The sequence below is a fragment of the Phaenicophaeus curvirostris genome, chromosome 29 (assembly GCF_032191515.1).
Source record: "Phaenicophaeus curvirostris isolate KB17595 chromosome 29, BPBGC_Pcur_1.0, whole genome shotgun sequence".
Classification (NCBI taxonomy): Eukaryota; Metazoa; Chordata; class Aves; order Cuculiformes; family Cuculidae; genus Phaenicophaeus; species Phaenicophaeus curvirostris.
The window spans coordinates 3,359,302-3,422,550 of NC_091420.1; the positions used below are offsets into that span (position 1 = coordinate 3,359,302).

The window sequence follows — 63,249 nt, forward strand, 5'->3', positions numbered from 1 at the left end:
AGGAGCATCCAGGTCCACCACGGAGCAACGTGATGAGCAAGGGTCAGTGTGTGCAGCCTCCCCCTTGCAGGCAGGAGGGGACGGGCAGGGCAGCTTGCACTGGCAGGACATGTTGCACTTGGAAAGCTGAAAGAAAAAGAACAGTTTGGTGTCTACTAACCCCAAATATCAGCTCTTCCATTGTCTTGCCTGGTGAGCTCTTCAGCAGGAGGCTTGCTGTTCGTGCCACGATGTGGTCATGAAATAACGAAGAGAGAGATCGATTATCAAATTCTGAATGCGCTCCGGATGAAAAAAGGTTTGGTAGTTTCTGTTCTTCTGTATAAACTTCCAAACTCAGTTTTTTTAATTAAAATCTGTTTTCAACCAAACGCTTTCACCTAATCATAGGATGGTTTGGGTTAGAAGGAACCTCAAAGCCCATTCAGTTCCATCCCCTGCCATGGGCAGGGACACCTCCCACTGCATCAGGGGCTCCAAGCCCCATCCAGCCTGGTCTTCAGCACCTCCAGGGATGGGGCAACCTGGGCCAGGGCCTCCTCGCCCTCACAAGGAAACGTTTCTCCATAAAATATAATCTCAATCTCCCTTCTTTCAGCTGAAAACCATTCCCCCTCATCCTATCCCTGCAGTCCCTGACAAAGAACCCCACCACAGTGACATTTTCTGGTGTAGATAACACTGGATTAACATTTTCAGCAGTTTTATAGAGTTCTCTTTAATTCCCTCTCTTTTACAGGATTTTTCTCCTTGTCCTGACTCTCCCTCATAGAAGAACCCCCATCTTGCAGCAGCTTCAAGAGATGCAGTTGTCACCCCCTTACCTCAAATGTTGCTAAAAGCAGCGACAGGTCAGACAGGGAAAAGAAAGACGTACTTGCTCGGGCAACCGTGAGGTTAGTTGCTCTTATCTGGGACCTTGGCCGCTGCCGTAGACAATGCTGCAGTCACTTCCTCGCTCCGATGATAACTACCTGCTTGGCAATTCCGAGTCCTGCCTGCCCTGTAGCCCTGAGACAACAGGAAGCATTTTGCAGAGCATTCAAGGGAATGACGGCAAAGTCAGCGCGAAGGAAGAAGATGATGACTCTTCCAAACTCTTATCACCATGGAGAGTCGATAAGCGATTTCCCTTACGCAGACTGGATGATCTTAGAGGTCTTTTCCAACCTTAGTGATTCTGTTCCAGCTCATATTAGAGAATTAACACCAAGAATAGGCTTAGATCTGTGCAATCCCAAAGATACTCACCCAGCTCAGTATCAACGAATGAAGATGATGAGCAGACGCGTCAACTTCAACCTGGGATCTACCTTGTGTAATCAAGAGCCTCAGCCTCTGGAGATGAGATGCCCCAGGCACCCAGACAAGATACCCTTTGTGAACCCAGCCTTGCTCTGCCTCTGCCCTGGGATGGATTATTTGACTAATTATTTTTAATGGAAACCGGCTATTTCTGTGGCTCAAGCGAGCAAAAGATGGCTTGACAACTCATGTGTCCTTTCTGCGGGGCTGACGTCAGCGAAGAATTTGGGAAATGAATGGGCTCTCAGCTTGCTCTCAAAGTGTCGGCCAGTCATGGCTCAGTTCTTCTGTGACTGTAAAACATCCTCGAGCCCAGCACATCATGCAGGCCATTAGCGACAGGATGGGTTGTGGGGCTTCCTTTATTTTTAGCCACCTCTGACCTCTTTCTGTTGCTGCCATGGATGCATTCTGCTGGTGGAAGCGTCCTGACATGCTTCTGGAAACTCTTATATCATCATCTCCCTTGGGATTCAACTTCGTTTGGGTAGAAGTTAATTTGGTACATTTTCTTGCACACTGAGAAGTTGCAACAAATCCTGACCAAATCCTTGGGAATAAAATTCTCAGGAAGAGGGATGCTGTGTTCTAGTTAGAACAAGCAAACTTGGAGAACAGAGCAGACCAAAGCCGCGTAGAGTCCTATCCCATCTCTAATCCTGGTTTATATGGCTGCCAGAATCTGCAAGAAAATGTACCAAATTAACTTCTACCCAAACAAAATGAGTCCCGAGGGAGATTGTTTCCAGGCTGGATCATCAGTTCTTTGTTCCTCATCTCCAATAGGAAATACATGGATCAGGAATTCAAGCTTGCAGGCAGCAGTCATCGTGTCGCATGTACCACCTCAGTGGGTAGGTTGCACTAAAAATTATAATGTAAGCAAGTAATTTAAGAGTTGGAGGTGGAGCAGGTCTGGACTATTAAAAACTATATTTCCATACCCCTGAGGTGTCTCACTTCCGGACACACGGACACTGAAATCGTATAAAAGGATTCATATTGTAGAGTTTCTCAAACCGTTTTGGTTTCGTTGGCTAGTGGTGAATTGGGTTTGCTGGTGGTGAACTGGTAAGTCTTTCTTGGCATCCTGGGAACTAATATAGTGGCCGTGGTTATTGAATTTGAAATATAATCAGCAGAAGCAAGGTGAAGGACTTAGGAGAGCTTCTGCTTAGCCAGGTTTTTGTATGGTACTTATCAAGCAGCTCAGCTAAGGATAAATATTCATTCTGTCTTCTACCAGCCTTTATTTGCCGTGTGGTTTGCATTTGCTGGGCTTTCTCCAATCAAGATGCATCTCAGGGTAGTTGAGAGTGGACTAACCTCTCTCTTTCCCCCGATGACTTTGCTACCCTTGTTTTAACCAGGAAATTATTGGGGTTGAGAGAGATCAAAAGGCAAAGCCAGGACTTCAAAGGGAAAAAGTGGGAGGGAAGATAAGAAGTGGAGACTCGCAGGCTGCAAGGGTAAGCAATGCCTTGAAGGGAGTCTGGATGAGAAGAGCTAGGAGGACTTCTGTGGGAGAGCTGGGAAAGCAGCCGCACTGTGAGCGTCGGATCATTGCCTTGTGGGCATTTTCCAGCATGAAGCCTCCGCTCACGTCCTCCAGCTGAGGACGTGCGTGTGGACAGGGCACTATCGGAAGCCCAGGAGTCTCCTTTTCGTGTGGAAATAGGGAAGCAATGTCAGTATTAACCCCAAACTGAAGGGACCTGTGGACAGGTTGGGGCTGTCATCACTCCAGACCCTGTAATTGGGACTCCAGCTGAGTCAAATAACACCGCTTTTCTTTCCTGTTTTGAGAAGAAGTTGTTTGAAATGTATAATCTTGACAAAAATGCTTTCATGTGGAGTTAATGCCCTTCCAGTAGAAAAAGAACCATTTAACTCAGTGCATAAAACAGCCTTGTGAAACCCGAATGTCTCTGTTTTCCACAGTTTATTCCTTTCCTACTTTCAGACGTTACCTCTCCCTCCAAGATGCAGCGCCAAAATGATTGCCAACTGAGACAACTCTGCATTCCACCTCCCAAAGTCCTGGTGAGGAGCTTTCCCGTGAATAAATACGTGGATTCCCGTGGTGTTGTCCGTAACATCCAGTGCCTGCCTCCTCGTCTGGATTCCTGCTGCTGCACTGGGGTTCCTCCGGGCTCCTTCACATACCTGAACCTGGGTACTCAGACTGCCAGGTGCGTGAATCCGTGCTGCCTTGGACTCCCCCCGTGTGCGCCTCCATGCTGTGAGGAAGCGAGCAAGTGCACCACCACATGTGCCACCCCGTGTTGCTGCAAATTGACCGAGTGCAGCACCAGATGTGAAGATTCATGCTGTGAGGAGGTGACCAAGTGCATCACCACCTGTGCGGATCCCTCCTGCCAGGAGGTGACCAAGTGCACCACCACCTGTGTGGATCCCTGCTGTCAGGAGGTGACCAAGTGCACAACCACCTGCGTGGAACCGTGTTGTAAGGAAGTGACAACGTGCACCACCACCTGTGTGGACCCGTGCTGCAAGGAGGTGACCAAGTGCACCACCACCTGTGTAGATCCATGTTGTAGAGAGGTGTCCAAGTGCACCACCACTTGTGTAGATCCATGTTGTAAGGAAGTCACCAAGTGCACCACCACCTGTGTGGAACCATGTCGTAAGGAAGTGACCACATGCACCACCACGTGTGTAGATCCATGTTGTAAGGAAGTCACCAAGTGCACCACCACGTGTGTAGATCCGTGTTGTAGAGAGGTATCCAAGTGCACCACCACTTGTGTGGATCCCTGCTGCCAGGAGGTGACCAAGTGCACCACCACCTGTGTGGATCCATGTTGTAAGGAGGTGACCAAGTGCACCACCACCTGTGTGGATCCATGTTGTAAGGAGGTGACCAAGTGCACCACCACCTGTGTGGATCCGTGTTGTAAGGAGGTGACCAAGTGCACCACCACCTGTGTGGATCCGTGTTGTAAGGAGGTGACCAAGTGCACCACCACCTGTGTGGATCCGTGTTGTAAGGAGGTGACCAAGTGCACCACCACGTGTGTGGATCCCTGCTGCCAGGAGGTGACCAAGTGCACCACCACATGTGTAGATCCGTGTTGTAAGGAAGTGACCACGTGCACCACCACGTGTGTAGATCCGTGTTGTAAGGAGGTGACCAAGTGCACCACCACCTGTGTAGATCCATGCTGCTGTGAGAAAGTGACCAAGTGCACCGCCAGGTGCGTAAATCCATGCTGCGGACCTGTGACCAGATGTGCCACCACATGCGTTGATCCATGTTGTGGGGCAGTGACCAAATGCACTAGCAGGTGCATGGATCCGTGCTGTGGAACAGTCAGCAGATGCACCACTAAATGTGTGGATCCCTGCTGTGGCAGAATGAACAAGTCCACCTGTGTGGATCCATGCTGTGGAGGTGTCACCAGGCGCACCAGGTGTGTGGATCTGTGCTGTGGCAGAATGACCGGGTGCACCACCAGGTATGTAGATCCATGCTGTGGGGGAGTGACCAGATGCACCACTAAGTGTTATCAGCCCTGCTGTGGGGGAGTGACCAAGTGCTTCACCAGATGCGTGAATCCATGCTGTGGTGAGGTGACCAAGTGCACCACCACCTGTGTGGATCCCTGCTGCCAGGACGTGACCAAGTGCATCACCACGTGTGTGGATCCGTGCTGCCAGGGGATAACCAAGTGCACCACCACGTGCGTAGATCCCTGCTGCAAGGAGGTAACCAAGTGCACCACCACCTGTGTGGATCCCTGCTGCCAGGACGTGACCAAGTGCATCACCACGTGTGTGGATCCGTGCTGCCAGGGGATAACCAAGTGCACCACCACGTGCGTAGATCCCTGCTGCAAGGAGGTAACCAAGTGCACCACCACGTGTGTAGATCCATGTTGTAAGGAAGTGACCAAGTGCACCACCACATGTGTGGATCCGTGCTGTAAAGAGGTAACCAAGTGCACCACCACGTGCACCACTACATGTGTAGATCCCTGCTGCCAGGACGTGTCCAAGTGCACCACCACGTGTGTGGATCCCTGCTGCCAGGACGTGACCAAGTGCATCACCACGTGTGTGGATCCGTGCTGCCAGGGGATAACCAAGTGCACCACCACGTGCGTAGATCCCTGCTGCAAGGAGGTAACCAAGTGCACCACCACCTGTGTGGATCCCTGCTGCCAGGAGGTGACCAAGTGCACCACTACGTGTGCAGATCCATGTTGTAAGGAAGTGACCACGTGCACCACCACGTGTGTAGATCCATGCTGCAAGGAGGTGACCAAGTGCACCACCACATGTGTAGATCCATGTTGTAAGGAGGTAACCAAGTGCACCACCACATGTGTGGATCCCTGCTGCCAAGAGGTAACCAAGTGCACCACCACGTGCACCACCACGTGTGTGGATCCCTGCTGCCAGGAGGTAACCAAGTGCACCACCACCTGTGTGGATCCCTGCTGTAAGGAAGTGACCACGTGCACCACCACACGTGTGGATCCCTGCTGCAGGGGTGCCCAGGCTGTTACGAAATGCGTAGAATCCTGTCCCACCCCCTGCATCACGCAAGCTGTCCCCCAGTGCACGTGTGTCTACACCTGCCCCTGTGGCCGGCACTACTCCATCACGTGTGCGGACATCTGCTGTCGTAAATCCAAGGCTTGTTGAGGGGCTTCTGTGGTGGGACCCACAAGGGGACTCCACTCGGCGCGCCGTTGCCCTGTGGGGTCTCCAAAGGCTAAGGAATCAAAACGGTTTGCAAATCCCTGAACTTGCCAACATCTTCCTCATATCTTTGCTGTCCTAGTGCCCTTCCTGTCCTAGAAAGAGTAAATCCTTAGATGGTGTTCCGTACATTCTGGGTCATTTCTGCTGTATTTACCTCAAGCACTTTCCTTGTAACGTGTAACCAATTGATTTTGGGCCCCCAGGAATTTCACCTGGGAGAGAGATTCTGTGATTCTTTGTACTGATTTGGATGGAGGAATCTCCCCATTCATTCCTTCTTATCATTTTCTCCTTTTCTCTTATGAAGCAATAATAAAAAAAAAAGTATCTTGGCATCATCTCTCTGCAACTGTTGCCTTCACTTTTGCATTTCTCCAGACTCACGCATTGTCCTTCTAGTTTCCTCCTAGAAGTCTGATCTCTGTAGAGTGGAAGCCCCTGCTAGAATACATGGAAAGGGCTAAGACAATGGTTGGGACATTTTTGGTAACCCTCCATGAACACCTTCTAACCTTCTTGGCACCAAATTTGGTTGCAAATTGCTTGCCCGGGAGTGAGCAACATCTTCAGGGACTCGAAGTCGTCCTGTTACATGTGCCGAGGGGAATGTTCTGCAGTTTTGCAGAGCAGAGATGATGCAGAGTGGGATCGAGCTTAGCAGCAACGGCTGAAGGGAGGGGAGATGGGGAAGGAGACAGCAGGGGAAGCCAGCCCAGCTGCTGAAGCAGCAGATGTGGGTGCAGCTCTGTCTGCGAACACCCACTGGCTCCTTCTTTAAAGGTGCCCCAGGGCACGTGGCTGGTGACTACCCTGCAATTATCACTGTCTCATCTTTTCTACTAGAGGAGTCCAACCAATAGTGGCACAAAATAACTCAATGGACGTGGTGTTACACACGGGCTGGTGAGATCCAGCCTCCCACAAGTTGTTCCATCCTCAGAGCTCTTCCAATTCCATCTTCCTCTCTCATCAGGTTGTGGCAGACCCTGGCTTTCACCACTGGTCGCACAGCACCGGCCACAGTGCGTGTCTGGACTTTGGTAAGTGCTCTAGACGTCACCTAAGCACAAATGCTACACAGCAGAAATACCAAAGCAGTTGAGGTTTCCTAATCACCTCCCTGTGGAAGCCCCTTTTGACTCCAAAATGCCTTGAAAACTTATTAAAATGTTTTGTGCCATCCTTTGCTCCAGCTCCCAAATAAAATGGAGCAATCTTAGGAAAGACATTGAGCTGCTGGACCACGTCCAGAGGAGGGCAGCAAAACTGCTGAAGGGTCTGGAGAACAAGCCTTATGAGGAGTAGCTGAGGGAGCTGGGGTTGTGTAGCCTGGAGAAGAGGAGGCTGAGGGGAGATCTCATTGCTCTATGACTACCTGAAAGGAGGTTGTAGTGAGGTGGCTGGTGATCTCTTCTCCCAGGTAACAAATATGGAATGAGAGGTAATGGCCCCAAGCTGTGCCACGGGAGGTTTAGATTGGATGTTTGGAATAATTTCTTTACTGAACGAGTCGTGAAACATTGGCAGAGGCTGTCCAGGGCAGCGGTGGAGTCACCATCACTGGAGTGGTTCTAAAAGCATCCAGACGTGGTCTTTTGGGACATGATGTAGTAGGCACGGTGGGGTTGGGCTGATGGTTGGACTGGATGAGCTTAGAGGTCCTTCCTAACCTTAACAATTTTATGATTCTATGATCTTCTGGGAAGTAAGAAGCTGCAAGTGGAAAAAACAACATTCAGATAAGATTTTCCCTTAACTTTTCTCAGTAGCATCCTTCTGATGGCACGAATCTTGCATCATAGTTAATCACAGAATCATAGAATAGTTTGCAAGGGACCTTAAAGATCATCTAGTTCCAACCCCCCTGCCGTGGGCAGGGACACCTCCCACTGGATCAGGGGCTCCAAGCCCCATCCAACCTGGCCTTGAGCATCTCCAGGGATGGGGCAGCCACAGCTTCCCTGGGCAACCTGGGCCAGGGCCTCCCCACTCTCAGAGTGAAGAAATTCCTCCTTATGTCCAGTCTAAATCTGTCCCTCTCCAGTTTATCCCCATTGCTCCTCGTCCTATCACTACCAGCCTTTGTGAACAGCCCCTCCCCAGCTTTCTTGTAGCCCCTTTCAGGAAATCAAAGCAAATATCTGCAATAGGTCATGAGGCAAAAGGTAAAACAGAGAAAGGTTTTTTTCATAACCACAGGTAGTTCCTCTTTTTCAGATTTAATTGCATTCAGATGCTCACTTACCATTCTTCACAGAGCACTCACCTTCCTGAGTAAACAGGAAAAGAGGCAGATAGTGACATCTTTGGGTTCCTCTCAGCCCCAGAAGACACGATCTAGTTACTTGATCAAATAGTCCCTACGACACAGGAGTAGACAAGCCACTTGTTCTCATGTGAGGTTAATTGTGTTCTCTACTCAGCCTCTTGGCATCTCGGCTATTTGATGGTTTCCAAAGCCGAAGCGATAGCCCAATCCCATCTGCAAGTTGCCTTTGGTGCCAGATCACATCCTTGCATCTTTCCTGGGTAAGAAATGATAAAAGGGGAAAGTCAGATGTAATCAAGCCCTAGTCTTTAAGGTTTAATTGTAACCAAGTGCAGGAGAGTGGGCTTGGAGGGCCTTGCCATGCTGGGAGTATGGGGAGAACCTTTGATTTCTGTGGAAAATCTTTGCTCAACAAAATGTGATGGGGTGATGCATGTAAACAAAAGGAAATCATAGAATAGCTTGGGTTGGAAGGGACCTTAAAGCCCATATAGTTCCACTCTCCTGCCATGGGACATCTCACACTAGTCCAAGTTGCTCAAAGCCTCATCCAACCTGGCCTTGGACACTTCCAGGGATGGGGCCTCCCCACACTCATCATGAAGAATTTCTTCATGATGTCGAATCTGAATCTTCCCCCTTCCTATTTAAAGCCATTCCATCTCATCCTATCACTCCAGGCCCTTGTAAAAAGTCCCTCCCCAGCTTTCCTGGAGCCCCCTTCAGCTACTGGAAGGCCACCATAAGGTTTCCCTGCAGCCTCCTCTTCTCCACGCCGAACAACCCCAACTCTCTCAGCCTGTTCTCCTAGCCTGGATTCCACAGAGGAAGAAATCTTACTTAAGAGGCTTTTAGATAAACCAGGGCATACAAAGAAACCCAGAGGTGTCATGTTTCTAAAGCAAAGCGTGCAGCAGTTTATGAAATTCTGGTCTTTTTTTTTTTTTTAGTGGAAAACCAGTTGAACAGCCCGAAATGGCACATATCCAAATGACTGCGCAGGGGAAAACTTCAGTTTCAGATGTTTCCATCAAAAATCATGATACCTGCACATCCTGAAGCTTTGCATTTATGTCAACAATCATGTCCCTGGGACTCTGTGCTGTTTCGTGTCTGCAGGCAAATTTTTATAGCTGGAGGAAAACGGCTGCAACCTCAATGCGCTTCATCTTTGGTAGCTCTTGGTGATGAGACACTAAGTTTCTCAGATCATTAGGAATCAAAAGTGTTGATCATGTTCCTATTTTACTGCATTTTGCAGAAATACTCTCCTGAGCACCAGAATAGTGAGCACTTGGGGGGCTGCTGTTCTGCAGTACCAAACAAACCTCTGGGTAGGGGAATCTACCCCAGCCCCCAGGAACCTTTTCATGTCCAAGTTTGTGCTCTGTCATGCTCTTTTTATCAAAATGCTACATTTCATACCAGCCTCTGGTTCTGCAAGAGACCTTAATGTGTGCCACTTAATTAAATAGATCCCAGAAATGTCAGATTTGGAAAAAACACTTCTTTTCAGCTCTTTTGCCAGAGAAGGTTGATCATGAAAGGATGTTGCTGTCGGTTCCTGACTCACTGAAGTTAATGCGACAAGTCAAATGACCAAATTGCTCATAAATATAATAGAGATCCACAAATAAGTGTCAATTAAGAATAATAATAATCCATCCTGCTGATGTTTCCACTTATAACAAATGCAGATCAATTTCTGTCTCCTAAAAAGTCTATTTTCTTAGAAGTCATTACAATTTCTTGCTAATGAAATGTAACGATAGGGTACACAATAACCCACTATAGAAAGGGAGGTGTAGGACCGGTCTTCAGTCTTGGTTTCAGAGGTGAGTCCAGAGCCCTAGGAAAGCAGGAAGAACTGCACAAAATTGACTCTGAGAAGCTCCCCAGCAAGGAAAGTGTTGGAGGCTGCTGCTGTGAGAGGACCTGGAAGTCCTGGAGGACAATTTCTTGCTCAGCACCACCCAGCAAGGATGAGAAGACATCACTTAAATCTGAGCGAGTTGCTCTGTGTACGTTTTACAGTCTACAGGGTCTGTATAACGCAGTCGTGGGTGTTTCTCAGCCTGAATCACAGAATCAATCGTAGAATCATTAAGGTTGGCAAAGACCTCTAAGCTCCTCCAGTCCAACCATCAGCCCAACACCACCCTGCTGACCAAACCATGTCCCAAAGTGCTACGGCCACACGTTTTTTGAACCCCTTCAGGGATGGTGACTCCACTGCTCCCCTGAGTGGCCTCTGCCAATGCTTCATCACTCTTTCAGTAAAGATATGCAGATACCTAACATCAGCAAACATCACCTTCCAAGTCCTCATTTCTTCCTATCACCTGTAAAAGCTGCCAGTGCAGTAGTATGAGCCTTGGAGGGAGAAACCACACGTGATGCATCGAGTCCACCCAACAAAGGAAGAGGAATGGAAAGACTGAATGAACACTGAGGTGTTGCTGGAGGAATGTCAAGAGCAGTGCATCAGCTCACATGGGCCTAGGACAGGAATTCCAGTTTCCTGATGTAAACACAAGAATGGAACAAGGGCTGATGCCTGCAATTCTCCAGCAAGATTCCTGGTTTCCAATGTAAACAGGATGCTCTGCTCACGCTGAACAGATTGGTTTGGGTTTGGTTTTTTTTTTTTCCCCCATTTAGCATTTGTGTAAGTGGTCTCACTGGAAAATATGGTCACCTAAACACAGCCTGATAATCACATTCTACCTCTGTGGCTGAAATATATCAGAGAAATAACAGTTTTCTGTCTTGCAGAGCTGAATGAGATATCACGATCAGCAAAAGGCTTCAAGATGTTAATATGGAGCCCTGGTGCTAAATCCCACTTAAACGGAAGCCCTTTATACTATTCTAGCAGTGAAAAAATATTTTTAAACTGAGTTTCCCTTTACTTTGCCCTGAATGGCTTGAAGAGGTCCTCAAGGTAACTGGAGTTGTGTCCCCATTGGCATTGCCAAGGATGAATGTTGTTAATAGAGAGTAGAGAGGAACAGGTTGGTTGTATTTAAGGGTTAAAAAGGTATTAGAGAAGCAGATACCTCAACAGGTTGTGGAAGGACTGTAGGATTAGCTCGCTTTTACCATGAGAACTAGGACATGGTATTTCTCATAGTAAATCCAGTCAATTGTCCATCTTCCCTAATAACAGCTAATCATTGCATGGAAAAGAAAACCTAAGGTATCATTCTGACATTTATGGAAATAAGGCATTAAAAATATCCAAGTATATTAAACCTTTTTTGAAAAGCAATTAATCCGATACCTGTTTGGTTTTTTTTTTAATTACTGTGTCATTTGCATTGGGAACCACATGACTCCGGTCCGAGGTGGAAGCCGAATTCGCTCAGGATCACATGCTTTTCCTGGAAGAGAGTTTCCATCAAAAATTAGGATGTAAACAAATATCTAAAGCATGCATAGGTGGAGTCTCTTCAGGTAGTTAGTGGTCAGGAGTCCATACCCCTGGGCTCCTTTGTTTCCGGAGATGACGCCACACAAGCCATATAAAAGGTTTGCATTTTGATGCTTGCACCAGTTTACTTGACTTCTGCCTCGCTTACCTGCATTGGTGAACTGGTAAGTCTCGGATTTATCAGGGAATAATGTGATGGCTGCATTACTTGGTTGCTCTGGCCAAGAGAATACATTAATGATCAAAAGGGAGCTTTGCTTCTGGTGTTTCTGTTCCAGAATCCATCCTGGAATAGGGGAGAGGATGTTCAACTCTAATAAGAGTTTGCTTTTCCTTAAGCAGCTTGCAAACGTCCCATCACCTGTTCTGAAAATGTGGCTGTCTCTCATCCTTCTTCGTAGTCTATTGTCATGAATTTTTTTCATACCTCATTAAGTCTGGAAATTAAATAAATTAGTGGATGCTGCAGAGTTACGTCTTGGGACTTGAAAAGAGATGGGTGGGAGGAAGCATTATCTGGAAGAAGGAAACTGCAGAATACCCGGAGGCAAAGCTGCAGGAAAGGTCTGGGAGAAGACAAGCTGAGGAAATGAATTGGAAATAGGAGCTGCAACCTCTGGGCCAACCCTTCACTTATGAATGGACGAGCCCATTAATTTCGATCCAACTCCAAGGATGTGCCATGAGGATTTAGGAGAGTGGCTGAACTGGTGGTTCTTTGGGCTTTGTCCTCGGGCATCAGGAGCTCAATGTCTCCATCATGAGCATGAGGAACTGAAGAAGTGATAGGCAATACAAGGGCCTTGGAATGTCTTCTGGCTAATTAAGAAAATACGGAAATGAACTATTTTCATGTTACGGCTTCTACAAAGTTATACTGTGGGCAGTTCTATAAAAATCAGGGTTTACGGCTCGAGTATTCTTAACAGTGATGCTCGCAGGTTCCCAAGAGAGGAAGGAATAATCTGGCAGCTTTATTTGCCTGTGTCTGAATATAAGGATCATTCACACACGCTGTCTTTTCAAATTGTCCTTTCCTCAGTCCAACAGCAAACTGCTATGTATGTCTCAAGAGCTCAGGTTGTGCCTCTTGGCTCGGGAATAAAGGACAAACGGTCTAATCTTCTATCTCTCTTCTTATCTTTATCCTTAGCAGAACCTCAGAAGGATGTCTTACTACGAGCAGTGCAAGCAGCCCTGCCTGCCCCCTCCCATCTGCGTGCAGAAGAGCACCAAGTGCGTGGAGCCCTGCAACACGGTGTGCGTGGAGCCGTGCGTGGAGGTCTGCCCAGCGCCCTGTCCCACCCAGTGCGTGGAGGTCTGCCCAGCACCCTGTGCCACCCAGTGCACCACGACCTGCAGCACCCAGTGCGTGGAGCCCTGTGCCACCCAGTGCACCACGACCTGCAGCACCCAGTGCGTGGAGCCCTGTGCCACCCAGTGCGTGGAGGTCTGCCCCCCGACGTGCATCGATGCCTGCATAAAGCCGTGTGCCACCCAGTGCCAGACCCACTGCACCACCCAGTGCGCGGAGCCCTGCATCAGCCAGTGCACCACCAAGTGCGTGGAGCCTTGCCCACCCCAGTGTGTGGAGGTTTGTGCCAAGTGCACTGATTCCTGCGAGACGGTGTGCCTGGAGCCGTGCGGCACGTGCTGCACTCGCCCATGCTGATCGCTTCGATGCACGAGCCTCGTGCACAGCCCTGACGCATCCGTGCACTGCAGCATCCATAGGCTCATCAGCATCCATGGAATGAAAACCAAGCTACAGACCTACCTGCAACGTACCGAGACCTCTCCTGATGGTTGTCCCATGCTCTCTTTGTCTTAGAAAATTCTTCCCTCCCTGCTTCTAGCCTGTATCTTCGCTCCCTGTGATGATTCCGCTGCTGCTGTCTTAGCATCTTTTCCTTGGTAACTGCAGTTGGCCAATATTCTACTGCTGGGCATCTTGGGAAGTTGTTTAGCGATGTCTGTGCTGTAAGCAGCTAATACTGGAAGATGTCTCCCCTTCTATTCTTTAAATGTCAAGTTGTCTTCCTATATATGTCTTCTTGTCTTTTAATGTCTATGTGTAGCAATAAAAATTGACCATCGATGGCATCACGCCTTCTGTCTTTCTTTCACCTCCCCATTTCCATGTCTTTAGGCCCAAGAACATCTTCCTTTAGCTCTTATTATGGTTGTAGAGGATTCGTGCCTGCCGTACTGTGCTGTAAACAGAGAGAACATAAATAATAACGTGGAGTAATGTCTTCTAATAACCTAAACAAAACAGCATCCAGTCAATACTTTCCTGACAGTTATAAAAGAAATTAGCTTGGTCCTACTTAAAAACAATGATAGAAATGTAATTTTCATCTTTATTAATTATAGATTCTGATCTTTACATCTCTGAATTTTGGAACCAAACCATAGAAACTGCTAAAAGGTAAATTTAAGTAGAAGAAAGCCCCAAATCTAAGAAAGCAGGAATCAAAATTCTTGCTGGGATTTTAATTGTTCCTTAAAAACATTGTGTTGGAGATGAAAATCTTTTTGACGAATGGTCTTTTTAATGAATTCTTCCTGTGATCCTTGCTGACTAAATATAGAAAGTAGGGGACTTGGCTGCAGGAGATGAATCTTTTTGTGGTTCAGGAACAGGTTGGAGCCCTGCAAGATTGCAGTTTTGCTCCCAGGTTTGCTGCAGCCACTTCGAGTGGCTTTGGGCAGGTCTCACTCTTGTTATCTACCTGCTCCTTACCTGCAGGGAGGAGAAGACCCATCCCTGACTGATGGAAGGGCTGGCATCTCGGGTTCGTTAGTGTCTGGCATGTACAATAATATTGCGATTCACTTATAACTGCATCTTATTTGAAGCTGTAGCTTTGAAATGGAAGGAGACCGATTTTCTGGTGGGAAGTTCTACCCAGTTAAGTGCTGGATTCCAGGCACAATGCTCCCATTGTCTTCCATCCTGTGCGTGTGACTCGCTTACCTGTCTCCCCGACGGGCCAGAAGATTTCCATGTCTGGGATAAAGAGAATTGCTATCTACCTACCATATCATTATGTCAGGGGTGGAGAACATCTAATCTAGAAAAGAAAAAGAGTTATATTTAGGTGTGCGTAAACACAGTTACCAAATCAGCTTTTAATGAAACCTTGTGTGCAGGTGTAGAGAGCTTGATGGTAGATTCCTTTTTGCATTATTCCTGTCAACACCAAGAGGTGACACCATCAAACAGGAATAACAATAGGCAAAATGAATCTCAGGCAGGTAAATACGTTCTACAACTGAACACGCCTTCTAGCTCAGGTAGACAAATCATGAGTGGGTGGAAAAGAGAGTGAAGAGCATGAAAAAGGAGGGGAAGACTAGAAATGTGCATCTCTAGTTCCTAATGTTGAATGCAATCCTTTGGGGCTTCAGGAGTGAACTGTGCCTCAGTATTAACCACCTGCTGCTGCCACGTGTGTAGTGTCAGTATCCACCTTCACGCATGGCAAAAGTCTTAGTCAGAAGGTCATATGCAGCCTCTAATGTGATCTACCCCACAGGTTAGTCACCTATGACTGATTTCCAAGCATCTTCATCCAGGTCTATCAGCTGCATTAGTCATTTCCTATTTCTTCTTCTCTTCCCCTGTGCTGCGAGCATTGCACCGGGTGCAATAATCATAGACGGGAGCACACGGCTCTGGAAATCCCAAAGGAAGTGGGAGAAAAGACCTGTTGGTTTGTGCTCATCATGCTTCCTGTGCCTGTAGGAAAACACGCGGCAAAACCCCTGACACACGGCTCTCTTACGCACCTGCAGTGAGTTCTGAGCATTGCTAAGATCCTCCTGTGTATTTACAACAAATCAGGGACATTCGGTCAAGCTGGGCATCATTAAGACAGCTGAGAAATCAGACACGAGAAAGGGATGTTAAGATATGGGATGATGTTTCCATTAAGACCTTCAGCTCTCCTCCTCTCATCTCTCCAGGTATCGCACGTCTGGAATAGAGACTGGGATGTAATTCACAGGGCTGAATATCACCCCACAGGGCGTTGAGGAATGCTCAGCAGAGGCTTGGACTACCTTGTCCATTAGAGCTAATGAGAATATGTCAATTGAAGCATTTTTTCCACTTCTTCCTTGGAAAAATTGCAAGGGAATTGATATTTTTCCGAAACACAGATTAATCCCCAGAATAAAGAAATTCTGCCACAGCTTCAATAAGCCCAGCCCAGTAAAGAAGTTTTAGTATCTTCAGAGAAAAGCTGGAAGTGCAAGGAAAAATAAGGAGAGAGCTTCTGAATTTCTTGGCACTGTAGAATGTTTCCCTCCCCTCTTGGGGAGGGAGAAGAAAAAAGGATAGAAGCAAAACATACATGTGTTGGAGTGAGATGAGAGGAGGTCATGGAGATAATCCAAAGGCTGGAGCACCTCCCATATGAGGACAAGCTGAGAGAGTTGTTCTCCCTGGAGAAGAGAAGGCTCAAGAGAGGCCTTAGAGCAGCTTCCAGGATTTAAAGGGGCTTCAGGAAAACTTGGGAGGGGCTCTTGATCAGGGAGGGCAAGGATAGGACGAGGGGAAATGGCTTTCAGCTGCAAGAGGGGAGATTGAGATGAGATCTTGGGAAGAAATGTTCTTCTGTGAGGGTGGGGAGGTCCTGGCCCAGGTTGCCCAGAGCAGGGGTGGCTGCCCCATCCCTGGAGGGGTTCAAGGCCAGGTTGGATGGGGCTTGGAGCCCCTGATCCATGGGAGGTGTCCCTGCCCACGGCAGGGGTGGGACTGGATGGGTTTGAGGTCCCTTCCAACCCAAACCGTTCCATCATTCGATGAAAACCCCAAAACTCAGACTGCCAAACACAGACCCACTGCCCTTCCCAGGAGCTCAGGTGCAGCACAGTCACCCCAGCTGGAATTCTGCCCTGGTGGCCACAGACGTAACAGTTGGGAAACATCTAAACTTTATGCAAACACCTTCTGCTCCCTCCGGAGCGGATCTGAGCCACCTCTCATGTCTGAGTTCACTCGTGGGATCTTTGCCCAGGGTTGGGACAATATGAATTATTAATAAATTAGCCAGTTATTACCAGATTGGGTGTGCCTTGCATTAAAAACAAATCCCCCGCACCTGAAAGAGGAGGTATCGCTCACAGACCTTGACTGAAGTCCAGGTGTACGGAGGTGTCAGTGGAGCAGGTTCTGGTTGTGAAAGATTCTGGTCATTGAGTTAATCTGTTGTCATCAGCTCCCAGGGCTGACTTCTGAAAGCGTATAAAAGCCTCCTTGTCGGGAGGCTCCTTAATCTGAGTGACTGCTTCTTCTCTTCCACCAACAACAGGAGACACCAGGTGAGTCCCTCTGTGTACGTTTAGATGCATGGGTGGTGTTTTCTGGTGTTACAGAGTGATTCTGCTTTATTTTGTTTCTCTAATGTCAGTTGTAGCTTCTCTCCCCAGCAATTTTACCTCCATAGGTAGCAATTTTACCTCCATCTTACATTATTCTGAGACTTTCTGAGGCTCCAGACAGTGGCTTGTTGGCTCTTTAGACCAACAAATCCTTGTCAAACCTCATTTCTCTTTTCCAACTGATAAGAATAATTGTGGATAACCCTTGGGTATTGAGTATTGGCTACCAACGGGTGGCACCTGCTGCCAGCTTGGTTTGCTGTTGAACGGCTCTGAGCTGATCACTACAGTCTCCTGGATCTCCAGGGCTCTGAATTTCACTTCTTCGTATAAAACCAAATTATCACTGACGGGAGGAGAGTTCACCTCTACTTAAGAGACAAGGCTTCTGCTCTGAGGCTCTCAATGAACTAAGCAGAGACGTGGCTGTAGAATCATAGAATCATAGAACAGTTTAGGTTGGAAGGGACCTTAAAGATCATCCAGTTCCAAGCCCCCTACCATGGGCAGGGCGGATGAGGCTTTGAGCCCCTTGATCAAGTGGGACGTGTCCCTGGCCGTGGAAGGGTGGTTGGAACTGGATGGTCTTTCAGGTCCCTTCCAAACCAAACCATTCCATGATTTTGTAAGAGCAACATGGGGCAAGCTGGAGTCACCAACACAAATTTGGACTGAACAGCAACATCCTCAGGTATTTCCAAGGAGGGTTTGGGGGTTTTTTTGGTATTTTTACTGGTAGAATTAGCTTTTACAAGCTCTTTACAGTTGGTTTGATATCAAAACCGAAGAACTGAGTGAAACAATAATATCCAGAAAGGAGAAGTGGGTCAGTCTTTCAATGACTGAAATGGCACCTTGGTTCTCTTTCAGGCTTAGCAAGGATGTCCTCCCACCAGCAGAAACAGCAGCAGCAAATACCTCAACAATGCCAGGAGAAGTGTGCTCCAAAGTGTGTGGAGCAGTGCCAGCCCCCCAAAGGGCAAGCCAAGTGTCCCGTGAAGAGCGTCCCGCAGCAGCAGCAGCAGCAGCAGTGCCCAAAGCAGAAGTAGCACCGACAGCAACACCCACAAAGCGCCACGCAAGATGCAAACGCTTATCCTCCTTTCTGCTGGCTCTACCAGCTAGAAATTTGCAGGCAGAAATTACCTTACAAAGAGATGCAATTCATTAGCTTGGGTTGATTCATCATCTACTCTAATTGCAGGAACATCACCTTCTGATCTTTGATTCGAGATATGCTACAATAAAATTATAAGTAACCTCATTACTTGCTTCTTGATGTATTTTCACTTTATTGGTGTCATTCATTCTCTTGCGCTTTGTTTATTAGCCAAAGAATTACCTTTAAATATATACTCACAAATAAGGCAGGTGCACTTGAGGATCAAGTAGATCAGGAATGTGAGCTGCTTAGAGGAAACAGCACATGGAATGATCACAATTTCTAGAAAGGACATTTGAATTCAGGGCTCTTTGAGGCAGAGCTGCAGCCTAGGGGTCAAACCTGGCTCAGGATCAATGTTCTTCCCATCTCAGGGCTGTCTTACCATTTTTTTCACCCTGAAAACAGGGGCCTCCTTGGGTTTCTTACTCCAAGAAATACATTGATGGGCTGGAGTGTCAACAGAGCTAGTGGAAGGTCTGGAGCATAAATGTTATGAGAAGCATCTGAGGGACCTGAGGCTGTTTAGCCTTGAGGAGGCTGACGGTAGATCTCATCACTCTCTACAGCTCCTGAAAAGGAGGCTGAAGTGAAGTGGATGCTGGTCTCTCCTCCCAAGTGACGAGGGATGAGGTGAGAGAATATGGCCTCAAGTTACGCCAGGGGAAGTTTAGATAGGATATGAGGAAAAACTCCTTCCCTGAAAGGGTTGTCAAGCACTGGCAGAGGCTGCCCAGGGAAGCAGTGGTGTCACCGTCCCTGGAGGTATCTAAAAGATGTGGAGATGTGACACGTGGGGGCTTGGCAGTGTGAAGTTTGTGGTTGGACTCAACGAGCTTAAAGTTCTTTTCCGAACTAAACCATTCTGTGATTCTGTGAACCAGAACAAACCAGTGAAACTCAGTTTGCTGCAAGATCTAATATCCTGAAGTCTATCCTTGTAGGTCTATCAAAACAAATAATTGTGGTTTCAGAGTCTCGACTATACTGTAACTGCACAGAGGAAAATAGTCTTTGGGAGTTTTGAATACTGAAAGGAAGATTTTGGCCGCTCAGGATGGACTGTAACCATTTTAAAGGAATCAGAAAGAGGATTCTGTATGTTTTGATTTCTCAGCAGGGTGTACCGGCTCGGCTGATTGATTTCCAGCAAGCCGTACAGCAGAGCAGAGGAGGAACATTATAAATACAGACACTGTTGAGTGATCTGATATCGGTGTCTGGCAGACAGACATAAGCTTGCTCTGCAAACCAGAATCTCTGCCTATCAGTGTGATCCTGGAATCAGACGGTGAGGTTGGATGTCTCTCACACCCATCCGACAGGTACGCGGCCAAATCAGTCAGATTACATCACTCCTGGCTCATCTGAAGTGTGGGAAAAAGCTTCTTTGCTTGTGCTTGCAACCTGCCTTGTAGACAAGCCCAAGCCTTCTGTCTGCTGAAGGTCACAGAGCGGCTGTGAAGACGTTAGAGCCACAAAAATGATGTGAGGGCTGGACCACCTCCCGTACAAGGACAGGATGAGAGAGTTGGGGTTGTCCAGCCTGGAGAAGGCTCCAAGGAGACATTAGAGCAGCTTCCAGTGTGGAATGGGACTCCAGGAAAGCTGGGAGGGGCTCTTGATCAGGGAGTGCAGGGATAGAATGAGGAGAATGGTTTTCAGCTGAAAGAGAGGAGATTGAGATGAGATTTTAGGGAGAAATGTTTTGCTTTGAGGGTTGGGACCAGAGCAGTGATGGCTGCCCCATCCCTGGAGGGGTTCAAGGCCAGGTTGGATGGGGCTTGGAGCCCCTGATGCAGTGGGAGGTGTCCCTGCCCGTGGGAGGGGGTTGGAACTGGATGGGCTTTAAGGTCTCTTCCAAACCAAAACCATTCAATCATTCTATGATTTCACGTTTAAATTGGGCAAGAGGACCGTGGGGATGACTTGGTGTGATCAAACACCATCTGCCACCCTCTGGGACGCAGTGTCTTGCTCAGGGGTGTTTCACTGAAATTGGTGTTTTGGTGCTGTTGGTCAGCTGAAGGAATGGCCCAGTGCAGGGATTATTGCAGGTTCTCTCACCGAGTGCCTGGAGAGGAGCAGCAGACCCGGGGTCCCCTGCCATCATCCCAGTTTTTGAGTTCTGACTCCCCCAGCTTTGAGCCTAAAAATTACCTGACCCTTGCAAGCTGAGGCTCCTTTTCATCTTTTTAAACAGAAGTGATTAAAAATCTCAACCATTTGGTATTCAAAGTAATTTTTATTGCTGATTTTCATGGTGAAATAAATCCTGGATACAATATCAGCTTGAAATAATTAGAGGTAAGTGCCAAATACATACATGACACCACTGTGTGGTGGAACATGTTCCAGGGTGTTCCTTTATCCTCCGTAACAGATGGAAGCCACGCCTGAGGTTAACCTATTTCAAAACATGTCTGGATTAGATTTAATTATCACTATATTTTCCATACCTAACCTCAGCTCGAGCTGTTCTTTTACACATCCTAGAAAATCCAAGGTGAGCTCTCTGAGGAAAGAGCTTGATTGCTACCAATTCAGCTAAGCTAGTTAAGAGGTAATTCCTCTTTTGTGAAAAATCTACCTATTTCCTCTAGCCCAATGGATTTGGTTTTGATGGCATAAAATATTTGGCACTACGGATTCATGATTCAGAAAGTCTCGTTGCCATTGACCCCTTAGCAGCAGGTTTGGCACAAACCTCAAATCCTATAATTGATGGGCAGAAACTCCTAAATGCAAGGTGGGAGACGGAATTCACGTGCAGGGAGCTGGGGAGGAAGGGATGGAAGCCAGGAGGCAGCGTGCGGGTTTGGACCACGAGCTCGAAGTCCCTAATTGCATTTGGGTTTAGTTGGAATATTTCACTTAACAAGCCCTGACTGGCGCACGCCGTCATGCTCTCGGGTCTCTCTCTGGGCCGTTAAAAGCCTGCGGGATGAATGGGAGAGGGCAGAAAATCAGGCTGCTGGAAAGCTGAACACACATGCCTGCGGCACCTCTTGAAGCCTTATCACCTATCGACAGTCCCGACGCGGGGGTTAGCGGAGGGTTGTTAGTATGGGGTGGTGCGAGCGTTAGCCGGGGGGCGTTGGGAAGCCGAGCTTCATAGCAGGAATTCTGCAGCGAAGAAAAGGATGTTGGAAAATGACTTCTGGTTGCGAGACATGTGGAGAGGAGGTCTGGGTTTGCACATTTTTTCTCTTTTCAGGGCTTCTAGTGTCAGCTGCAAGTTACTTCTGCGCCTGCGGCCACTGCACGGGCTGCTTCACCTGCTGCTGCTCGATGGGAGGACACTTCTCTGGGAGGGAGCACTGCCCTGGCTCGGGGATCTCCTTGCATTCTTGCTTCTCCTGAGGACAAGGTGTGGGTTCAGGGCATGGAACAGGGGTCTCCTTGCATTCCTGCTTCTCCTGAGGACAAGGTGTGGGTTCAGGGATTGGCACAGGAGTCTCCTTGCACTCCTGCTTCTCCTGAGGACACGATGCAGGTTCAGGGCATGGAACAGGGGTTGGTGCTGGGGGGTCCTTGCACTGCTGTGTTTGTTGGGCACACGGTGTGGGCTCAGGGCACGGAGCAGGGGTTGGCACAGGAATCTCCTTGCACTGCTGCTTCTCTTGGGCACACGGTGCAGGTTCGGGGCATGGAACAGGGATTGGCACAGGGGTTTCCTTGCACTCTTGCTTCTGTTGGGGGCACGGGGTGGGCACAGGGATCTCCTTGCACTCCTGTGTCTCCTGGGAACACGGTGCGGGTTCAGGGCACGAACAAGAAATTTGCTCAGGGATCTCCTTGCATTGCTGCTTCTCCTGGGGACACGCGGCAGCCTCCGAGCCGGCAGCTTGCACAGGGATCTCCTTGCACTCCTGCTTCTCCAGCACACACGAAGTCGGGTCAGAGCAGGATACAGGGGCTGGCACAGGCAGCTCTTTGCATGCTGATTTCTCTTCAGGGCATGGAACAGGCTCAGGGCATGACGTCGGTGGGAAAGTTGGCGGTAGCTTGCATTGCTGCTGTTGCTGCTGCTCCTGAGGAGGACACTCGGGTATCACGACCACCGGTGTTTCCCCCTTGCCTGGTTCCACCACCAGCACTGTTTTTTCAGGGCATGGGACTGCTTCTGGGCAAGGAGTTGGGACTTGGACTTCAGATTGCTGCTGCGGGCACGGGGCTGGCTCAGGGCACGGCACAGGCTCTTGGCTTTCTTTTGGAACCGTTTTGCTCAGGCCAGGTGGGAGGGTGATTTCCTGCTTGATTTGCGTTTGATTCAAAGACATCTTTGCAGGAAACAAGAGTATCTGAAAGAAATACCAGTGTTATTGTCTGTGCTAAAGGAACTGCATCAGGATAAGGGTGAAATGACTACGAGAAACCTGAATCAGCTGAGAGACTAAAGTTCTCTTTGTTTGCCCTTGGTTTCCAAAGGCAGGTTGGCTCAGAAAGAATTATGATTTGCTCTCTCTTTTTCATCCTGCCTTTCGGCTCCTGCTCTGACCCTTATCTTGTTCTCCCTTTCTGTTCTGCAATGTGGAACAGCCCTATCAGGTCTAACTGAGGTAGAGCCGCTCCTTTGAGATGATTTGCACTTCAGAGCTCTTCTTCCTCTTACCTCAACTCTTGTCAATGAGTAACTCACTTTCATTTCTGTCCTGGGGAATTGATGAGAAGAGCTGGCAAATAACAGATTGATAGCAGTTTCAGGAAGTCAAAATCATGGAACTGTTAAGGTTGGAAAAGATCTCTAAGATCATCAAGTCCAATAATAGCATAAATTTAATAATAAAAAATAATTACAGCTAAAGATGAACACTGAAGGACATCTCATGTCTTAAACAAGGAGAAAAATACAAACCTGGGCTCAACGAGATGTTTTAAATTGGCAAAACTGAAATATTTAATTTGGTTTGGCCCCTTTTAAAATGATTTCCAAATTTTACTTGGAATTAGAAACATGAGGTGCTATAAGGCCTCAAGATGGACATCACCAGTGAGCTGATACTGGAACTGGATGATCTTTAATGTCCCTTCCAACCCAACCCATTCTATGATTCTGCATTATTAAGTCTTTACAACAGGCCAACTCCTCCTCTTGCTCTGGTTTCACTCTGACTCCATTAATGATGCAATGGACTGAGGTTACCTGTGGCACAATTCTTCCAACTGTCATGGAAAGAATTAGCAGGGCTAATGTCTCCCTGTGTTTCTGGATTATCACAGCCACTAATACCAGAGGGAGCTTGCATGAATCAGAATATTCAGGAGGGATTTCTTCTCCCACGGCCAGTAACGTGCAACAGGCTAAATGGGTGTTTCTAACAATTCACGAACTGCCTCCGGTTTGTGGGATGCTAAAGGCTCAGCTGGACTGGTGCTGTGTCTTTGGTAAAACCTGGCTTGCCGTTTTTCTAAGGATAATCTAAAGGTACAAAGAAGAGATTAAAATCACGGAGGAGTTGGTTGGAAGGGGAGTTTTTAAGTCCCCTCTATGCAGGAGTAGCACCAACATGGACCACGTGAGAGCATGCAAGTTCATTCTCCCTTTCCTGCTCCTTTCAGCACATCTTCAAAGCAAATTCCTTCCTCTCCTCTACATCCATCTTGATCCTCCAGATCAATATCACTCATCTTTTGCTATTTTCTTTATAAGGGTTTGATTATATCTCAAGCCAAATTATTATATTGCTCTTATTGTGGTTAACATGAATGATACAGTGGGAACACTTTCACCCTTCTGATCCGTGCAGCCCCTCCTACTCCTAAATCTACTTTCCATAAAATAATTCCTCAGTGAAATGGAATTTTTAAAATTATTCTTGTTACAAAGAGTAGAATCCCAGAAAACAGATTCAGAAGGAGCTTTAGGAGGCCATTCAGACCTTCTTCTTCCCTGAAGGCAGGTTCAGTTATACTTAAACCAACGCATTTTTATCTAATCTGTTATTCAGAAAGGATTTAATTCAGCACTTAAATATCCTCAGATTTACACATAATAGGCGCTTGCTTTGCAGAGTCACCCCAAGACTGCTTTTCCTACCCCAGTGCCCATGATTTCTCCTCTTTGCAGGAATCTTTCGCATATTCAAAACTATCAAATAAAACACTTCTTTAAAGAGTCAGCCCACACTAAGCCAAGCAATAAAATTAGAGACATCACAAAAAGCATCAGTATTCTCCAGCTTACCCAACCAGCCAACAGGGAGAAGCACAAAGTCGAGTGGATGATGGAGCACGGGGATTTGAGAACTTTTATAGGGTTTCGAAGCCCTGCCTTCTGGGAATGAGTCCTCCGAGGTAATGAGCTCACTCTTTCACAACTGCCGTTGTGCGTTTCCTCCACAGACTTGTTCCACACGTAGGCATTGTGAAGAGAGCCTTTAGGTGCAGAATGTGTTTGAATGCCCTTTCTGACTAATCTGATTTGACAAAAAACTCACTGGGTGAACAAAGGTCATACCCTCAGGTTAATGCAATCATTGCAGACCTCGCCAAGATCAGGGGTCTTGGGGTGGGGGTCAGCCATAGAATCATAGAGTAGTTTGGGTTGGAAGGGATCTTAAAGATCACCCAATTCCAACCCCCTCCCGTGGGCAGAAACACCTCCCACTGCATCAGGGGCTCCAAGCCCCATCCAACCTGGCCTTGAACCCCTCCAGGGATGGGACAGCCACCCCTGCTCTGGGCAACCTGGGCCAGGGCCTCTTGATCCTCATGGCGAAGAAATTTTTCCTTAGTTAAAGTCTAAATCTGCCCCTCTCCACCTGCTTTTCATCAATGAACTCTTTAAAGTGAGTTTCCTGTGATTCTATAGTCTCATAATGGATGGGTTTATTTTCTTACCCATGAAGATCTTCATTGATTTCATTCCTCTTTCATTTCAGAACTGATAATTCTGAAAGCATGCTTTTTTCCATCGTATAGAAGATGCAACTTCCACCTGTCTAAACGTGACAAAAAAGGGAACTGGGATTATCTCTATGTAGCAGGTGAAAAGTAAAGGGTTATTTTAATAGTATACAAGATTTATCACATCCAAATGTAACTGGGACACTGGTCTTATTTTGGTGCCAAAATAGCATTTGAAAAGGTATTTCAGTCTACATGTGAAATAAAGGGAGCTCTTAGCATATAGTGTCATATACATAATTCACATAACCATTACTCCATGTAAAAAAGTTCCTTGAGTGAAAATAGCTCACTGATTATCATCCCCCAAATCGCAGGGAGCTATCAGGATACAGGTCAAGCAGTCCTCCTTTCTGATGGTAGGATTATTTTCAGCAGCGGAGACAACACATCCCAGACAGAGGTTAATTTCATCATATTTGGTGGTCTTGGAACCACCTTTGTTCTGTCTCCACCATTTCACCAGGGCTCTTATCAGAACACGCACTACAGATGCAATCACTGCAACAGGCTGAGCTGGTGCACATCATCCACTGGGATCCCTGGGCTGCAGGTGTCAGGAGCTGCTTCTAGCTATGGGGTAACTTCCTCTGTTAGCAATCGTTCGGCAACCAAAAGACAAGAACACCTAGATTTTAGACCAATCTTCTTCTCTTACGCCATGACTCCATCTGTGCAACTTCCTTTCTTGCCTCACGGCAGGTGGGGTCCTGCCTGGCTCTGGAAGCTGCTTGGTTTTTTTTAGTTGTCAGCCTTTACTATCCAGGAGAATATTCCAGCCCAAGACCTAACCCTGACTCAGTCCTTACCTGCTGCTTTGCTGAGACAAATCACGGTTGTAGCTCTGCTGAAGGCAGGAATTGGGACTCTTTCCAGCAGTGGAAAACCTGCCTGTCTGCTTTCTAGGGAGCATCTTGCTTTGCGGTTATCAAAATAGCCCTTCTGATGAGATGTGCTCCTGGAATACAGCTCTTCAAAGCAGGGAGATGGGGGAATAAGGTCAGTCCTGGAGCACCTGCCCTTCGAGGACAGGCTGAGAGAGTTGGGGTTGTTCAAACTGAAGAAAAGAAGGGTCAAGGGAAGACTTAGAGCAGCTTCCAGTACAGAAAGGGGCTCCAGGAAAGCTCGGGAGGGGCTCTTGGTCAGGGAGTGCTGGGATAAGACAAGGGGAGATAGTTTTAAGCTGAAAGAGGGGAGACTGAGATGAAATCTTGGGGAGAAATGTTTTGCTGTGAGGGTGGAGAGGCCCAGGTTGCCCAGAGAAGAGGTGGCTGCCCCATCCCTGGAGGGGTTCAAGGCCAGGTTGGATGGGGCTTGGAGCCCCTGATGCAGTGGGAGGTGTCCCTGCCCATGGCAGGGGGTGGAACTGGATGGGCTTTGAAGCCCCTTCTAACCCAAACCATTCTATGATCAGAAAATTATTTTATGATCTTTATGCTGAAGAGGACAGAGCAACTGGATTCGGAAGGAGACAGCACATTTTGTTAGATCGAACATTGCATTTCAATATTTGTGTGACCTTCACCAGTGAACATGCACCTTCAGGTCAGAGCTTCAGTAACCTTGGTTAAGTCCACCTGGGGACACAAGGCACGTAGTGCTCGTGGAGCAATGTTGAGGCACTGGTACAGGCTGCACAGCTCTGCCTCTGAGTTGAGACACTCTTTTTATTTAAGCAAGCACTGAGGTTTCTGAACCATTTAGGTGCCAAATTTGTAGCCTCAACTTGCAACATCTAGTGATTAAAAAAAAAAAATCACTTTCCATACCTGGAAGGGGGATGACCTGAACCTTGTCTGGAGATCAGAAGGTGGGGCTGTCCTGACCTTAAACACCGGTTTGGATCCAGGTCTAGAGAGGTTCGGAGAGGTCACTTCATCTCCATGTCAGCAACCTCAGCAGAAAAATGACAGTAATTATCATTGAAGAAGCTCTGAAGTCAGCCCATGGAAAGGGAGTGAATGTTTTTCCCATAGTAGAGGTGTAATTGCTTTCCCCTTCCATGTGAATTGCACAAAGACTATTTTTAGAGACAAATGCCAGTGAAACCTGCCTTACTGAGACACTTCAGAAAGTACAAGAGAAACATGCATTGAGCAAGGTACCTTCACAGTGAACGTGGGGCCAAGTAGCTCACGGCTCTCACCTGGTGGAGCCCAGCTTATGACCCAGTCGATATTGAAGTTGTGCCACTAATTCTAGGCAACAGAATACCACAAGTGGAAAAAACACTGGCTTGAGCCCAACCTTCTTCCTGGATGGAAAATGCTACTCCAGCTCCCACGCATCTCGGGTAGGGGCTGTGTTGAGTGGCCTTGCAAGTGCTGATCAGGTAATGAAGCCACTAGAAGTCTAAGACGCTGTGGGAGGTGTGCAGCAGCTCCAAATAAAGATCTGCAGCTGCCAGCTTCATCTGGTTTACGATTAAGACGAGCATCTCAGTATCTCTAAGGGTCCTGACATGGTATTCCTTCAGTTTGGAAGAAAGGATTGCTTGTTTTAGAAAAGAAGACCACTACAGAGAACCTCAACTCAGGATGTGAAAAGCTTATTGCGATTCTCACCTCGTGTCTGCAGGGATGCTTTTTGATTTGTTTCCATCCAAAGTTTCCAACCTTTGTGCACAGAGAAAACTGAGGAAACTATTGCACTCCTGGATTTCATGTCTTGGTGTGATTCAGAAGCTGCTGAACTGGATCTCCCAAAACACGTCTCACCCTGGTGGCTTAATTAAACACTGTTTCGTTAACACCCCATCTTGCTCTTTATTATTGTGTCTGTCATCATTTTTTGGGTGGACATCTTGATTAACTCATCTCACGAGACAAAAGACATAATTACCTGTTACTGAATTCCCTAGTATCGGTCTGTCTGCCCAGTCACCAAAGAATCCGCAGTCTCTGGCTTCTCTCTCAGCACTGGAGACTGAGGGTCAGGTCACATTGCAGAAGACAAGAAGTCGATTGCCCATAGAGGTGTCCAAACACTGTATTATCCAAGTGCTGGGTATGAAGGATCCATGCTTCAGCATTTTTTCCTTCTATCTGCTGTTTCATGAGTGATTCCTCTTCATTTTTGCCTCAAATATAGAATCACAGAATGGTTTAGGGTGGAAGGGATCTTGAAGATCATCCAGTTCTATTCCCCTGCCACAGGCAGGGACACCTTCCACTCCATCAGGGGCTCCAAGCCCCATCCAACCTGGCCCTGAACCCCTCCAGGGATGGGGCAGCCACCTCTGCTCTGGGCAACCTGGGCCAGGACCTCCCCACCCTCACAGCAAAACATTTCTCTCCAAGATCTCATCTCAATCTCCCCTTTTTCAGCTGAAAACATCTCCCTCATCCTATCCCTTCCCTCCCTGTTCAAGAGCCCCTCCCAGCTTTCCTGCAGCCCCTTTCAGCACTGAAACACAACACCTGAGCTTCACAGGAATTAGAGGGTTTTCTATTAGACCTACATCACTGGATCAGCTCAACAATTCTCAAGAGACGCCCATGGCTGAATCACTGAGTTAAGCCTGTGACTCTGCATTGAGTTACAAAACCTCTTCTATAAATTCATGAACAACTTGTTGCATATTTTGACTCCAATTTTTTGATTTGGCTGCCCTTTCCAGAGTCTCCCTGCATTGCTTGTTGAAGACCTTTTAATTCCCTGCCTAAATTTATTCCTAACTGCTTGTGCAGAATTACCTTGCTGCTCGATTGCCTCATTGAAAACCCACTGGGCACAACAGGAACACTTTCTGGTCAGCCGTCTCATCAAAGAGTCTAATTCCCAATTGCTTCATTCACACACTCCAGCTCAGGAATGAACTTGTTGGAGTTTAGCTTGTCATCAGCCTTTTTTATCCCACCTACCAACAGGTGCAACTGTAAGTAGAGCAGCCTGGAGCTCACCTTGGTTTAGTGCTCATCTTTGTAGCACGGCTGCTCAAGGACAACAGTAAACTGAGGTTCAGAGCCACATTTCCATGTGCTCTTTGAAGGAAACACCAGCTTGCTGGAGTATCCACTACACGGTGGTCGGGCAGGCACCTGGTGCAACGAAGATGGGTGCTGGGGAGAGAGAAAGTCGTGGTGAAGCTCACATTAAGCATTTTAAAAGTCATCAGGGCTATTACGATCATGCAGGCAGATTTTCTACAAAGACTAACCTCTGGTAGCAACCAGAACAAAGAGGTGTGTGGGGCTGCTAATTGCAGAACAGCAAGAGTTCATTAAGTAATAAAACATCGTTTAAATGAAGCAAGAAGGAGTCAGAGCGAGGACCATTTCATTCTGATGCATGATGGGGTTAGCATTTTGCCTTCAGTGCTGTTAAATCATTGAACGAGCAAGACTGCAATTTTACTGCTTGCTGGGCTAATAATACGTTAAGTTTTATTATCTACAGCCTGTACTAATTACAAGTCTGATACAACAGAAGTGCGATCTCTGCTTTTTTTTTTATGTTTCCTTTAGTCTCTGCCTTCTCCTCCCTGCATGCACCCTACTTCCCTGCAGCCACCGACTAAACACACTCACTCTCCTGTGACAAATACTATGTGAAGCCCAGAAGAACATGTGTTCTTGATGCCCAGAAGGATAGATACGTGTGAGCAGCTGGAATGAGGTTTTTACAGCGGTGGGAACGGAAGGTTGTGGTCAGGCTTCAGGGGAGAGCACTGGCAACCGAGATTTTACTCCATGTCTTGGTACCATAAGGAGCATTCAGACATTAAGGTCCCATGACACAAAGATGTTGGGCTGGGTCTAGCTCACAAGCTGCCAGTTCAAACTGTTTTCCTGGACAGAAAGGGCAACCAAAGGCAGTTTCCCAGTTTCCAGAATTTGGTTCTGCAAGGCTGGTCCAGGAGGTGGTTGTGTGTGTGAATGCTGCTCTCTAGTGGTTTGTACACACCTTGAGAGTTTGGAGAACGTAGCTATGACTTGGAGAGGCTGGAGGAGATGTTCATGCCTTGGTGAGGCTGGAGGACAGGGCCATGTCTTGGGGAGGTGTGAAGAAATAGCCATGGCTTGGTGAGGCTGGAGGAAATAACCATCTCATCCTCTTGTGGGCAACTCCTCCGAGGTGGATCTGCTTCTTCAAGGGAGGAGTCTCTTCCTTGGCTTTGCTGTCATAGCCTAACATGTGTAGTGTCCTTCATGATGGGCTTGTTCTAATCATAGAGCCATAGGATGGTTTGGGTTGGAAGGATCCTGAAAGCTCATCCGGTTCCAGCCCCCTGCAGGGACACCACCCACTGGATCAGGGGGGTCAAAACCCCATCCAACCTTGAACACCTCCAGGGATGGGGCTTCCATGACTTCTTTTGGCAACCTTAATGCTTTACAGCTCTTTACCTGGTTTATCAGAACTTTTTTTGTCACCATTGACGAAGCAAGAGGTTTCATCAACCCAATAGCCCAGATCACACCTACCCAATTTACCTTCTTTCTTCTGTCTTACTTTTTTTTTTGTCTGGCTTGTTCTCCTGCCAAATTTCTGTATCTGGAGCAGGCAGGGAGCTTTGCATTCCTCGTGTGTTGGCTCACACTCCGTAACTCTGCACTGCGGTGGTGCTCCTTTGCATTCCTGGATTATTAAAGGGAAGCTCATGCTTCGCTTGGCATCTCCTCCAGGATGTTTTTCAGCTTCCCTCTGCATACTTTGCAGCGCCACTGCCCTGTTTTAACTTCTTTTCCCACCTTCATCGCGTGCTGCTTTCCAGGTTGAGTCAGGCATGTTAAAAAAAAAAAACACAGGAGGTTTTCTTAAGCTGCCAACCACTGCGGGGCAGGGCTGGCTTGAGGGGAGAAGGTGGGTTCTACCAGGATGTGCATGGACGATGACAACAAGAACACACATTTTTGATCGGCATTGTCACGTGAAACACTCATTGAACTGCTACATAGTGAAAGTTGCCAAAATTGGCATGTTGTCAGAATTAAAATGAAGCCTAATTGGGTTCCTGAGGCTTCTCGTTCTGTCTTTGTAGATTTGGAGTGTGGTGGTTAAGAGGGTTTAGATAGAGTTAACAGACACTACTGGGCGTTAACATGAACAACAAGTCATTGTTCTGATCAAAAAAACCAAAGTTCACCTGGGCTGTCAGTAATTTAGGCAAGAACAATGTGGTCTCAGTCATGTAGAAAATGAAATAAGGATTTGTTTGAAGGTTGGGCAGTGCCTCCATCCAGACAAGACTAAAAATAATACAAAGTGAACCGCTCACTTTGGTTAACAAAGAGGATCACACCTACAACCTTTGGAGCTAAAAAGCAATGGCTTTGGATCAAAGAAACACTTTCTGCAGGAGAAATGCCACAACACAACCACATTAATTGTGGTTCAGGCAAAGATGAATGTGTTTGGTGCTGACCAGCAAGGGTCAGGGTTCATTCTTGCTGGAGAAGCCTTGAGTAAAGAGACTATTTCACCCTCTGTAATTCTTGCTCAACGTGGGGCAGAGCGGTCCAAGAGTCCCTGAACTTTATTATTCACTTTCATTACAAAATTATTTATGGACCCTTTTCTTTGCCTCGAAGCCCACCTGGGTAGAGCTGTTTCTCTAGTTCATAAGAACCAGAGAAATAACAAACACCCTTCGGAACTGATCCCCTTGGGATGGTTTTCATCTCTGCCAGAGCCAGGTGTTGGTGGGGCTGAGCACTCCTCTCAGCTCTCCTTGTAGCCAACAGGAAGAAATTGTCCCTTTAAGGGATGTTTCATGTGACAATGAACACGTGGAAGCGTTGATTAGACCTTCAGTGACTTTAAAAAAAAAAATGCATCTCCTGGTTTTCTAACTAGTTTCTTTAATCTCAGCGCAATGTGTGATAAGAAGTTGAGTCACTGAGAAAGTCACCTGCTCCTGGTGGCCTGTTGTGCTGCCAGTCACAGCCTGGCAAGGGCTGTGATCATACATGACGTTAGCTCATCTTTTGTGCTCATCTGAGTCACTGGATGGTGTATTCCCATGTCTCTGATAACAGGTGTTTGCGTCAGGATCACGGGAGCATCAAGACACTAACAGCCAGGTGCTTTCCAGAGCTGCATGAGATGAAACTGAGATCCTCTATGGAAGATGACCTGCATCCATGGGGGTGTTTAAACTTTGTAGGAGCTCCTGTTTTTCCTTAGAGGAGCCAGTGCCCTGTATCCAGCCTGCACACACAACCGAGCCCTGTGGGTGGGAATGAAAAGTGCTCCCTGTTCTATCCAGTAACCAAAGTCAGAGAAGAACATGAGGTGGGTCAGCGTAGATCTCATGGCATGAAGCCAACGACATGTGTGTGTGTGTGTGTGTGTGTGTGAAAAGAGACCAAGTGATGGAAAGACCCCATTTCTGGGGACCACCAGGACATTTCTAGGGGCTGTCACACCTCTGAAAGCCACAACTATGCAATATTGGGAGCCCTTCTGCCCTGCCAAACCCCTGCGGTCGGGGATGCCGCTGCTGCCTACCTCCCCAAATACCATTCAGTCTTCCCATGCCAGGGAAGATTAAACAAAAGGTAATTACTCTTACTATGGGGAGCCAACATTCAACTACTCATCCTCAGGGATGAGTGCGCTGATGCTAGTCACTCCGAGGGTTGCACACAAGACAGCTTTTGCATAGGAGCTAATAGGCTACGTCGTGGCACCTCATACCTTCAAGGCGCGTTTAGTAGCTATATAAAAGCTCTCTTCCTATTAGAGCTCACTGGTCACATCACGAAGCTGTTCTCACCAGGGAGCTGGGTAAGTCTGGTTTGTGCTGAGCCTCTGTAGCTGCTGAAATGCAGATTTATTTCTGCTTTTTTTATATATGAGTACGCTCTATGGGAGAAGTTTTCGAAACTAATCGGGTTGAATTGCTGCGTTGAAGTGGGAGGGTGTTCTCTTACAGGTTCTTCAGCTGGGCAACGGAGTCCAAGAGACACTACAGAAAACGTGAGGAAGGGTTGTTAGCAGTATTTGGGGTTCTGCTCTTGTTTTCATGAGCCAGGAGTGTGCTCAGGTGGCCAAGAAAGCCAAGAACATCCTGGCTTGTATTGAAAAAGGCGCAGCCAGCAGGAGCAGGGAAGGGATTGTGACCCTAGACTTTGTGCTGATGAGGCTGCACCTCGAATCCTGGGTTCAGTTTTGGGCCTCTCAGTACAAGAAAGATATTGAGATGCTGGAGCGCATCCAGAGGAGAACGGAGCTGGGGAAGGGGCTGGAGAACAAGTCTTATGAGACGTGGATGAGGGATCTGGGATTGTTTAGCCTGGAGGAAAGGAGGCTGAAGGGAGACCTTATTGCTCCCTACCAGGTGGGGTGATGAGATGAAAGGAAATGGCTTCAGGTTGTGCTAGGGGAGGTCTAGATGGGATATTTGGAAAAATCCTTTACTGAGAGGGTGGTGAAGCACTGGCAGAGGCTGCCCAGGGCAGTGGTGGAGTCCCAAACCCTAAAGGGAGTAAAAAACCATGTGGCCATGATACTTTGGGACGTGGTTTAATAGGCACAGCGAGGTTGGGTTGATGGTTGGACTGGATGAGCTTAGAGGTCTTTTCCATCCTTAATGATTCTATTGTTGCTTGCTTTTGAGGGTGGCTGGCAGCAGTCAGAGCCACTTTGGTGCTCCCATAATGCTAGAAGAGGTCTAAACAGGTTTGTGTTCAGTTGTGGTATTGCTACCCTTTAATTGGCTTTGTTTCCCTAATGAGCCTGAACGTTGTGATGCTGAGATTGAGCTGTGAACCTCTGCCAGCTGCAGCGTGATGGGATCACCCAGCAGCAGTGCCTTGGGTGCTCTTTTCTTTTTCCTGCTATGGAAGAGGTGGCCAGAGGTTCAGAGCTTGTGTCTGGGTTGGATTTTTTTCTTCGTGCATCAGCAAGACGTCAGAGGTAGCCACCAACCAAAACTAAGAGGGGAAAACCAGATTTAATGACTGAAAGGCAGCTCTGAGGTCCCTCTGCTGATCTCCAAGGTCAGCTCTCTCTGGAGGTCCAGGTGAAGGGGAGGGAAATTGCAGCCTGGGGAGATATTTAGTGATTCATGTCTCTGGGTTTCCTCATTGCTTAAGTTAGCGCTATGTTTCAGCGTTAAAATGACGGGTTGTGTCCTCGGCTGCTGCTGTTGTGGTTCTGAGACCATGGCACAGGCAGGGCGCATCACCGTCACCCTGTGAAGTGAGCCAGGACAGAGAAACTCCTCTGGGTGCCAGTCTAAAGGCTCTCTTTTCTCACTTATCATTCCAGTCCTGCCGAAACCTCACTGAGATGTCATGCTACCTACAGCAACGCCACCTTCCAATCTACCAGGAACCTGTCCCCATCAAGTACCCGCCGATGTACGGTGCCCAACACCCACAAGTGCCTACCTGGCACTCAACACTGTGCATCCCCCAGTACGTGAACCCCTGCGTCCCCCGGCAGCGGATCATGTCCTCCAGCTTCTCTGAACAGCAGTGTGTGACCAAGTGCGTGCCACAGCAGCAGTACACGACCCCATGTGTGACCCAGCACATCCTACAGGAGCCGTGTGCTCCTCGGTGCGTGACAACGTGCGTGCCGCAGCAGCCGTGTGCGACCAAGGGTGCGTCGCAGCAACCTTGTGTGACCAAGTGCATCCCGCAACAGTGTGCAACCACCTCCCAGCAGCCGTGTGCCACCAAGTGCATCCCACCTCAGCAGTGCGCGACCAGGAGCGTCACCACGTGTGTCCCGCAGCAGCCGTATCTCACCAAGGGCATCCCCCAGCACCAGGGTGCCACCAAGTGTGTCCCGCAGCAGTGTGTGACCTCGTACTCCCTGCAGCAGCCCTGCGCGCCCCGGTGTGTCACCACCTGTGTCCCGCAGCAGCGCGCCACCAAGGGCGTCTCATACCGCTGTGTGACCTCCGGTGCCCCGCAGCAGTGTGCCAGCTCATACATCCCGCAGCAATATCCTACCAGGTGTGTCACCAAGTGTGTCCCCCAGCAGTGTGCCACCGACTCGGCCACGATTTGTGTCCCACAGCAGCCATGTCAGACAACTTGTGTCCCGCAGCCGTGTGTGACCAAGTGTGTCCCGCAGCAGCCGTGTGTGACCAAGTGTGTCCCGCAGCAGCAGTGTGTGACCAAGGGTGTCCCACAGCAGCAGTGTGTGACCAAGTGTGTCCCGCAGCAGCCGTGTGCCACCAAGTGTGCCCCACAGCAGCCGTGTGCCACCAAGTGTGTCCCACAGCAGCAGTGTGTGACCAAGTGTGTCCCACAGCAGCAGCCGTGTGCCACCAAGTGCGTCCCACAGCAGCAGTGTGTGACCAAGTGTGTCCCACAGCAGCAGCCGTGTGCCACCAAGTGCGTCCCACAGCAGCAGTGTGTGACCAAGTGTGTCCCACAGCAGCAGCCGTGTGCCACCAAGTGCGTCCCACAGCAGCAGTGTGTGACCAAGTGTGTCCCACAGCAGCAGCCGTGTGCCACCAAGTGCGTCCCACAGCAGCAGTGTGTGACCAAGGGTGTCTCACAGCAGCAGTGTGCCACCAAGTGTGCCCCACAGCAGGCATGTGTGACCAAATGTGTCCCACAGCAGCAGCCGTGTGTGACCAAATGTGTCCCACAGCAGCAGCCGTGTGCCACCAAGTGCATCCCACAGCAGCAGTGTGTGACCAAGTGTGTCCCGCAGCAGCAGTGTGCCACCAAGTGTGTCCCACAGCAGCAGTGTGTGACCAAGTGTGTTCCACAGCAGCAGCCGTGTGCCACCAAGTGCGTCCCACAGCAGCAGTGTGTGACCAAGTGTGTCCCGCAGCAGGCATGTGCCACCAAATATGTCCCGCAGCAGCCGTATCAGTCAGGTGGAGTAAAAATCTCAAGCCACGCTAAGAAGTACTGCTCAGCATCCAAATGGCCCTGGTAAAAAGGTCCCCATATAAAAAGTGAGGTGCAGCTTTGGGGCAGGGGTTATTTATCTCCTTGTACCACCTGCCTACTGCTTCGTTCTGCTTTATTTCTGTTTTCCAGTGCCTGCCCTGCAGCTCAGGTCCTTTTTGGACTAGGGGGTGATGCTCTTTCCATGGTGGCTTGTCCTTAATCTGCTACAAGGTGTAGTTTAGTGGGATGCTATTAAATATTCGTTTTAATGAGGTGAGAAGTCATTGAAGAAGAATTAAGAAAAAAAGAAATAGGAATGTCCAGATCACAACAGGGCTGGCCCCTGCCTGGCGCCGAGTTCAGTCCTGGCCTTAGGAGATGATATTCAGGTTAACTTGGATTCCTCAAGGCTTTGGGTTCTCCAAAACATATTTCCTAGATTGGGAAGCCAAACACAAATTTGCTAAGCAAACAGAATCTTCCTCCAGTAGCCTTCATTTCAGAAGGTGGACCAAAATCCCTGTGGCTTTAAAACTCTGTGTTAACTTCAACCTGGCCTCGGTGAAGCTGGCCCTTGCTGAAATGTTATATATGAATGTTTTTATTCACTTGGTTGCTTTACTGAAGGCTGAAAACACAACTTGAAACAAAAGAAAGTCTTTGTAATAACACTGAAAGCTGTAGCACGACTATTTTATAAACATTTAGGCTATAAAAGCCATTATCCATGTTCTTTATGCTGCCTGAAGATGTGTACTCTATACTGTGCTGAAAACAAACCATATATAAACTTAAATAAATATAGTTGTCTGACCTCCGATTAAATATCTTCGGATTTTGCCCTGTGGTGGTTCCTCTTTATTAAACATAGCAAAGTCCTGTCTGAAAAATACCAAAATCCTGTAATATGCCCTCTCATTAGGAAAATGAGTAGTAGCTCATGCTAAGTGGATCATGCGTATTTGGAGGGCAAAAAACAAGTGTTGCAAGATGAAGAGGAGGGTGTGACCGGGCTGGGATGCTGCCCTGCATCCTTCCTGCCCTGCTCCACCCTTGCTTTATGACCTTGGGCTGCCCTCCCAAGGCAAGGAGATGTCTAAGACCTGAGCGTGGAGCAACGTCAAAGTTGCATCCCTGGGGTGAACAGTGTGTGGTGGGGGAGAAAACCCTTTTCACACCTTCTCTTGAGTATCCACTAAGGCTGCTTTGGGGGATGGAGAGGCAGTGTGCAAGAGCAGCAGTGATCGTGGCTCTAATTCCACCTTGCAAAGCCAGCAACACTCTCACAACCCAATGTTGCGTGTCCCCTTTAAAACCAAGAAATGAGCTGTCACATCATTGTGGCTTTCATAGAATCATAGAATGGTTTGTGTTATATGAGACCTTAAAGCCCATCCAGTTCCAATCCCCTGTCACAAGCCAAGGGGGGACACCTCCCACTGCATCAAGTCGCTCACAGCCTCATCCAACCTGGTCTCGAACACCTCCAAGAGACACAGGAGCTGGAGCCAAGGGGATCATTAGGAAAATCTTCCTTGGTGGTGGGTAGCTGGATGGTGCAGGGCCTCATCACACACAGATAGAGCAGCCAGCACAGCACGTGGCTCATTTCAGAGGTGCTCACAATGAAGTCTGGTTCTGACCCCGATTCTGAGACTCAGGCTACACTGCCAAATGACTGCAGTGCAATGTGCCTCAGTTTCCCCTGTTCTTAATTGGGAATAATAATAGCCCCCACAACCATGGGGCACTGCGTCCCTTGGAGATGAAACTACTTTACAGGTGCTAATTAAGAACATTTGAATGACAGGGCACCATGTTATCATGGGGTTAATATTTTGTTACCTGCTCTAGAAACACTAAAGTGAATATTAGCATTACTTGAAAGCTACTTGATCTGGAGCTTCTCCAGGAACTGGATTTACAGAGCTTATAAAAACTGTGCTAATCTGCTCACCTGCTTGATTCCTAAAATCTCAGGTCAGGTCGTTTAACATTAAAAAGGGCGTTGTAATTCAGGACAGTGAAACGCAATGAAGGGTACAGAAATCCAGGTTCGAGTCAGTGCTTTTGTCTTCAGTGAACAAGATAATCCTAGAGAAATCATCCTTCCCTTTGATTTTGTAGCACTTGAGATGTTGCCATCAACTGTGAAAACATTCAGTGTTTTTTCCTGTCATAGAATATTTAAGGGTGGAAAAGCTCATCCAGACTAAACACCACCCCAATCCAACAGAACGTACTAAACTGTGTCCCAAACGGCCACATACACGGGGTTTTTGAACCATTCCAGGGATGGAGACTCCACCACTGCCTTTGGCAGCCTCTGCCAGGGCTTCACCATTCATTCAATAAAGGAATATTTTCTAATATCCAATCTATATCTCCCCTGATGTAACCTGAGGCCCTTCCTCTAGTCCCATCCCTTGTTACGTGGCAGAAGAGCCCAGCACTCACCTCACTACAACCTCCTTTGTGGGAGCTGCAGAGAGAGATCTCCCCTCAGCCTCCTCTCCTCCAGGACACTGAGGAAGATGTTTTTGCTGGAAAAGCAGAAATGTAAATTACAAACAAACCTTCAGGCTTCTGGATTTTCTGTTGAAAAGGGAAATAGAAAAATTTACTCGGTGGTTCAGAAGCCAGAGATCAATATTTTGCTTCAAATATTGGAATCGGAGTCATTGAGGTTAGAAAACACCCTTAAGATCATCAAGTCCGTAAACCCAACACTGATAAGTCCACCAATAAACCGTGTCCCCAAGTGCCACATCCACACATCTTTTAAATCCCTCTGGGAACAGCAAGCCAGCAGCATCTCTGCTGCTTTGTATCAGAGACAAATCTTCCTCCTACTCCATCAGAAATTAACTTATTTCACCTCTTTTTATTTCAAAGCATGGGACCTCACCCAAGTTCTCAACACAGCTCATAGGTGTTAGGTTTATATTAAAGGAAAACAAATACTGAGGCCTTTGCTTATGCCAAAATGACTACGTAAAAATGCATTCCCTGCTGGCAACTTACATTTGAGCCACTGTTAATTTTCCCCTGGTTTGGTTCACGGCATAAACAGGGAACAAAGGGAGAGATGACTGGTGCAGAGAATGTGCAACAGAGCAGGAAACGCAATCTGTGTTTTCAGGACACGAGCCTGGTTTAATTCAGCCACCAGCATTCCTGCTCATCCCTTCTCCCTTTTGTTGTGCCGGAAACGTGTCACCTCTTTCAGCAGGTTATTCTCTGGCTGGTAAATCCTTTTTAGGAGCCGTCTTGCCCTTAGCCCAAGGCTTTTTCGGTCCAAATCATCCATCTCTTCCCTGTGTAAGTGAAGGAAGTCTGCATGCCAGAGTAATTATGGTCTGCGAAAAGTCATCGAGAATCCTTCCTGGATGGTGTTTTCGAAGGGACTTACAGATACAGCTCCCATGGAAATGAGGACTCCCCTTGGTGGTCTCAACTGTAATCATTTTCTGGATGGAAAGATGTTCTCTAGCTGGCCGGGGCGGGGGTTGCAATGGGCAGGCAGGGATGCTCGGGCACCACATGTGGAGATTTGGAGCATGAGAACCAGCACAAGGTGACCTTGCTCTACCAGGGGTTTCCCTCGCTTGGGACATCAGCCCAGGAGGCTCCACCTCGAGGAGACTTGCCGGCAGTGCCAAGGGGTGGTGGCAGCTCTACAGAGCAAGAGCAGCCATTCCCACCAGCGTGGAGCTGCACGTGGCTCAGCCAGGACTGGGAGGCAATTAGAGCATCGCCCAGCTGAACCGCCTCACTCCCTTAGGGCACTTATTCACTGTATAAAAGCTCTGCCATCGCAGGGCTCTCCTAGGCACTTCTCTCCAGTTGTTCTCCCTGATGAAGTGGGTAAGTCTGGCTTTTACTGGAGCTCCTGAAATGCTGGTTTCTTCCTGGGTGGCGAGAGCAGGCAGAGAAGCATCCTCTGGGGATGCTGCCTTCACCATCGGCATGAGCAGCTCAGCTGGAGCACCTTCTCTGTGCTAACCTGGAGAATATTGGGAAAGCACTTCCAGACTGTGAAGGCAGGAGTGGGATTTGAGGGCTTTTCTATGCTTTCTGTTAGTTCTAGTCCAAAGGAGGCTATTGACTACATAGAATCACTAGGTTGGAAAAGACCTCTTAGATCATCGAGTCCAACCATAAAGGGCTCAGTGCTGGCAGGAGTCAGCGATGAGCTTGCATGCAAAAAGGCAGCTCCCTTCAAGGAAATAGAGAAATTTGCCGCTGTTTAATGGAATTTAAACAAATCGGCTTTTCAGGTAATAGTAAGAAGCTGTCCAACTCCAGCGCCAACATGGAAGTTAGCAGAGACTCTCTAGCCGAGTCTGAAGATGTTCAAATTTCTGTCTAGGCTAAAAATGTAAATTTGAGATGCAAAAACAACTTATGGAATTGAATAATCCCCCCTACTTTAGAAGCTATTTGTCTTGATGAGCATCACTAGATACTTCAGCATCGTACGTGAATTAGTAGTGATTGTTATCATTGTTTTTTAACGACTTGTTTTTATTAGTTGATGGTTATTATAATTGTAGTGATGATAAGTTTTCCTAATGATAGCAACACACAGCATTGTTCTTGCTAATAGTCACCCAGTGAGAGGCTTTTGGAAGATAAAATGCCTTACCGTAATTATATTTAGAACTAGGTGTGTTCAGAAAATGCACCTTCTTTACAGTTGTTTAATTATATAATTCCCAAACAATGTCTACATGAAAAACCATTTTTCATTGGAGGCCTTTCCTATGTCAGTGGTTCCAGTACCTGTTGAGTGCAAAATAATCCTGTTAAAAACTCGGGAGACTCCCTGAAACTGGTGTTTTCCAGAGCTGGGAATGAAATGGGATGGTTTCTCCTGTGACTCCTAGAGCCAAGGTATTTCAGAGTGGTTTCAGGAGGAAAGTGAGGACCTCCAGATGGTGCAACTTGGCTTCTTCCCCAGGGATGAGGTTCTGGCGAGGTTCTCCCCTTTGTGCTGCTTGAACAGTGGCTGCCAGGCTGAGGGTTTGGTATCAGGGCAGCTATGCCAGGCAATCTGACAGTGGGTCTTCAGGTCACTGTGAATAAACCAGGACATTATAGCTTGGAATGACTGTCCTACTCCAAACAGGTTTAATTCTCTTAACTCAGTGAAACTTGACCAATTAACAGCTGCTGAGATTTTGCCTTGATGGCTTCGCTTTTCCTGCTACGGTTTCACCATATACTTAGGAATAATCTTGTATTCAAGGACACAGATCAGTTGGAGCAAGTCCAGAGGAGGCCACGGAGATTACCTGAGGGCTGGAGCACCTCCTGTATGAGGACAGGCTGGGAGAGAAAGTTTTTCAGTCTGGAAAAAAGAAGGTTGTGGGGAACTTGTAGGACTGAAAGGAGCTCCAGGAAAGCTGGGGAGGGTCTCTTGATCAGGGAGTCCAGGGATAGGATAAGAGGGAATGGTTTTCAGCTGAAAGAGGGATATTGAGATGAGATTTTAGGGAGAAACGTTTTGCTGTGAGGGTGGGGAGGCCCTGGCCCAGGTTTCCCAGAGCAGTGCTGGCTGCCCCATCCCTGGAGGGGTTCAAGGCCAGGGGGTGGGACTGGATGGGCTTTGAGATCCTTTCCAACCAAAAAATTCCATGATTCTATGAAGACACTTACACAGGAGCATGAAGATGGGACAGCAAGTCTTACAGAAGCAGCAAGGGTGATGCGACACCAGCAAGCTCGGGGCCTGTAATTGCGCGCTGCCGGTCCAGCCGACCCCTGTGGGATTATGAATCGGCAGGCAGGTCATACTTGCTGAGCTCTGCCACAAACCAATCCTTACAGTCAACCACCTCTTTCAACCTCAACTTGGGTTGGCCCACGCGAACTGCAGCTACACCTGAGTATTACAGCACGGACACACCTTTAATTTTGGCTTGCCTTTCATCTCTGGTGCTTGGTAGTTGCAGGATAAAAACTTGAAAGGAAATACCAGTGGGGATCCAGGTTTCTAGCAGGTAGGACAAAGGGTCATAATGTCACTTTTTGGTGAAATGCTCTGACAGACACCTAGCTGGTCTTTGAAGAACTCCCCAGTTTGCCTGGTTCCAATGTCTGATTGTTTCTAGGCTCTTAAAAGAAGGGTGTGGGACACGAGCTGACTCTCCTCTCCTCACCTGGGTAATCACAGCCTGGTTTTGAGTCACTGAGACACCTCTGACCTTCAGGAGAGCTGGGGTGTGAGCTGTGCTGAGATGCCCACAGGGACACCAAGTCCTGCATCATACAAAATAGCCTGTAACTATGTGAACTGTCTGTCTTTTTCCTGCTTCTTTCAGGCTTAAGCACCTTGCGTGACCATGCACTACTATGGGGAGCGATATAAGCACCTGTACCTGCCAGGATCGGGCTGTATCACCGAGAGCATCCAGCACTGCGCGCCCCAGGCTGACGCGTGCAGTACCACGTGCCACCCAGTGAGCATTATCAAGAGCCCGATGCCGAGATGGCAGAGCTACACTCAACCTTTCACCACGTACGTGTGCCCGCAGCCAAGTGTGACGCAGACCACTCTGCTGCCCTGTCAGCCCTACGTACAGAAGTGTGTCATGCTGTACCCGGAGCCGTGTGAGGCCACTCACCTTCTGCCCTGCAGGAAGCCCAGCGTGAGGCTAAACACAACACCAAGATTCCAGCCCTGCGAGACCAGCCGTCCCGAGAAGAAGCGTGTGGCCAAGAGCCTTCCACCGTGCGCACCCAGGTGTCCGGAGCCGAGCAAACTCAAGTTCCCACCATGTGGGATCAAGTACTCCTCCTCTTGCAAGGATGAATGCAAGTCGCAGAAGATATCCAAGTGCTCCTTGCAGCGGTACAGCGAGGATGTCCAGTGCCTGTCAGGGATGACCAGCGGCTATTCCCCACCGCTGCGGGGAGTCACTGAGTGCCCCCCACAGCAGTGCGTAACGGAGTCTTACCTGCAGGAGTATGTGAACGGGTCCCCCCACCAGAAGTGCATGAAGGGCTACCCAACGCAGGAGTGCATCACCTCCTACTCCTTGCAGCAGTGTGTAACCAAGTGCCCACCGCCGCCACACGTGTCCAAGTGCCCCCCTGGAAAGGTAATAAAGGAATGTTCCTCCCAGCAACAAGCAACCAAATCCTCCCTGGCAAAGGAGGGAATCAAGTACAAGAGCTCATCGACACCGCACCTAAGCAAGTCCAAGTGTCTCTACCCACGGGCCACCCAGCACTTGACCCATCATCACTCGGGGGGAGTGAAACGTTCAAGCCACTCCAAGAAGAGTCGCTGTGCTTCAAAATGTCTGTGGTAGAGGAGAGAAACAAGTAGTTGTGAAAACAGCAAGCTATGTAGCTGAAGTCTGAGGTTATTTTCCACCCCACCCCGTTCCTGCTCCTAACCCCTAGGGAAGCTTTGGCTTTATCTTACCCCATATCGTATCCATGCTAAGCTTGTAGAGTGCCTTGTTTTCCTTTCTTTGATCACACTCCAATTATTCCTGTAACAGAAAAGCTGTTAATGAGAAATTCATATAATCCCAGGGTAGTTGGGGTTGGAAGGACCCTCTGGAGCTCATCCAGTCCAACCCTGCTAAAGCAGGGTCACCTCGAGCAGGTCGCACAGGAGCGCATCCAGTTAAACAACATTAAGGTGGTGTTTTCAACTTCAAATCAACACAACTCTGTCACGGTGCTCACACCCTGAAGGGTTTTATACTGTTACTGGATCAATTCTATTTGCCGGTTTTACCAGTCACATTAAACTCAGGCTGCAGCTGGATTCCTGCTCTCTGTCTGATTTCTCTTCCATTTTGATAACTGTTTCTAATATCTACTACTGGACAAAACACTTTCCTGTTGTTACGCCACTCCTTTGCGTAAAATAATGGCAGTAATGATGTTTTTAGGACCAGATTTACCATCTGTGCAAGTAAATCTTGGTGTTGAAAAGTTACCCAGGAACATAATGAAAGTAACCGTGCAGGGTGGCATTTAAAACAAGGCTTGGCTTAAGTAACAAGCCTCATTAGCAGCCCTCAAGAAGGGCTCAATAGAAGTTTACAGTCCATCCAGGCTTAGCCCAGTTGCACTCTCTTTCCACGTGGGTCACACAGGGGAATCAATCATTAAAGGTTGGAAAGACCTCTAAGCTCATCCAGACCGACCATCAGCCCAACCCCACTTGCCTATTGATGATGGGTGATCATCATCGACAGTCTGTGCTTAAGAAATTACAACCAGAAGGAAAACTAACATTCAATTCCAGCTGTTCCTCGATTATAACATTTTTGTGGACAGCAGGATATAGTTACTGTGCTTGGTCACTGTGTTGGTTTCCTAACATACATATATAAGCGGCAAAGTCCCAAAGCACGTTTCTCTGCACACCAGCCTCCTAGGAGGCTCCTGAGAAGCAGAAGCTCTTTGCCACCACCTAAAGGTGCAGGGGAAGACCCAGCAGCTCCTCCCATTATATCTTTGCTCTGCTCAACCAGTGCCCTGGGCAAATCCCAGCGAGAAAACCACCTCCTGTCACCTCAGTTTCCTCTGCAGCACCCCGAACAGACCAAGCAGGATTTCCATAATCACCTTTTTCTAATAGATTTGCTTGTAAAAACAGAAGATGATGCTACCAGCAGCCCCCAAGTTTAGGAGACTTGCTCCCAGTGTGGGGAGAGAATTCATTTTAACAGCTGGTAAAATAGAATCATAGAATCACCAGGTTGGAAAAGACCCACCGGATCATCGAGTCCAACCATTCCCATCAATCACTAACCCATGTTCCTCAGCACCTCGTCCACTCGGCCCTTAAACCCCTCCAGGGAAGGGGACTCAACCCCCTCCCTGGGCAGCCTCTGACAGTGCCCAGTGAAGCCCGGTGCCTTTCCCTGAAAAATTTTTTCCTAATGTCCATCCTGACCCTCCCCTCGTGGAGCTTGAGGCCATTCACTCTCGTCCTGTCCCCTGTCCCTTGGGAGAAGGGCCCAGCTCCCTCCTCTCCACAACCTCCTCTCAGGGAGTTGCAGAGAGCAATGAGGTCACCCCTCAGCCTCCTCTTCTCCAGGCTAAACCCCCCCAGCTATCTCAGCCGCTCCTCTTCTTCTCCAGCCCCCTCCCCAGCTTCGTTGCTCTTCTCTGGACTCGCTCCAGAGCCTCAACATTCTAACTCTGGGGAATTAAATGAAAAAGAGGAGTAAGACCTGAGAAAGTAGCTCCCTCCTGACTACCTCACACGGGATCAATCCCTTTCTCATACCAGGCTGATGCAAGACCTGGCTCCTCTCCATCCTTGCTCACACCAGCATCCTCAGTTCAGGCAACCATGTCTGCAGCCATTAGAGGGAGATGGAGATTCACAATTAAGACACGAGGGTGAAACAACTCAGGCCTCCAGGAAGCTCTACCACCTGCATTTATCCCACTTGCATGCTTTAAAAGGCTCTACTGATCTCAATCTCTCCAAAAGAGCCTCTTCTGGAGCCCTCAGCACAGGAAGGATGTGGAGCTGTTGGAGAGAGTCCAGAGGGAGACTCAGAGATGATCCAAGGGCTGGAGTATCACCCTTAAGAGAACAGGCTGAGAGAGTTGGGGTTTTTCAGCCTGGAGATGAGAAGCCTTCAAGCAGGCTTTCCTTACTGAAAGGGACTACAGGATGGATGGGGTCAGACTTTTTAGCAAGGCTTGTTGTGGCAGGACAAGGAGGGATGGTTTTAAACTAAGATATGTAGACTGGGTATAAGGAAGAAATTTTTTACAGTGAGGGTGGTGAAAAATTGAGGTTCTCCAGGAAAGCAGTAGAAGCCCCATCCTCGGAAACATTCAAGGACAGCTTGGATGGGGCTCTGAGCATCCTGATCTGGTTAAAGATGTACCAGCTCCTGCAGGGGGCTGGACTGGGTGACCTGTAAAGGTCTCTTCCCACCCAAAACATGATTTTATTATTCAAGACGATCCAGATTCTCTGTCAATTAACATGGATTGATCAGCATGAAAGGGTTTCCTTTTAAAAATCTTACCTTCTGTGGTTTTGCTCCTGATAAAGGGGTTGCTCTGACATGAGAATATAAAAAATCGGCATCTCAAAGCAACCACTAAATGTTGTCTGAACTTTTACTGCATGAGGATGAGTTTTATGCTCTGTTCCCTTTCTCCTCCCACCACAGGCAGCAGACCATGCTCTCCCCTCATAAAATGGATTAATAGGTGGGATCTGCTCTTGAAGAGTGATAAGCACTGCAAATAAAGGTCCTGATGGCCCCAAAGGTGACACGAGGCAGTGCTGCAGCCTTGTGGAGGTGAAAACCAACTGCAGGCTGGGCTGCTGGAGCCAGAGCAGAGCCAGCAGCAGGAGAAAAGCATCTCCCCTAGTGCAACTTGTCCCATCACTTGTTACTTGGTAGAAGAGACCAGCACCCACCTCACTACAACCTCCTTTCAGGAGAGCAATAACATCTCCCCTCAGCCTCCTCTTCTCCCGACAATTAAAGACCGGTGAGGTGAGGTTCCCACACAACAGGGGATGTCAAAACATCTCAAAAATATTCATTACTGATTTATGCATGCAACGTGTTTTATCATCATAACATTAATGGTATGTTATCTGAAACAAACACCACAGGGCTAATAACGACTTTAGAACATGCATTTTTTGATGGAAGCATCGTGGTTGTTCTCATAAACAGGATGCTGTTTTCAAGCCTTGACAACTCAAGGCGTTTTGCATTATCATTAAACAATTCATTTCTGATTGCGTTCAAAACCAGTCATTTCAAATTGGGTTAAAGGTGGCTTCAGCTGAGCCTGTGAGAGTTGAACACGTGTCTCAGCTCCAAGAACCCACCTGAATCCTTGGGAAATCAGGGAGGCTCCACAAAATTCAGCAGTTGCTATAAATCAGTAGCCACGTGATTGAACATGTTTCCCCAAACTTAAGTCTCCCCTGATGTGCTTTTAGCCCATGACTATTTCTCTTGTCCACAGATGGTGTAAATGGAAGCTAAACACTTTCACCCTGGCACCTACCTTTTATCTGCAGGAATTATTACCTTATCTAGTTGGAATTGGATGATCTTCAAGGTCCCTTCCAAATGTTCTATGATTCTGTCTCCTTCTAGTCTTCTCTTCTGCCAGTGAAGAGCCTTCAGAGGTTCTCTTTCTTTGCCTTCTGATCACACATGGTGATTGGAACCAGGCCTCAGCAGCTTGTTGGTCCCTAGAGTAGGAATGGAGGCTTCTGAATAGAATTACAACCTCCAGGTGAAGCTGTGATGACAGGCGCTGAAACAGAGGAAGGGAAGGAAACAACCAAATCCGTTTCATTGTGAACAAAATTGGGTACGTGCAGTCTGCAAAAATTCTGGTCTCCACTCCTCCGTCCTCCAAGCCTCTTACAGGGATGAACCGCACGGTTCTTCCCACCTAAATGCTGTGGAGGCTGCAAGGGGAATGAATTAAAACCCCACTCCTAGCAGCAGATAGAGCTGACATGTCTGGAGTACATTGGGTGCTCTTTGAAAACCACTGGTCATAGAATGCTTTGAGTCAGAAAGGACCTTAAAGTCCATCAAATTCTGCCTCCCACTGGATCAGGGGCTCCAAGCCCCATCCAACCTGGCCTTGAACCCCTCCAGGGATGGAGCAGCCACTGCTGCTCTGGGCAACATGAGCCAGGGTCTCCCCAACCTCACACCAAAATTATTCTCCCTAAAATCTCATCTCAATCTCCCCTTTTTCAGCTGAAAACCATTCCTACCCCTGCCCTCCCTGATCAAGAGCCCCTCTCCAGCTATTCTGGAGCCCCTTTCAGTCCTGGAAGCTGCTCTAAGGTCTCCCTGCAGCCTTCTCCTCTCCAGGCTGAACAACCCCAACTCTCCCAGCCTGTCCTCGTATGGGAGGTGCTCCAACCCCACATTAATACAGACAGAAGTGGTAGAATCATATCGGCAACTAATTTAGATGTCAAAAATATAATATGAAGGTAACCCCACAGCATGTAACAGTATGTACCATAGAAAACTGAATAATGCCAGTAAACAATGTTAAAATAATTATAGTAATTACAAGCATTACACATGCGGGAAAAATTGTTTGGAAAGTAATTACCACCTCATACACAAAGGTTGTCTCATCCTCCTGGAAGATCAATAAAGGATATAAAACTCAACGGATTCAGTGCTCCTCTGGCCATTGCTCTTGACTTCTTCCTGAACGGCCGGTAAGTCCCATTCACCTCAGTCTAATTGTATTGACTAAAACATTTTAATACGGGCTGGGGTTTAACAGCACTCTGTGGTTTCTTAAGATTTAATGAGACTATTTATAGAAAAGTCAGCTGGAAACTATTTATGGTTGTATATTTTGACCATGTTCAGCCTTAAAATACATCTGTGGGGATGGTATCAACATAAAAGGCATTTTAAGCCCTGTTGAGGTAAGGTTTAGATTACATCAGCATAGAATCATAGAATGGTTTTGGTTGGAAGGGACCTTTAAAGGTCTGTTAGGAAGAAGAAACTCTGCAAGGACAATTGTTTCCATACTCAATGACTTCAGGGTTTTTCTGACAAGAGCATCTGATACCAGACAGAGGTGAAAAAGTAAACAAATAATGAGATTGTCATCATAATCCGTGGACAGAAACAGGCATTTCACATGACTTATTTAAACACCTACCTCTCAATGAGCTTGACTGCACTCTGAAAGTGCCTGTTTTTCTCCAGAGACAGAAATAAAGTGGCTACTTTACAGGTAATCATCTGCATCACACAGTTTCTCACTGACAGCCAAATCCCTTAATCTATTTTGATAATTAATTCCAGCCAAAAAACCTAAAAAATGGGTTCAGGGTCTAAGCAAAAAGGTAGGCACCAAAATTCTCTATGAAGTTCCTAGCTGTGCCACAAATGGTCTCTGCAAACCATCCGGAGGTACCTGGAGGCAAGATTGTCCTGGGATCTCAGGGACTAACATGCAGAATCGCTCCAAAACTGGGTCCTTCCACATCCCACAAAGCATCCCTCAGCCTGCGGAGCTGGGATGATGTTTTCACCTGCCTGACGTGGACTCGTTGATCTGCACAATCTTTCACAACACAGATAAAGCACCCAGCACAATCTCAGCAAGAGGCACAGGAATCCCATTATGCATAATTACTCTGACGAGGGCTGGGCATGTTCTATCACTGAGAGATTTCATGCCAGACAAGGACTGGGATTCTCCAGAAGAGGGATATAAAATTCCCATTCCTGTATGACCAGTGGCACCAGCAGTAGCTGCATCATCCCTCCAGTTGTCCTTGGGGGCTGCCCAGATGGAATTTGCAGCTGGGGGAGGCACAGTGGAAATGCCTGGTGGGCAGTGGGTGGCAGTGATAAGCTAAGTTGGAGTTTAGTCCAACCTGGAGGCCTAAAGGTCCTTAATGGGAGAAAGGAGGCAAGATGAGAAGGACTCAGAGTGATGGGGACAGAGTGAGTGGAGCACGGGAACAAGCTTGTACTGATCCGTGAGCTTTGTCTGCTGCAATCACAGCCTCACGTTGTATCTGCTGCAGCATCTACGTTACCTGCGTAGCCCCTGTAGCCAAAATACCTGCGCTGCACTCTTATCTACTTGCACCTTCTCCACCACAGTTGTGGCATGCGCCTCATCCTCCCTGCTAGGAGAACAGGAGAGAAAAGCAGGAGTCCCCTGTGAGGTGTGAAGGGCAGAGCTTGGGTTGTAAATGCTTTGAGAAACATTCTCGTGGTCTCTTTATGTGCCGCAGGTTCGCTGCTGTTCCTTCCAGATGTCCTTCGGCAGGCAGTGGGATGCAGGACAGTGTTTCTATTCCTGCGACGTGCAGTGCTCGCAGCCTCATGCCTCCTGCAGCAATGAACCCTGTGTTGTCTCCTGTAGTGGCTCCAGAGTCATTATTTACCCTCCTCCTGTCGTTGTGACATTCCCGGGGCCGATCCTCAGCACGTGCCCACAGGAGGCAATAGTGGGATGCTCTGAAGTTCAAGACGGATGTGCATCAGCCCCACTAACATCTTTGAGAGCAGAAGTCCAGTGCTCAGAGCCACCTTCAGAGAGATTCATCCCAAAACACATGCCTCGGGATGCATCCCGGTGCTCCTATGTGTTTTCTTCCCACTGGATTCATCCTTGCAATAGACCCGGCTACAAACACTACCAACCATCTGACAGTGAAGAGGAAGAGCATGCTCAAGACAATGAGAAGCTCGAAACTGAAAATACAGAGACAGCAAATGAAGACAAAGAGACCACAGAAGAATAGCATAGCGATACCAACCCTAACGACCAAGTGCAAAGGCCTCGTGGACTCCTCTTACCTCTAAAATAGAGTTACCCCCGACTTCTTTAAATCATGCTTGATCTTAAATTCAAATCTTTTTCCCTCAGGCAGGTGATTTGGGTAATAAAAAGCCCACCTATCCTAACTGGTATCAACCTGACTTTTGAAATAGGCAGCAACAGTCTGAAGAACACCACACAGTGGCCAGTTGAGACACTGACCGATGACCCTTTCACTGCGAGACCTAATTAGCTTGGTCTTAGCATTTAAGAGAATCAGTCACCAGGAAATTCACTTTTCTCTTTGATAGGTATATATCCTCATACACATCATCTCTTTCTGGCTTTCAGCTCCACTGCAGGGGAAAAGAAATTCAGCCTCTCCTTATATTTAACTTCGTTTGGGAAAAAGGAAATAAATATTTGATTAAATGTATCACTTGCATATAGAAATTAAAGCTGTATAAGAGTGATGGAATCTGCATCAGGAACTGTGCCCTTTATGCTGTTATTTATTCTAGCACTCTTGTTCTGTCCTTCCCTTTCTCATTAAAATGATTCTGCATTACCATGGGGTTTTTTTTCATTTTTGTTCTCTTCTGCTTTTGATTTTCAGGTACCTACTGGTGAAAGTTTGATAGCAAACATAAAACCCAGATCTGTCAGCCCTGCTCACCCCCAAAGGATTAATACAATAAACTCCCTCTCACACTCCAAGCTCTGTTCGCAAACCTTTGCACCAGACTCTTTCATTTTCACTTTCATCTCACAGCCTTCACGTGTTCCTCCTCCTATTAAGTAGAACTTGTGGTTTTGCAAGTTCGTGCCTTGGTGTGTCAGCTGAACAGCAATAAGAGAATGAAAAGGAATGAGAGATTTTCCTTATTGTGTACTTTCATTCATAAAATCATAGAACCACCAGGTTGGAAAAGACCCACCGGATCATCGAGTCCAACCATTCCCATCAATCACTAACCCATGTCCCTCAGCACCTCGTCCACCTGTCCCTTAAACCCCTTCAGGGAAGGGGACTCAACCCCCTCCCTGGGCAGCCTCTGACACTGCCCAGTGACCCTTTCCGTGAAACATTTTTTCCTAATGTCCATCCTGACCCTCCCCTGGTGGAGCTTGAGGCCATTCCCTCTCGTCCTGTCCCCTGTCCCCTGGGAGAAGAGCCCAGCTCCCTCCTCTCCACAACCTCCTCTCAGGGAGTTGCAGAGAGCAATGAGGTCTCCCCTCAGCCTCCTCTTCTCCAGGCTAAACACCCCCAGCTCTCTCAGCCGCTCCTCTTCTTCTCCAGCCCCCTCACCAGCTTCGTTGCTCTTCTCTGGACTCACTCCAGAGCCTCAACTAAACAACTCCTTGCACCCCTCTTCCTGCTGCAAACTCTAAGTTTCTATTCCTCTAAAGATTTCCACACATTTAAAGTGAAAGCTGGCTAAACTCTGATTTTCTATCGTCAGGCTGGGGAGCCTCCGGAGCTGCTATTTAACAATTGTCCCTCACCTATGTGGGAGATCATAGAGTCATGAATGGGTTGGAAGGGACCTCAAAGCCCACCCAGTCCCACCCCTGCCATGGGCAGGGACACCTCCCACTGCATCAGGGGCTCCAAGCTCCATCCAACCTGGCCTTGAACCCCTCCAGGGATGGGGCAGCCAGCCCTGCTCTGGGCAACCTCCCTACCCTCACAGCAGAACATTTCTCCCCAAGATCTCATCTCAATCTCCCCCTCTTTCAGCTGAAAACCATTCCCTCTTCCCCTGTCCCTGCACTCCCTGCTCCTCCCCAGCTTTCCTGGAGCCCCTTTCAGCACTGGAAGCTGCTCTAAGGTCCCCCCCAGAGCCTTCTCTTCTCCAGGCTCAACAACCCCAACTCTCTCAGCCTGCCCTCATAGCTTCAGATGCCCCTCAACATCAGGGCGAGCAGCCCATGCACACGCATCCAGGTGCAGTTGTTTTCCCAGAGACTTGTTCAAGGAGAAAAGCGATTGCAGTAAACTTTACGGTAACATTAAAGCATCCTATGCAAACACGCTAAGCAGCCTGGAGCCCTGCCAGCCTCCCTGCTCACCCTGCCCTGTCTCCCTGGGAAGCTGCCAACCTTCAAGAAGACAGTTTACTCACCCATCTGCTGCAGCCTTAGGGCTTTCACCTCTACTGGGAGCTGTGCAGATGGCTCACCTGGATACCTTCCTGAGCAGCCCATACACGCTCCCTTCCCCCTGTGAATCTGCTCCTTCCCCTCAAAAGAAATGAGCCCCTTAAAATATTTGATTGATATATATATACACTTATTTTTTTTCCTTTTTCAGAGTGAGAACTCCTATAAATCTGCCTGTTTATCTTGCATGTGCCCTACTTTATTGATCCGATACAAAGATGTAATTTCTATATCTTGGAAGATTAGCTTGTGAAGTGTGTCTTGGTGTCACGCCCTAGATAAGCTGGGAGGCAGGGCTGAGATAGAAGCTTTGTTGATTCCCTGGCTCACGCAAAAAGTGTTGTGAAAAAGTTGGTAATGAGGTCATGGGCAAGGTGGAGCTCTCGGGAGCCTCCAGTCCAAAAGAACCTAGTCTTGACTCATTATCTGCACCCCATCCAGCCCAGGAGTTCAAGGAATTTAACAATAGTCTAGTTGCACAAGGGGGTTCAGGAAGTGACTTTCACCAGCTGAAGCTGACTCGAAAAATATTCATTTTTCAAAAACAAATATAAAATACTACTGCCTGAGAAACATCAGCTTGGTTCTTCTTGAGAATGAAGCAGCTTATAAAATAGAATCATAATATGAAGGGACCTTAAAGATCATCCAGTTCCACCCCTGCCATGGGCAGGGACACTTCCCACTGGATCAGGGGCTCCAAGCCCCATCCAACCTGGCCTTGAGCATCTCCAGGGATGGGGCAGCCACAGCCTCCCTGGGAAACCTGTTCCAGGGCCTCCCCACTCTCTTTGTGAAGAAATCCTAGCCTAAATCTGCCCCTCTCCAGTTTATACCCATTCCCTCTTGTCCTATGACCACAAGCTTTTATGAATAGTCCCTCTCCAGCTTTCTTGTAGACTCCTTTCAGGTACTAAAAGGTCACTTTAAGATCTCGGACTCCACCACTGCCCTGGGCAGCCTCTGCCAGGGCTTCACCGCGCTTTCAGTAAATCTAAACCTCCCCTGCTGCAACTTGAGGCTGTTTCCTCTCATCCCACTGCTATTTTGACTGACATCCTAGCTAAAACCCCAGGATTTGGGACAACACTGTCTCTTTCCACCAATTTGCCCTTCACTCCCAGACTTTCTCCTTTACCTGCTGTGTAAAAAAAATGTCCCACAACCACGTTTCACCTGTTTCTCTCACAGTACTGGTTTCAATCGATGTTTTCCACCCATATTGCCTTGCATGCAAGAACACAGTGGTTCCTCTACCTTCCACTTCTGCTTCAGTCACTATAAAGGATGCTACATTTCTTTGTCATTCTAAGACCCCACATCTGCTTCTCACAAACCTTCTTTCTCTTTACTCCTGTATGGCACAGGCAATTATCATCTTATTACAGGATAACTGATACCCAGAAGTCACCTAACCTGTCCAAGGATGCCCCATACATAAGGGTGGATCTAAGACTTAGGCACACCCCATTATTATTAGCCTTATTAATTATAACCTGTCATTATAATTCCAGTATCACCTGCTAACCAAATTTACCATGGGACCAGAGAGACCAAGGCATGGGACAGATATAAGAGAAAGGGCAGAATGAATCGTACATGGGATGCTCAGAAAACGTGCTGGTTCAGGGCTGCTTTTGCTGTTTAAATACCTTTTCAAGCTGTGACATGGGTTACTGGGAGTGAGGTAGGAGTGCACCGGCCTTTGTGGCAGATTTCTATTCAAGCTGAAGTTAGAAGCAGCAGCATTATACAGATATTTGCAGCAGAAGAGGACTTGGCCCCAGGATTCAGAGATTTCCCCTGGGTAGCAGAACCCTATTTTCACTTTTTCTTTTGTACAAAGAGCCTTCTCTGTCTCTAAGCTCAACTATAAATTCATTTAACCAGGTTCTTTGTCTCTTTTAGTCTAATAGGCTTGAAGGAATTGCAATTCAGCTGCCAGTTTTTCTTGATGAGATTAACTGGCTTATTTAGGTAATGAACACAAATGAGGATTTAATTAATAGCTTTAGAATTAATAGATTATTAAATTGGATATTAGCACCACACCTCTGTGAGCCATGAGGCGATACAGGAACGTGAATCCATTCTGGCAGCGTCAGCACATACCACGAGCACCAAAGTATTAAAAATGGATTATTTGCAAGGGTGGAGCTTCCAAGGCACTTCACTCCATATAACCCCACACTTGGCCTCACGAGCACCCACCTCGCAAAGAAACAAGTCCAAATACATTGATAACATACATGCATTTTAAGAGGGATGATGTTTTGCTGCATTTGGTGATGATAACAGGCTGTTTCCTTCCAGACCTAAGCTTTCAGACCACTTTAGAAAATCACAGCCTGGCCCAGGTGACAGCAACAGCAATTGCATATTAAGATTAAATCTCAAAGCTTCCTCTTTCAGATGCAATCTTGGCATGCAAAGCAGCTGTGCAAGGACCAGAGCACAGCACTGGGATTTCTAAAGCCAGGAAATCAATAAAGCTGCCGACAACAACAACATCGTCAACAACAACAACACAGTAGAAAAAAACAAGATGAGGAATCTTTCAGATAATTCTTTGGAATTGCTCTATGGAAGGCAAGTTGAAATCCCAAGTCTGGGATTGCACAGCCAGGCCAGGCTGCTGGTTGGTGTGTTTGTTGCTCTGAGTTTGCAATAAGAAACTCTTTAGAGGAAAATACAAAATCCCTGATGTTTTATTGTGATATTTTTAGAAGCATTTAGCTTTTACCTGGTGAGGGAGACTCCATGGAGGACTTAAAGCAGCTTGTATAAGAGAACTTATATGAGGAGAGGAAAAATAAACATCAGCTGTGGGACTAGAGGATCCAGAGGAAACATTCCCTGAAGTACAGGTCATAACCTCAGCTAGAATAAATTCACAAGGCCTGACAAATGCCAATCCTGTGATTCACATAATGACATTTCTATTAAAATCAAGTCCAAGCTATGTTCTTGTGGCAAATGATTAAATCTAAAGCTAAAAAAGAAAAAAAGTTGTTTTATTTACACTTGACAATGACATTGGTAAAACGACCAGAGGAATGTACGCAGCCAGTGGAGGAACAACAAAATAATGTACAAAATAATGACTCACACGATTTATGGGAAGGAGAAGTAATTAATAATTACAGTGATTGACAGCTGAAGCAATTAGAGGAGTTACCAAACTAAATATTTTATAAAAGTTGATCAGGACTTAATGTTTTTTGAGGTTTTTCCAATTTAGAGAAAACTTGTTCAAAACAAGCACTATGAAAGAAATCACACTGGCTTGACCATCCATACAGCTCTGATGCTTGTTGCCAGCAGCTTTAGGGAAGGGGAATTCACATTTTACATGAGAAAGAAAACCATAAAAGCCGATTAAGTCTTTCAGTATCAAACCATAGGAGGTCTCCTACTCCACGGATTTCCACTCCAGATCCCTTTTCACATCACCTGAGCCTCAGTCACCCTCCATCACAAAATTCTTTTAAAGACAGAGAAATAGATGATAGAATCACGGAATGTGTTGGGTTGGAAGGACCCTCAAAGCTCTTCCAGTTACACCCCTGCCATAGGCAGGGACACCTCCCACTGGATCGGGGTCTCCAAGCCCCATCCAAGCTGGCCTTGAACATGTCAAGGGATGGGGCAGCCTCTTTCTGTACAGAAAGTTTTCCTAATATCTAGCCTAAAGCTCCTCTAACATGACTTGAGGCCATTTCCTCTCATCCTGTCACTTGTTACTTGGGAGAAGAAACCATCACCTACCTCACCACAGCCTCCTTTCAGGTAATTGTAGAGTCCTCCCCTCAGCCTCCTCTTCTCCAGGCTAAATAAACCCAGTTCCCTCAGCTGCTCCTCGTTTCCTCCTTTAAAGAGGAAAATTTCAGAAGGCCCCTGGTTATTATTACCTGAAATGACAGATGACAAACTGGAACCCTGTGTTTAGTAGCAGCATGCAGTTTATCCATCTGAGCTACCTTCTCAAGTATTAGCAAGCACTTGAGAGAAAACCGATCTCAATATATGGAGAATTTTGGTGAAAAACCAAGATGTGCGAAGCGCGCGGATCATGCTGTGTGGGATTGGAGGTTATCTGATAAGCACAAGCTGTTATCACAACAATTGCAACAAAGGAAGGCATCAGCAAGGGAAAACATTCTGTTTCACAAGCTGTAGAGAATGGTTGCGTAAAGGTATCTCCCAATTTCTATTCTCTAGGACAGCCTATAAAAGTGCTCGTAACTCGGGTTTCTGTAGCTGCTTCTGCTGACTCGCTCTTCTTGGTGACTGGGTAAGTCTGATTTAACTGAATTGGTTCATAATTATAGACGTGGATTTACAGGTAACGTTAATATGATGTTATTATATCCTATCCTATTTTAGGGAAGGACCTTACTCTCTAAAAACTGGGAAACTGTCGCTTGCAAATAGGGTGGAAATAGGCATCACCATGTGTGGGGAGAAGAATGAATAGGAGTTTAAAAAATGAGGATAGTAGCAATTCCTAGGAATCGAGCACCTATTGATGGAGACAGGACACTCCAAAAACATTATTAGGATAGGACTGACTCCCAGACAAAAACCACAGGAAGAGCAATGATGTGAGAAAAGGACAGAGGGACATTCTTCCCAGAACTTGCTTTGGAAATAGGATACAGGGCATTGGAACACTGGAGAGGAGTGGGAGCAGACTTTGAAGCCTTTACCGAGCAATCCGTCTTTCTTGATTTGTGGGATCTGTAATGCAAAAGCCTTCTTTTGAGTGGAATGGATTGTGCCTTAGAAATCATAGAATCACCAGGTTGGAAAGGACCCACTGGATCATCGAGTCCAACCATTGCTGTAGTGATTAGTTTTTAATTTTAGGAGTTTTTTTAAGCACTATCTGTTAACAACTTGGATGAATGTATCCACATCCGTTGAGATGAACACCGTTCAACACATCTACACAAATCCATGTTGCTATAATATAGTTTGTTCTTTCACTCCTTGGGCTGTAACTTTACCAGGTTAGTTCACTCTCTGCCTTTCAGGTTGACCTGCCTTCTGGGAAGATGTCTTCCTACGGAGCACTGATTAGCACCCGATGTTCTTCGCCGTGTGAAGTCACCTGCTCAGAACCATATGTTGACTGTCGGAATGAACCATGTGTCCGCTCCTGCCCAGATTCAACAGCAATCGTGCATGCGCCACCCGTTATCGTGACTTTCCCGGGACCCATTATCAGCTCGTGCCCTCAGGAGTGCTTTGTGGGAACTGGCTTCCCTCAAATGGAGGGCTCCGGAGGAGGAGGAATGGGCTCTGGAGGAGGAGGAATGGGCTCCGGAGGAGGAGGAATGGGTTCCGGAGGAGGAGGAATGGGCTCCAGTGGTGGAGGAATGGGCTCCAGTGGCGGAGGAATGGGCTCCAGTGGTGGGGGAATGGGCTCCAGTGGTGGGGGAATGGGCTACGGAGGTGGAGGAATGGGCTCTGGTGGCTCCTATGGTGGCGGCAGCTGCCACGGTTCTTACGGTGGCATGGGAGGGGGCTCGTGTGGTGGGGGAATGACCCGTTTTGGAAGCTTTTACCGTAACTCTCTTGCTTCAGGATTTGGTAGAAATTATTTCCCCTTTTATTCCAGAGGGTACTTCAGGTACCGCTATGGAAACTATGGGCCATTTTAAATCTCCAAGAGTGAGTCCTGACCAGAGGAACCATAGGATACAAACTAGTAGCTGACACGTAGACCTGGAAATCAGACATGCCAAGCAGCCCCTGCTCCAGCCAATGTCAGGCAGAGCTGGGGATGCTTGGGATCCCTTTGGCTTTATCTAAGGCTTTGATCCCAACGTCGCCTCACTTTGTCATTTGCTCATGTATGTGTTTTGTTCTTTCTGAACCTGAAAAGTGTAAAAGAAATAAAGGGACTTCACTGCAAAATTGTCCAGCTGGAAGAAGAACTGAAAGGTTGTCCAGTGAGCCCTGTACTCCTCTGAACCACTGAGTGATTGTCGTCCTTGTTGAAATGGCAATTACATTCTTTGTCTCTGCATTGCCTCATTCTGCAAGAATGTATTCCACTTTTTGTTCCTATTAAAGCGCTGTTGCATCATAGCCCCGTCTGCTGGCTTTCATTTCACTGTGGTTTCTTAGTTACAAACCACGTCGAAAGAAGTTAAATCTGTGGATCAATTCTAATGTGCCAATGGAGGACTATCATCAGAGAATTAATTCTTCCGTATGGCGAATATAACTTTTCAGAAATAATTCACTGGAGTATTCTTTTCTCTCCTTTCTAATGCTAATTTTAGCAGACAGAGTAATTTAGGTTAGAATGACCTCTGAAGATGGTCTGGTACAGCTCCCACTCGAAACCAAGGTAACTTTGAAGCCAGGTCAGTTATTCAGGGTCATTACCAGTCATTCTTTGAATATCCCCAAAGAAATTGTTTTAATCCTCAGTAGAGATTTAAATAACTGTGTGTGTCCTGACCAAATCAGAAGGAAAAGTTGTGATCTGATTTATCTAGTCTTGATGGTAAAACAGTTTATCTGATAGCAGGCTGCCAAGGGAAATGGATTAACCTAGATCTGAGTGTTGGAGGCAGGCAGAGACAAAATAAATGGGAAGAAGTTATCTGTATGCAACTGAAATCAGACTACGCATCTCGCACCCTGCAACGTGCCTTGAAGTAAACTGAGAAATTCAACCCAGCAGCTGTATCAGTATTTCTCTTTTAGGAACCAATTTTGATTGTGTTGCTGTTCACAACAAGAGAGGGCTTGTGCGTAGGCTGAGCAAGTGCTGCTCTGCCAAGCATAACATTCATTTCCTTTCCTTGATTGTCTTAATCCTTGTGGTTTGTTAATGTAATTGAAGCATTTATGCAGTAAATGATCTGAGCTTGCTAAGCATCACCACGGGATCCCTCAGGCCACAGTTATGTGGATGCCCTCATGCTCTCTCAGAATTAAGAATCACAAAGTGCCTCGTGCACAATCACTGCCGAAACTGCCCGAGAAACAGATTCTTCCACTCCAACTTTGCATTTGTTTGTTTATTTTTCTTTTCATTGATACATTTTACTCGGATCTCTAGGATAACTATTCTATGAATCCCTGATTCTATGAAAAGGAGGGCAACCAGGTTGGTGTAGGGTCTGGAGCACAAGTCTTACGAGAAGCAGCTGAGGGAACTGCAATTGTTTAGCCTGGAGAAGAGGACACTCAAGGGACAACTTATCATCGCTCTCTATAACTACTTGAAAGGTCGTGGTAATTACTGATCCATTTACATGTCCCTGTTTCAAGTGACATTGGTGACATCCTACACCCAGGGGTCTCCTTTTGTCTCAAACAATAGAAAAAATCCTTTTGAATCATAGAATCACCAGGTTGGAAAAGACCCATCGGATCATGGAGTCCAACCATTCCATCAATCACTAACCCATGTCCCTCAGCACCTCGTCCACCCGGCCCTTAAACCCCTCCAGGGAAGGGGACTCAACCCCCTCCCTGGGCAGCCTCGGACACTGCCCAGTGACCCTTTCCGGGAAAAATTTTTTCCTAATGTCCATGCTGACCCTCCCCTGGTGGAGCTTGAGGCCATTCCCTCTCGTCCTGTCCCCTGGCCCTTGGGAGAAGAGCCCGGCTCCCTCCTCTCCACAACCTCCTCTCAGGGAGTTGCAGAGAGCAATGAGGTCTCCCCTCAGCCTCCTCTTCTCCAGGCTAAACCCCCCCAGCTCTCTCAGCCACTCCTCTTCTTCTCCAGCCCCCTCCCCAGCTTCGTTGCTCTTCTCTGGACTCGCTCCAGAGCCTCAACATCCTTCTTGTGGGGAGGGGCCCACAACTGACCCCAGGATTGGAGGAGCGGTCTCCCCAGGGCCGAGTCCAGAGGGAGAAGAACCTCCCTGGCCCTGCTGGCCACGCCGGGTCTGATCCAAGCCAAGATGCCCTTGGCCTTCTTGGCCACCTGGGCCACGCTGGCTCATCATTCTGGCTCCAACCGAAACAGGATCTGATCCCTCTGTTTACTTCCTTTAATGGCTTTAAGAAAGGTGACCTACTGGTGTGTCAGTCCCACAATTTATTTGCAAGCCTTCGATTTAGCTGTAATACCTCCCATCCAACCCCACCTGGAAAGGAAGGCCAGAGGTCTTTGCAACCCTGCCTGTGACCACTTGACTAAGAGGGTGATACAGCACCATGACAGAATCAGGCCTCACAAATCATTCTTTAGCACTGGCCAGGACAAGGCAAAACATCTTTCAAAACACAGATAAATGGGACTGAAGTCTCGCACGGCATTTCCCTTAAGCACTGAACCCTCTGAGCAATTTTACCCAAGCATGTGTTGAAATTAACCGTAGGACATTATGCTTAGAGCCTTGTGATGATGATGCCAGTGAGGCCACTGCAAGGACATACCCAACCATCACCAGGTCTTTTTGCTCCAAGGTGGATCTCAAACTCAGAATTGAGGTTGAACTTCAAAATTATCTCATGTTGTCACCATTGGGGTTGGGCCATTCTTGAAAGCAGATGTGCAGGTTTGATCCTTCTGGGGGTTCCTCCTTGGTAAATCATTAGCAGAGGTCGATCAGTTTCCATTGTAAATCCAGAATGATATTGCATATATGGTTGTAAAATTTCAACACGGTAGAACACACAAATTTATTATATGAGAGTCATATTGTGCAGGTCAGTGTAGTAAACCATATTGGATGGTTTACTAATTAGAAACTACAAAAATAATTACAGGTATTGGAAGAGTTACTCAGAAAAGAAAACCCGTGGTCTCATAAGTACTAAAGATTTTATGAGATGCTTGATATTCCTGGAGTTGCCTGCAAAAGGGTATAAAAGCAGGAACATCTCGGGAGTCTCCTAACAGCTTCTCCTGACTTGTCTGTCCTGGTGCTCTAGGTGAGTTGGATTTAAGCTCCTACTTTTATAACTGTTGTGGCTCTGTAGTTTTAAATGAGAACCCTTTTCTGTGTCTGTATTTTGTATTTTAGCAATGAGATAGACCTCACCGAGGAGACCTTATTGCAGCCCTTTGATACTTAAATGGGGCTTATAAGAAAGATGGGGGAAAGACTTTTTAGCAGGGCCTGTAGTGACAGGATGAGGGGGAATGGTTTTAAGATGAAAGAGGGGAGATTGAGACAAGAACATAGGCAGAAATGTTTTGCTGTGAGGGTGGGGAGGCCCTGACCCATGTTGCCCAGAGCAGGGGTGGCTGCCCCATCTCTGGAGGGGTTCAAGGCCAGGTTGGATGGGGCTTGGAGCCCCTGATGCAGTGGGAGGTGTTCCTGGCCATGCAGGGGTGGGACTGCATGGTCTTCATGGTCCCTTCCAACCCAAACCATTCCATGATTCCATGATTCTATGATTCTATGACTTTGTGTTGCAGTGAAATCTTACTTTTCATAAGAGACTCACTGCAGTAACTTGTAGGCAGTGGTCAGATTCAATTTTACATTTTAAGATAGACTTTGAACTTACTTTATTTTCTCTCACACCTTTCAAAACGTGAGGTGCAAATATAAAGCGAAACAAAGCTGAACACTACTGAATAAACAAAGTCCTAGGCATCCTTCATTGTGGCAAGAAGGGAAGGAGAAAAGGGATCACAGGACAGGAGGACTTGGCGGAGGAATGGGAAGCACGAATACGATCTAATCTGCCTACCTAACCCCATTGCTGAATGTGTTTAATGGGCACCCATCGGCCCCTGACCATGATGGTTTCCTGACTATAAATTCCTCTTTCCCAGCTTCACCTCGAACCCTGAGAACGATGTCCTGCAACATCAGCTCCCGGTGCCTGCTTCCCTGGGAGGTGACCTGCACACAGCCGTGTGCCTTCAACAGTACCTCTAAGCCCTGCGTGATGTCCTGTGGAGACTCGACAGCTATGGTGTTAGCCCCACCGGTTTTAGTCAGATTCCCAGGCCCGCATCTCTACACCTGCCCTCAGGACAGCGTGGTGGGAGCAGGGGTTCCCCAGACATCTGGTCCTACGACCTCATACAGCTCTGATGGCATGGGCGGCTCCTTTGGTTCTGGGGGCATGTCAGGAACCGGGGGGTCCTATGGATCTGGGAGATACTTAGGTTATGGAGGCTCCTCAGGGACAGGGGTTTCCTATGGGTCTTGGGGTTCCTATGGGTCTGGAGGCTCCTCAAGGATCGGGCCCTGTTGCACCAGGAGATCCTACTGCAGCAGCCGTGGATCCATCCTTGGAAAGTGTGGCTCATTTTAAGGCAGCGTGAACACCCTCCGACCACGAAACCACTTAGGAGACGAAAACGCAAGATCCGTATCTGCAGCTGGGGTTGGTTTTCAGAGATGGCGAAAGCCCATTGCATCACCCAGAGGAGCCACCCTTGCTCAGCACCTCTGAAAACTGGGCCCACACCTCTCGCTTGCTCTTTTTACTTCGTCAATTCTTAATGACAGCTCCTGTAAATCATCTCCGAGCGCTCGATTCCTGTTTTCAATGTGCCAATGGAAGGGGAAAAAAGTGTTTGAAAGGCCTGTCACAGTCAATAGAACTGAGACAGGAGAGGAACAACCCATGGAAAAACGACTCTTTGTAGGCAGTGAATGCTGTGCCCTTCCCTGGAACCAAGGAAGTGTTGCTTTGTGTTTTGTGACCCTCATTCTGCAGTGTATCTCCTTTCCCATTGTATTAAAATCCTCTTGCATCATCAAATTTTGTTCAGTTTTTCTTTCTCCACAAGATGGTTTTGGTCCTATCCTTCCACCAGCTTGTTAGGCTTCCTAGGGCTGGTTCC

At 47.5% G+C, this 63,249-nt stretch overlaps 4 protein-coding genes and 1 long non-coding RNA gene across 37 annotated transcripts; 4 read left to right on the plus strand and 1 right to left on the minus strand.

Moving 5' to 3' along the window:
• Positions 1 to 2,058: 2,058 nt before the first annotated feature.
• LOC138732127 (keratin-associated protein 9-1-like) lies at positions 2,059 to 6,380 on the plus strand. Of its 25 annotated transcripts, XM_069878515.1 has the most exons (6): positions 3,176 to 3,735; positions 4,051 to 4,613; positions 4,785 to 5,079; positions 5,170 to 5,214; positions 5,587 to 5,676; positions 5,734 to 6,378. In XM_069878515.1, exons 1-6 carry the CDS (start codon positions 3,289 to 3,291, stop codon positions 5,974 to 5,976), a joined length of 1,683 nt encoding a protein of 560 aa, XP_069734616.1. In that variant the 5' UTR covers positions 3,176 to 3,288; the 3' UTR covers positions 5,977 to 6,378. The 25 variants fall into 25 exon arrangements, with proteins under 25 accessions (XP_069734593.1, XP_069734616.1, XP_069734601.1 ...); XM_069878492.1 differs by adding an exon at positions 2,059 to 2,774 and having other exon boundaries at positions 3,269 to 3,735; positions 4,785 to 5,259; positions 5,452 to 6,379; XM_069878500.1 differs by having other exon boundaries at positions 4,051 to 4,410; positions 4,456 to 4,613; positions 4,785 to 5,259; positions 5,452 to 6,380.
• A 5,416-nt stretch (positions 6,381 to 11,796) lies between these two features.
• Positions 11,797 to 36,133, plus strand: LOC138732164 (keratin-associated protein 4-9-like). 9 transcript variants are annotated; one of them, XM_069878581.1, is made up of 5 exons: positions 11,797 to 11,902; positions 12,892 to 12,996; positions 13,057 to 13,067; positions 13,116 to 13,332; positions 35,326 to 36,133. In XM_069878581.1, the coding sequence occupies exons 1-5, from the start codon at positions 11,849 to 11,851 to the stop codon at positions 36,049 to 36,051; spliced, it is 1,113 nt and encodes a 370-aa protein (XP_069734682.1). In that variant the 5' UTR covers positions 11,797 to 11,848; the 3' UTR covers positions 36,052 to 36,133. The 9 variants fall into 9 exon arrangements, with proteins under 9 accessions (XP_069734682.1, XP_069734675.1, XP_069734679.1 ...); XM_069878582.1 differs by having other exon boundaries at positions 11,842 to 11,902; positions 12,895 to 12,996; XM_069878574.1 differs by having other exon boundaries at positions 11,798 to 11,902; positions 12,892 to 13,020; positions 13,057 to 13,332.
• On the minus strand, positions 20,660 to 24,615 carry LOC138732070 (keratinocyte proline-rich protein-like). Its single transcript, XM_069878428.1, has 2 exons — positions 24,479 to 24,615; positions 20,660 to 22,595 (listed from the first exon to the last, which is right to left on the minus strand). Exon 2 carries the CDS (start codon positions 22,572 to 22,574, stop codon positions 21,531 to 21,533), a length of 1,044 nt encoding a protein of 347 aa, XP_069734529.1. The 5' UTR covers positions 22,575 to 22,595; positions 24,479 to 24,615; the 3' UTR covers positions 20,660 to 21,530.
• A 3,694-nt stretch (positions 36,134 to 39,827) lies between the features above and the next one.
• On the plus strand, positions 39,828 to 43,856 carry LOC138732086 (uncharacterized). The gene is made up of 2 exons (XM_069878443.1): positions 39,828 to 39,872; positions 42,332 to 43,856. The coding sequence occupies exon 2, from the start codon at positions 42,353 to 42,355 to the stop codon at positions 43,322 to 43,324; it is 972 nt and encodes a 323-aa protein (XP_069734544.1). The 5' UTR covers positions 39,828 to 39,872; positions 42,332 to 42,352; the 3' UTR covers positions 43,325 to 43,856.
• Positions 43,857 to 56,639: 12,783 nt separating this feature from the next.
• Positions 56,640 to 58,560, plus strand: LOC138732072 (uncharacterized). The gene is made up of 2 exons (XR_011339246.1): positions 56,640 to 56,760; positions 57,503 to 58,560. It is a non-coding gene; the product is annotated as an uncharacterized lncRNA (long non-coding RNA).
• The last annotated feature ends 4,689 nt before the right edge of the window (positions 58,561 to 63,249 follow it).

Bases quoted from the DNA above. Each gene is read 5' to 3' on its own strand.
- LOC138732127 (XM_069878492.1), top strand. From the start codon at position 3,289: ATGCAGCGCCAAAATGATTGCCAACTGAGACAACTCTGCATTCCACCT. The intron at 3,736-4,050 runs GTGACCAAGTGC...TGTTGTAGAGAG, and splicing joins TGGATCCCTGCTGTCAGGAG to GTATCCAAGTGCACCACCAC. The intron at 5,260-5,451 runs GTAACCAAGTGC...TGCTGCAAGGAG, and splicing joins TGGATCCGTGCTGTAAAGAG to GTAACCAAGTGCACCACCAC.
- LOC138732164 (XM_069878574.1), top strand. From the start codon at position 11,849: ATGCTTGCACCAGTTTACTTGACTTCTGCCTCGCTTACCTGCATTGGT. The intron at 13,021-13,056 runs GTCTGCCCAGCG...CAGTGCGTGGAG, and splicing joins GCGTGGAGCCGTGCGTGGAG to GTCTGCCCAGCACCCTGTGC. The intron at 13,333-35,325 runs GTTTGTGCCAAG...GTCCCGCAGCAG, and splicing joins GCCCACCCCAGTGTGTGGAG to CCGTGTGCCACCAAGTGTGC.
- LOC138732070 (XM_069878428.1), bottom strand. From the start codon at position 22,574: ATGTCTTTGAATCAAACGCAAATCAAGCAGGAAATCACCCTCCCACCT.
- LOC138732086 (XM_069878443.1), top strand. From the start codon at position 42,353: ATGCACTACTATGGGGAGCGATATAAGCACCTGTACCTGCCAGGATCG.